General features: G+C 39.3%; 2 protein-coding genes across 12 annotated transcripts in view; one reads left to right on the top strand and one right to left on the bottom strand.

The window, feature by feature from the left end:
• Positions 1-9,398, top strand: part of TRIM71 (tripartite motif containing 71) — an 18,065-nt gene extending 8,667 nt beyond the window's left edge. The window contains exons 2-5 of one of the 3 annotated variants that reach the window (XM_026089942.1): positions 70-146; positions 1,924-2,166; positions 3,394-3,528; positions 6,525-9,398. In XM_026089942.1, the coding sequence (XP_025945727.1) occupies positions 2,044-2,166; positions 3,394-3,528; positions 6,525-7,976 (1,710 nt within the window). In that variant the 5' untranslated portion in view covers positions 70-146; positions 1,924-2,043 and the 3' untranslated portion in view covers positions 7,977-9,398. Of the gene's footprint in view, positions 1-69; positions 147-1,650; positions 2,167-3,393; positions 3,529-6,524 lie in introns of those variants that run through there. The other 2 variants (XM_026089941.1, XM_026089943.1) reach the window with 2 other exon arrangements.
• Positions 9,399-18,121: 8,723 nt separating this feature from the next.
• CNOT10 (CCR4-NOT transcription complex subunit 10) lies at positions 18,122-57,247 on the bottom strand. Of its 9 annotated transcripts, none has more exons than XM_026089933.1 (21): positions 55,745-56,215; positions 55,370-55,580; positions 51,641-51,735; positions 50,107-50,358; positions 48,697-48,858; positions 48,078-48,228; positions 46,936-47,081; positions 45,968-46,054; positions 45,227-45,310; positions 44,098-44,215; positions 42,236-42,385; positions 40,913-41,115; positions 36,692-36,813; positions 35,847-36,023; positions 33,573-33,653; positions 26,487-26,600; positions 24,431-24,561; positions 23,615-23,650; positions 23,400-23,527; positions 20,181-20,256; positions 18,122-18,417 (listed from the first exon to the last, which is right to left on the bottom strand). In XM_026089933.1, exons 4-21 carry the CDS (start codon positions 50,137-50,139, stop codon positions 18,263-18,265), a joined length of 2,154 nt encoding a protein of 717 aa, XP_025945718.1. In that variant the 5' UTR covers positions 50,140-50,358; positions 51,641-51,735; positions 55,370-55,580; positions 55,745-56,215; the 3' UTR covers positions 18,122-18,262. The 9 variants fall into 9 exon arrangements, 8 of the variants coding, with proteins under 8 accessions (XP_025945718.1, XP_025945723.1, XP_025945719.1 ...); XM_026089938.1 differs by having other exon boundaries at positions 50,072-50,358; positions 55,745-56,211; XM_026089934.1 differs by lacking the exon at positions 55,370-55,580.
• Between the last annotated feature and the right edge of the window lie 14,842 nt (positions 57,248-72,089).

Genomic DNA, 72,089 nt, shown 5'->3' with positions numbered 1-72,089 from the left:
CATCCCTCTCAACTTCAATAACTGAACCAGATGCTCTGTTAAACCCAGCCCTTGTCTTCTGTTTCCCAGGCACGTGCGCTGGCTAACCATCTCATTCGCAAGTACTGGAACAGTTATCACCTGCCACTAGAGTTCATCAGTACAAGGTGCTTTCCTTTAATAAGGGTTTGCTGTAGATTGTGCCTGACCAGAACACGAAATGTTGCTTCTTTATATAAGAACTTGCCTGCCTGCCCTCCCTTCCCCTGCTCCCCACCCAGTCACTACCTGCTACTGTGTGTTTGCCTGGTCAGCCTTCCTAGATTGTTCTACCCTGTCTGGGCATAATGAGGGATAGTGTGATCTTGTCCAAAGCTTTGTCAGTATCTTGGGCAGTCCAAAAATAGCCTGTTTATTAGAGCTTTAGTGCTTCAGGTGTCACTCATTGCCCTTCTGTGAGCTATTCCAGCCCCAGACCTGTAGAGTGAATCAGGGTGGCATCATAAGTTATTGGCAGACAACCTCATGCTACAGAGTGCAGCTTCTAGAGACTAGTGTGTGGGGATGCATTCATAGCACAGTTGCTTACCTTGCTGTAACTGTGTGGTTCCTACAAATGGAAGATCACAATCTACAGGGATTAATACCTCTCCTGCTATTACAGAGTTCTTGAGAGGTGGATTCTGGTTTTGATAAAGTACTGTGAGGGTAGTTGGGATTGCTCTTAGCTATAAGGTATGAGAAGGCACACAGGCCATGGTCCTAATAGATACTGCTGTTCAGAAAGCTCAAATGGGTAAACCAAGACTTTTCTGCCTCCACAGGCATCCTTGCTAGAATTGGAATATGCATGGGCAGTGTAGTTTTCCCTAGCACTTAAATATTTAAGGAGATACTTGCTTCCTTTTGCAAAAGCAGGAGGGTGTTTTGCTGTACTTGATAAGACTCCTCTAGGTTAGTTTTGAAGAAATACACGCTTTCTCCCTGTAGTAGAAGCTGCCTCTGTATTTGAATTGTGAGGCACAGGTGAAATAGAAGCACAGTATTTCTTGCATTTAGACCCCTTCCTGCAAGGACAGAGTTATTGGCTTACATCAAGTCTTAATCTGTGGGCAGTTGTGACTTCATCTGTGCTTTGCTAATTGTTGTAATGGGATTTTCACTTTCTGTGATCTTGAAGCATTGAGTCAGATTTGTCTGCCAGAAGCTTTGCATGAAGACAGGTCAGGTCTGCCTCCAGTGGGAGTGGGGTATTTGAACTGTCCCCAAGTCTAAGCCTTGTTTAAAAAATGCAGCCAAGGTGACAGAACTGGGAGTTGCATGAAGAAGGAACATGCTTCTCTTAATTAGCCTTGTTCTACCAAGGAGTCTTGAAGCAGCAGTCCCATTTTCTTCTACCAAACAGTTTGCTGTTGGCTTCCTGGTATTAAAGACCAGAAACGCTGCCATCATCTTTGAGAGTTTTCTCAGGGTCGTCTTCATCTCATTGTCTCCAATCCTCTGACCAAGTTGCATGGTCTTTCTCTTTCCCTTCAGTCTTCTAGTTTCATGTGACTTTAAAACAACTAGGTTAAATTAAATGTATTTTTCGAGTAACTGCCTGAAATGGAAAAACATCCAAGTGTCAGTACAATTCTGCTTTTATGAAGATGTTCTATTGAGTGGTAACACTCCCATTACTGGTATAAACTAGCTACTGTTATATTTGTCAGATYAGATTCTGGAAATACTGATGACTAACTTCCATAAAAGATAACAAAGCCCTTGTCTGACTTTCTAGACAAAGCTGGATCATGTCAGATAGCTTGTGATTGCCACATCAGGTGGCTCACTGATTAGTACATACACAGGTACAGAATTAAACTGAGGATATTTGCCAGAAGGCCCCAAATGTACTACTGTAAAGCCTTTAGTAAATTACTCTTTTGCCTTCTGTTTATTAAGACTGCATTTCTGAGGAACAATATCTTGGATAACACCACACGTGAAGCACAGCTTCCTAAAGATGCTTTCTGCCGAAGCATTCCCTCACCATCTAGGCTCAAACAGCTCAAAAGCTCTGAAATGGACCCATCTCAGACCAGAATGAGGGAAAGGCATTGTAAAGCCTATCATAAAATGCTGTATTTGAAAAACAAATACCTGTGGATGTTTCCATGGCTTTCAGTATGTATTGAGAGCAAAGAGGTGAGTTCTTGAGTTCCTTTCTCAGTCATCAACAAACTAAATTCTTGCCAGTCAAGCTGCTGCAGTGGTGTGTGGTGTAGGTCTGTAGGGGGTTGGATAATTATTTTCAGTATGTTGATATAAGCAGCTCCAGAATTCTTAAAATCCTAGAGATAAAAAGATGCTGTGATATGCCTTCCTTATGACAGGAGGAAAGAAAAATCAAATGTTTGCTAGTACAGTGCCATACTTTTTTTTTTTTTTCTCCCAGGATTCTGTAACTAATAAACTAATGCCTCCTTTAAGGATTCACTATCTCATCTGCACACTTAATGCTGGTTCACTGCATGACAGAAATATTCAAGGTTTAGTTCTAAAGATCCAGTTAATTCTTGCTATAAAAATTTTCCTTTGTAGTAGTTTTGATCCCTCAGATTTGCCTGCTTTTATCTTGTTTGCTTTTATGCCCTTTTCTGTAACAATTTGTGAAACTGGGAGCAGCTTGAGAAGGAAACTTGAAAAATTGCAGAATTTTGTTCTTTTAGATGAGAAAAGAGGTTTAGTCACTGTACATGTTCCTTCCAAACATATTCTGCATGCGTGCAGAGCGCTGCTACAGAATGCATTTCAATACTTATACTTTATTATTAATAAAAACTAACAGTTTGGTCTCTATCCAAAGTGTGGATAACCCCATTAATGGTTTTTTAGTAATCACTATCTAGTCTGTGTGGAGATTCTTTTACCTATTTATATTCTGTTAAGGTATTTCTGTGCAGCTCTGCAGAGATAAAAGTCTGTTTGTTACAGTGCCATTTCTTACTGGAAGCAGTTAGTGTGTGCTGCAGAACACCAGTCTGAACCATTTTGAAGACCAAGAGTAACTTTGGACCCTCTATACACGGTAGAACCTGAGCCTGAATGTCTGTGTACAACTCTCTTACGTTTGAGTTCACATCAACTGCTTGCTGAAATTGCACCACAACCTTAGTCTGTGGTGTTGATGCAGGGTACCCTGAAGGTTTAAACCCTGTGTAATGGATTTTTTTAGTTATGTCAGTTTCCAGGGTTTGATGTTTGAAATGGATGATGGCTTGATAAAACTTGGAGAGTCACTTTGTGCCTTCTGCTGCAGGCATAGAGTTAAATGTAAGAGCCAGTTCTCTAATGCAGTTTTAATTGGTTTGGCTGAACTGTAAGCGTGCTTTTTTTTTTTTTTTTTTTTTTTTTTCCCCCCCCCCTCTCCAGCTGAGCATTGAACAGGCCCAGGCAGTGGCAGAGCAGGTTGAGATGAAAGCTAAGGTGGTACAGTCTGAAGTCAAAGCAGTGACAGCTAGACATAAGAAGGCCCTGGAAGAGCGGGAGTGCGAGCTGCTCTGGAAGGTATGCGCCTAATATTTGTATTTTGTACACTTTATTTGCTAGCAGGTGACCTTTTAAACTGGAAACATGCTTTTTAACTGGTGCAGGGTCAGATTCTGCTGCCCATCCAAGGAACGTTGACTCTGAATTCAAACACTACAGTTTAAAATAAACTTAGGGGTTAAGCTGCTGTTCTGTAGGAAGCAGGATGCTGGAATCTGGGCCAAGATAGTTTTGTATTGAAGGTATCTCTTAATATTAGAAACTGGAGGGGGGGGGGTTGGTTGGTTTTTTTGTTTGTTTGTTTAACAGGGACTACTGTATCCTCACACAAGTTCAATCCCACAGGAAAGGTAGACACTCCCCCTACTGGCTCAGCTGCAATACCTCACAGCCCTGGAAAAAGGGCTGTCTCCAGTACTGACAGCATGGGGAAGTGTCTTTGATACCTTGTATTCAAAGATGTCTTTAAAAACTCTTTGATACACCATTGCAGAATTAAGTACAGCTTATGTGCTCTACTTTGCTTCTTTCCTTTGCATGTAAAGGAAGCTTTTTTTCTCCTTGGAACAGACGAGTAGGAATTCCACAAGACTAACTTTCGTTCCCCCCCCCACCCCCCATCCAAAAACATATTTTACTTTCAATAAAGGTAGTGTCCTTCTCTTTGTGGTGGAAGGGAGGTAATAATGCAGTTCTTTACTAATAAAGTAAAAAGTAGACTGCAGTAGGAGCATCTACACAGTCCCAGACTCTTGCGCTCAYTTCAGCAGTGATGTGTATGTGGTGCACTGGCTGCACCCCCTCAAACCCCTGCCCTTCCTCTCCAGTAGAGACAATACCAATACCAAAAGTGTCTTATTCCAGAAAGGTAACTTAGTGGTCATGGCTTTTCCCTGCTTGCCTAGCAGAAGTTGGTTTGGATCAGGCCTTTGGTCCAACTTGTTGAGCTGAACAGAAACCCCCTTAGTCCTTTCAGATCAGCAGTGAGTCAAACTGACTTGTCCTATGGCCCCATGTTTGCTAAATTTGATACAGGGCAGGGAGTAGAAATGTGTGGTCGAGGTGGGAGAAGGGGTGAGTAGACAATGCTCCTGTAATCTTCAGCTGCACCAGACTAAGTGCAGTAGGAGACCAGGCCCTGCATGGCTGCTGCCTGTGCTGGCAAAATGGGGCAGGATGACTTGCTGCACACATGGCTGCATGGGCACACGCTGCTAGGAAGCAGTGCCATCCGTAAACTGCTTCTCCCCTGCCCCTTCTCCAGCAACACTGACTGGCACATTGATTTTTCTGGTTTAACGTCTGTTGCCAGCAAAATGACCACTCTTGGTAAAAGTTTAGTCTCACTGTAGCTAGAGTAGTTCCATACAAACATCTCCATTAGGAGACTATTGTATGTTTTAGAATGTGGACTGTAAGCTTAAAAAATGCACTTTATAGTTACTGTACTACAAGCTCACTTTCCACTGGTAGCTCTCCTGAGAAGCCTGACAGCTTTCTCTCAAGTTATTCCTAGTACAGGAGAAGAGTTGCCCCTAAGCCATTTGTATCTATAGAAGTTGCATAAATGCACTTTATTGGGATGTCTGCATTAAGAGCAAGTTCTCTTCAGGTTATAAATACACATTTTGAGAAGGAAAACTGGTTCTTGGTAGTAAAAATACTAATAATAAATAATAAATTTAGCCAGGAAAAAAAAAGCAGAAAGCTTAAGCCCTAATGTCAAGAATGATGTTAGTGAATAATTTTTGGTACCAAAGCTGAGGCACTGGAAGTGCCCCAGTTTGCTGATCTCTTCTGAAAACTTGTGATTTTTAATGAGCTGTTGGAGGAAGCATCTCTTCAGTTTTTTGAAACACACAGGTAAAATCCGCTTGCATTTTAACTTCAGTGATACAGCATGTTTGTCTGTAGTGAATTTCTTCTTTCATCTGCTCACTACTGTGACAGGGGTCTTTAGACAGCGAGTTGTTCTTCACTACAATATTTTGCTGGTTGGTCTGAATATTGTTGTTCTGCAGCCAAGCAAATGAAATGCATTTTTGCAGCAACAAAGTAATTGCATGTTTCATTTACTTTTACAAAGCAGGTGTCTTTGCCAGATGGTCTAAAAACTTTTTCAGAAGTAAAGAACCGAACCACAGGCATGTATAAAACAGTTATAAACAAAGCATATTTGTTTGAGTTTCAGTCCCCCAAGCAGGAGCTAGCAGCAACCTTCTGTGTCCTTTTAAGTGACATTAAGATGTCTTGTTGTAAAGCAGTAGTTTAGCATGATTGCCAGTATTTGCTATAAGGAAAATAACCAAATAATTGGACCCTAAAAATCCTGGAGGGAGATGTCTGGTATTATCCAGTCACGTACAAATAGACTGAACTGAAAGCACAGTTCTGGCAGACTGGGAGGTAAGGAGAACCCACTTCTCTTAGCTGGTGCTGACTCCTAGCCTCAATCTAATGTGATAATAGCCCACCTTCTGAAACTCAGATTGGCCTCCAGTCTCCTTTTAGAGTAGGGTCAGCCTCTGCTCAGTTTTTTTGGTGTGGGGGGAGGGGGGATCCATTTTTGGGAACCCACGGAAGTTTCTCTRCTTTCCAGAGTCTAAATAAGATGTGCCTTATGACTAGAAGGTAGAATAGCAGTTTAGGAAGGAGATCGTTATTAGTTAATAAACAAGCAACTCTTCCTTTCAAATGGCATACCAGTGCAGCAAGCCTGTAAAGGAAGACACCCCCCCCCCCAAAAAAAAAGGATGCATGTCACAGGAGTGAATAGTAACCCTCAGATGATTATCTGGATACAGTTGTTCTTGTTCATTTCTCTCTCCCCATTGTGGTTTCTGAAGGGCTTGTTGTGCAGTTCTGTTTGGTTATCACATCCTGTGACAACTGCATAATTATTTTTTGTGTGGAAGAGTCACATTAGGAAATATTTCTGTCTTTCCTGATATAAATGTTCCACATCTCTGTTTTGTTTCCTTTCCTCTCTTCTCCTCCCTTCCTTTCCCCACAAGGTGGAAAAGATTCGTCAAGTCAAGGCTAAGTCACTCTACTTGCAAGTTGAAAAGTTACGTCAGAACCTAAATAAGCTTGACAACACTATTAGTGCTGTCCAGCAGGTCCTGGAGGAGGGTCGTACCATGGATATTCTTCTGGCTCGGGACCGCATGCTGGCTCAGGTGCAGGAGCTGAAGAACGTGAGAGGTCTTCTCCAGCCACAGGAGGATGACAGGATCATGTTTACTCCCCCTGATCAGGCATTGTATATGGCCATTAAATCAATGGGCTTTGTCAGCAGTGGGGCTTTTGCTCCTCTGACCAAAGCCACTGGGGAAGGCCTCAAGCGTGCACTGCAGGGCARAGTAGCCTCTTTCACAGTGATAGGCTACGACCATGATGGTGAGCCTCGCCTTTCTGGAGGTGACATGATCTCTGCAGTGGTGATGGGCCCAGATGGAAACCTGTTTGGGGCAGATGTCAGTGATCAGCAGAATGGGACCTACCTGGTCAGCTACCGTCCACAGCTGGAGGGAGAGCACCTGGTGTCTGTGATGATGTGCAACCAACACATTGAGAACAGCCCCTTCAAAGTCATGGTGAAATCCGGCCGCAGCTACATTGGTATTGGGCTACCTGGGCTCTCGTTTGGCAGCGAGGGAGACAGCGATGGCAAACTCTGCCGCCCCTGGGGTGTTAGTGTAGACAAAGAAGGCTACATCATCGTTGCTGACCGCAGTAATAACCGTATCCAGGTGTTCAAGCCATGCGGGACTTTCCATCACAAGTTTGGCACACTGGGCTCCCGACCTGGCCAGTTTGATCGGCCTGCTGGCGTGGCCTGCGACATCTCGCGTAGAATCATTGTGGCTGACAAGGACAATCATCGTATCCAGATCTTCACATTTGAGGGGCAGTTCATTCTGAAATTTGGGGAGAAAGGAACCAAGAATGGGCAATTCAATTACCCATGGGATGTGGCTGTCAACACGGAGGGCAAAATCCTGGTCTCTGACACAAGGAACCATCGCGTTCAGCTTTTTGGGCCTGATGGTGTGTTTCTGAACAAGTATGGCTTTGAAGGGGCACTCTGGAAGCACTTTGATTCCCCCAGAGGTGTGACTTTCAATCACGAGGGCCACTTGGTAGTGACAGACTTCAACAACCATCGCCTTTTGGTCATCCATCCAGATTGCCAGTCAGCGCGCTTTCTGGGCTCAGAGGGTACTGGGAACGGCCAGTTCCTGCGCCCACAGGGAGTGGCGGTGGATCAAGAGGGGCGCATCATTGTGGCCGATTCCAGGAACCACCGGGTGCAGATATTCGAGTCAAATGGTAGCTTTTTATGCAAGTTTGGCACTCAGGGAAGTGGCTTTGGTCAAATGGACCGTCCTTCAGGTATAGCCGTCACCCCTGATGGCATGATTGTTGTGGTCGACTTTGGAAACAATCGAATTCTCGTCTTCTAATCTGTGTTTGAATTAGGAAGAAACTGTCTCAGGGAAATTCTTCTAAGAGAAAATGAAAAAATACAACGTTAATTCAAACCTACCTCATCTTTAATTTTTTTACAGATGAATGTACTTATCTTTTTCTGCAGGGAGTGAGCCTGTAAAGTTAAATTCTATCTACCTCATTGTCCTCCCTTCCCTCCCCTGTTTTTTCTCCCCCTTCCCCTCCCCACATACTCGCAGTTCAGAAAATTTTACCTCTCCCCTGGATGGGGTTTCATGCACAAACATGTGTTGCTGTGCACATTAGGTGATTTGTGTGGTGAATTCTGTAGACTAAGCCAAAAAGGCTCTCTATAGTGTGTGTTGTTTTTTTTTTAATGGGGGGGGAAGTAATAGGTATTTGCAGAGAATTTGTGTTCTTGATCATACTGCAGAGTTGTGGGTTGGGGACATGGGAGGGGGGAATTTTTTTGAATTGCTGCTGCAGCAGAGAACTCTTTCCTGTTCTCCTTTTTATACCTCAGTGTGTTTGATTTACTGGTGAGCACAGTGTCTTGTTTCCAGAAGACTAAACGATTTGTGAAAATGAGTGGGATTCACTCACCAGAAAGAGCAAGTTTGCATCTTTTTTGGCATTTCTGTGTATTTTTCTAAAACACAGTAATCAAACAGCACAAAGCAAAGCTGATAAAAATGCACAATATTTCTTTAAGTTTAAACCAAATTATTCATTTTAGTGGCTTAGTACAGTCATTATAAAGTTTAGATAAAAAGCAGGGCTTCCTTTAATGTATCCTGTCCTTTGAGTATTTCTTTTACTGCTTTCACCTGAAAGCTAAGTTAGGGTTTTTTTGGTTTGGGTTTTTTTTTTTGGGAGGGGGGGTTGAAAGTTACTATTGTTTTTTTATCAGTATGTGCAACTAACTTGGATAACAGCAGAGGTTACAAGGAGCATCAAAATAAGGAAAATCAAACCCTTGATTTAAGGTTGTTTCTTGTGAAATGACTAGTTTTTGGTTGTTTTTTTTCTTCTTCCCCTCCCTGTAGAAAGACTTTAAGGGAATAAAGTTGAATGGATTTGTTAAAACAAAGTGGTACCTTTTTCCAAAAATAAGAATAAGCRCAGCTTTGGAGATTCAGGGTGCGTTTCAGAGAAGTCCACAGCTTTTGTCTTTTAAAGGGGATTGCAATACCTCGATCAGTGACAGAATAAAATTCATCTCATCCTCTGCTTCCCTTGAGAGCTGGATTGAAATGTTCAGGAAGGTTTATTTTAGTTTTTAGGGTGGGGCAGGCCTGTTGGCCCTATGTACTGTTTTGCTACAGATCTAAATAAAAAGTTACCAGCATAAGGCAAACTAGATTCACATAAAGCTTTGCTGCTTTGTTCCAGGGCAGTACCAAAGAATTCTGTGTAAAATAAATTAATCTGATTCTTTAAAGCTTGGGGGAAGGGGGGGGAGGGAAATTAGCCCTTTCAGGGATATAAACTTTTTCTGAGAAGCAGACTTTTTGGAAAGGTTTGGGAGAATGGAGATCATCTTAGTAAAACCATGTGACTGTGAATCCCTGGAAGTCTTTAGTTTATTCTTCAGTTTCTTGCATTCCAATTGAGCTCTTAGTACTGATGTGGTCTCTAGAGAGCTGTTGCTTCATCCTCTGGATAAGACCTTTGGTGGCAAACCGGAATGGTTAAAGTAGGGAACAGAGGGCTTTTCCATCACACAGCAATGGAAGAGTTCACACATCAGTACTCTTCTCCTTGGAAATGCTGTGAGATTTGCATTATTGCTTGCAAGAGAAGATCTCTGAAACATGAGCAAGGTTGTTATGAGAAAGGCTGAAGTGCCTTACTGCCCTCCAAGGAAAGGGTTCATCTCTTTGCCAGCCACCATGCACAAAAGTGACCTGAGATTGAAAGGCTCTTTACAAGTTTGTGAGAAATCACAAGGTGCACTTTCCTTGTTGCTGCTTTCCCCTCCAAGGAGTGTTAACTTTCTGGGTTTTGTAGAAATCCTGATGCTGTGTGCAGGCAGATAGCTGCCACTTAGAAGGAGGCTTAAACTAAAGGGCCAGAGAGAGGCAGAGATACAATGAGATGGCAAAACCTCTTTTAAAAGAAAGAAGGGTGAGAAAAACACCTTAATTAAATAGGATAAAATAACTGTGCTGCCTTTTAGCCAAAGCCTCAAGGAAGCAAACTCTTCAAAGCAGTATGTTTCAGCTAGGCTTAATCTTAGGATAGCATGGTTTAAAAATAATCTTTTAAAGGATAATCTTTTATAGAGATGTCTGTCATTAAACTTGTGTGGCCACCCAAAATATGGGTATGAGAGAAAGTTAATTTACATTTAATTCTTTCAAGTTCTACTTCTGTATGTGCCTCCCCTCTTGGTGCTGGCCTGCAGTTGTGACAGATGTCCATGTTTGTCTCATATTACTCAGTCCAAGAATTATTTGTAACTTGGGCTGTGAAAACTAATTAGCCTGCAAGACCTAGATACCAAAGAAAACTGGTTTAAAAAGCTTTAATGTTTAGTTTGCAGTGTCCTTGCATTTATCCTAACATGTCTTAATAAAAACACCTGGTCTCTTCATATCTTGACCAGAGTGACTGTCAGTGCTGGAGCATGGCTAGAAATGCTCCTGTGCTTTAATGCTTATTGGGTCCCCCCCTTTCTCTGGGGCTTGGAGAAAGGAATTTTTTGAGAGAAAGTTAAGCATGTGTTTGGCATCATCGTGCTGAACTGCAGAAACATTCTTGTCTTTCTCCAGCCTGTAGTGCTTAGATGATGGCAGACACTGAAGTTGCCCTTTGCTATTTTGTATGGAGCCATTGCCCAAAACACCAGTCCTGTTCCTCTATCAGGAAGAGGAATGACTTGATCCTTAAGTTGCTGTCTATTTAATTTCGGTGGATTTGCCTACAAACCAAATGATTAGGCCTCAAGTTTTTGACCTCACATGTTGGGAGCTTTTTGGTTTTAAAAACACTACTATTTAGCTACCCAAAATAATTTCTAATCTGTTTGTCATAGTGCTAAGCACACTTGGTCTCACTGAAAAGTAGTATAGCTTATAAAATGGAGTGTTTTATATGCAATGAAAATAAGTAGCAAAAATATTATACAAGCTTAATGCCAACATCAAATGCCCCATAGGGGCTTTTAAAAAGTAATACGTGGTTCATAAACAAGATTCAAACCTGGCTCTGTTTTTTTTTCCATGCACATTCTCAGGCTATGCATGTTCTCAGGCTATTGCCCCAGTATCGTAATACGCGTGGTGAAAGTGTACAGAGGAAAAGCAAGAGTTTGAAGCTGGATTGCAGACCTCAAGTGTTCAGAGCAGTCTGAACTAGTGGAAATGGCCGGGAGAAGGGTGTGAGATGAGCTTGTTGCTCTCTCAGCTCTAGCATTGGGGATCGACAGATTTGGATTAGCAGACTTGTCTACTTTGAACTCCYGAAGGAATTTAACTATGCCAGGTTAAACCAGTGGCGCTCAGTAAACTTTTAGCTTGATGAAATGTTATCGGTGGTCAGATTCTTGCTGTTTCAGGTTCAGCCTACGAAGCAATCCTGCCCTTTCTCAGAACTGTTTAAGCAGGAATTTCAGCTGCAAACTAGCAGATAATTTTATTCCTTTTATTTAGTATCCTTTAAGTAAAATTTATTTGGGAAGCCCATAAACCTAAACTGTAAATAAGGTGAGGGTAGGATAACACACAAAAACTAATGCATATTAGGGCCGGACATAACCAAGTTGAGAGAAGGAAGAACAAGGCACCTGGATATGGCATTCCCCTGGAATTGCTGGGAAATGGGCCCAGTCTGTTTAGCTAAACTTAAACCAAAATTAATTAATCTCTGAAGACAGCAGATTTATAGGCTTATCTGGCCATATCTTATTTTACTGCTTCTAATGATCATGAGATTTCTGTGTTCAGTTCTGGTTTAAAAAAAAAAGTGCCAAAGTGTTTTGTTTCATGGGTATTTTTTCCTTTTTCTTTAAGGAGTGTAAGCCAAATGGTGCCAAAAGAAAATAGGGTATTTAAAAATAGAGATGTTTAGACAAACAGTTTGGAGCTGTATAAAAAATGAACACTGGTACTTGCTTTAGACAAATATTGTACCTTTGGTCTTTGAGTCCTTGGGAGTTTGAAACCCAGTTTGCTGTGGTACAAAATGCACAACTTGAGATGCCACTTTTTTTTTCTTGAAGTTCTACCTCACTTTGCAGAACTAAATCATCTACCTCAATCATCAGACAGGTTTAAGAAATAATTGAGAATCTGCTTGGGGGAAGGATTTATCCTGCCTGTTGGACAAGCATTTTAATTGAAACAGATACTAAGTGTATACAATGTGGTGACTTTTCTTTTCCGCTGCCTGCCCATGGAAATATTAAACTGTCCTTGCTAGAGAAACTGTAAATAAAACCAAATGTTCATCTATTCAGGCACACTGGACTGAGCAAATAGAAACACTTTTGAGTTCTGCTTTCACTACGAAGTATGGAAATGTAAACTCTTTTCAGTATTATGACACTACTAGCTGACATGACATACTTCACTTTCATTTGCAGAGTTCTTATGTCCTTAAGACCTTTAGGTCTCTTCTCTACAAGAGAAAAGTTTATGCATGCCTACAAATATGTCCTGTTTGGAAAGACAAAGGTTATGATTTCTGTAAACACAATGCTATACCAAATGCTTGAAGGGAATAAGATACTGATTTTTTTTGACTTGGTGATTGTATTTGTAGTTTTCTTGACGCAATGGGATTTTTTCCACCATGACAGAGCAACCAAGTTCCTATTCCTGGAGAGCAGTTTAGGTTCTGATATTCTTCGGAGAGGCAGTTTAAAACCAGTATGTTGGGGTTTTTATGCGACTTTAATAGTGACATGCAACATGCCCTGTGTTTTACCTGTGGAATAAAGTTGCAGAAGCACATTATCACAATATTGTATTGAAAAAATCTTTTTCCTCCCCTAGTTGTATTTGGGGGTGACAGAAGTGGGTACAGGAAATCCCTAATAATGATTGACTGTGTTGGGTTTGGTAAATGTTATGGTGGAAAATGTACATTGATGTTTCTAAGTGATCTTACGGGTTAACAAGCCAGATTGGCATCTTTTTCCATCATTGTTTAACCARTAATGGTTTAAAAATGCTTTGTGTACCTGCATGGTCTTAGACCTTCTATTAATGATTGTATCAACCTACAAACTCAGGTAGATGATTTTTTTTAAGCTCTTTTCATAGAGCCTTACTGACTGAATGTTAAGTGTCTGTGTAGTGATATAGTTAAGTATCTTCCTTTTGAACTACCAGACTAGTTTAAAAAAAAAAAGTCCTTTTATAGGTTTGTAGAGTACTTTTCAGACAGTGTAGTAGTTCTTCCTTCAGAGGGAGAGATGTCTGTTCCTGGGTTTTGTTTTTAGTTTCTTTTCTAAAATAACTAAGAAGTTTTTAACTAGTTTGTAAGGTGTGCTTAGTCACCTAAGTTGGTGGGGGTTTCTTACTGTATGTGGCTATTGTTTGTACTGTGCATTACCTGTCATGCCCTGCTTCGTTAGTCACATTTTGTTGCAAGTAGTGAGGGTGTTGAACGCATCCCTACAGTTTAATGTGGTCTTTTTTGTTCAGGCATTAAATAAGTAGAAACTGGAAGCCTTGAACAAATGGAGGTTGTCCAAATGAAACCAGTGCGACAAACTCGTGTTTTCTCACCTTAAGTGACTGTAGAGATATGGCTCCATCTTATACACTAGTAATTAAGTTTTATAAGTATTGTTGTCTTGATGCAGGTTGGCATCAGGATCCAGAATGATTTTGTGATATTGGGCATCTTGAGCCAATTGGTTTTGTAGTTTCCTGTTCTGCTGCAGTTGTATTTCTCTTCTACTTTATTGATTAATCATGCTGCTCTCCTAGTAATAATAAAAACGCCTCAGCAGGACAGACAGTGCTCTGCTTTTAATGAGCTGCTTGGAGCATTTATAACTAATTGATAATGAAACAGGCTCTGACAAGAACTCCCACTCTCTAAAAAGGGCGTCTCATTTCTACTTGGACAAAAAGGGACATTTTTAAACTTAGGATGTTGAGTACCACAGAGAAGAAAGCATGACAGGTTATGTGCAAACTTTTATGTAGGATAAGTGAGCAAAATGTTAGAACTCTTGTGTTAATGGAGGCTTCTGAATGTATCTTTGTGGTCCATAGGGAAGGCTGAAGGATGTAGCAAGGAGATGATGTATCAGCTACTGGCAGCCTTAAAATAAAGTCAGTGTCTCTCTGGACTTTAAAATGTTCCTATGCAGTTTATTTTATTTTGTTTAATCAAATAAATGAGTTTTTTCATGGCAAGTTTGTGTTTGCATTTCTGTGTGTGTATTACCCAGCCAAAGTCGTCTCCCCTCAGGATGCAAAGAGGAGAAGACCTTACATGAATTTGAACCTGGCTGCTTTCAGTTAATGACACTCTTAAACACTCAAACTAGAGGCCCTTGCTTTGAAAGGGGAATGGAGGAGGAATGTTAGGTACTACAGAGAGAACAGTCCCCCCCCACCCCCCAAAAAAATAATAATTTTGATGCAGTGTCAAACTTATTTGGCTGTTCTGTTCTTCTGTTCTGACTGGGGTAAGTGCTTTGTTACTAAGCTCCCCATCTGTACCCCATGTGAGACTTTTTTTTTCCTTTTTCCCCCTCCCTTTCTCTCCTTTCCTCCCCCCCCCCCGTAATTTGCCAGAAAGTTCCTGTTAAACCTTGTTAGGCCCACCTGTAGGGCTGTTTATTCACCTTTGCAACTGAAAGTGATGCTTTTTGAGCAATTGTGTGAAGCAACACCACACCAGCACATTTAAAGTGCATCACACATCTTGCAGAGTGGACTGTTGTGAACACTGGTTAAAACTTAGCTGTCAGGTAAGCAGAAAAGGTGCTCCTTATCCCTACTTCTTTGGAAAACCTGCTGAAAAGAAATGGTGGGAGGGGGAAGATGCTCTTCAGCAAATAAGGTTTGTGGATTAAGGCTGCTGACSTGGTGGCAGATAAAACACTTCTCCAGGAAATGTTAACTGCACTAGCTCTTAGGAAACAGAACTGCTTTCTGGCCCTTGCTGTGTGTGACAGCAGTGGGAAAGCCCAGCATCCCCATGTGCTCTGTTCATCCTCCCAGTCCTTGAGCAGAGCCCTCACAGCTCCTTCCTGCTGGAGCAGCAGTATGGACTGCCTTTGTAAGATGAAAGGAGGAAGGGGTGGAGAAGTCCCTAAGAAGGAGGAGGAAGAAAAGGCTGTTCAGGTGAGCTTCAGAACTGCTAACTTGACAAGCTTTGCTGTATGGAGGCCTTTCTCCTTATTCCCTTGGCTTCTCTGCTCTCTCTCTGAAGAAAACCAGTACCTGGCTTTGCCATCTGCCTTAACTCAGGTAGGTTAAGGCTAGGCTGCCTCGAGCTCACTGAGCACCCCAAGATGGTCCTGGCACTGCTCATGCAGCCCCTCTCCACCTTCTTACTGAAGCTTTTAGTATGGTGCCAGCATGTGGGCTGAGGAGGGCTGGGGCAGTAACAGGTACCCCCACGCTTTCCTGGGTACTGGGGGAAAGGGAGTGCAGCCACCAGCCCTTCCTCCTGCCCCAGTGCAGAGGGGTGAGATGGGGGCTTGCTGGGCTCCTGGAGGCAATGGGGGGGGGGGGGAAGGAGAGAGACTGCCCAAACCTGCATAAGCATGATTGTTGACTCCCTTAACACAGTACCTGTGCTGTGGTGTTACTGCTCTTACGCCAAGAGAGTTTGCAGTTTAGTTTACTTTTAGGCTTTGATGGTAAGGAAGAGCAACAAAGGGAAAAGACAACACTGGGATGCAGTGCTGTGGGGATGGGGTCCCTGACCATGCTCTTCCTAGATGTGTTYGTTTGTTTTGTTTTTAATGTTGAAACTCTAAACATCTGAAACAGCCACCAGCAGTAATCACTCAGTAAGTAGCAGTTTGGAGGAGCAGGGAAAAAATCCCAAAGCAGCCCTGGTCCCTGCAGCCCTGAGGAGCAGTCTCTGTTACTGAGGCATTAGGGATGACTGCTTCTGCTTGCATGCAGATGCAGCTGCGGTGAGATGAGCAATAGCTGGGGAACAACTGCAGCCTCGGCGGAGCCCCAAGGGCACTGTTGCATGCCTCCTGGCAGCGCTGGGAAATGATGAAACAAGGCAGCAGCGTTTTTTTGCAAGTGAATACCCTGCATTCCGGGGGAGGCTGGAGAGAGGGAGGAGAATCTTCCCTATTCAGGAGTCAAGACCACACAGCAAGTATCTTAACCCTTTTGTATTTAATCAGTCAATCTAATTTGACTTGAAAGATGTATCAGCTCTCTGTTCTCCTTCCTTTTAGAAAGAAAATGTATCAATATCTCTCCTTTCTAAATGTTGTTAAAATTCAGACTGAATTTCTCCCTCCTACCCGAGGACAGAGTGAGAAGCACCCATGCAACTGCCTGCATCAACTGGGAGTAGTCATTGAAATAATCAATCATCAGATGAGCTGGTCATTACTTCAAAAGCCTTGAAAAGCAAGGGGGAAGGAGGGGGCAATTATCTGTCAAAAAAAAAAAAAAACACCACACAGTAGGAGAGGGAAGAATTGCTACCATCCCCCTCTGCTTAATCTGTTCCAGGAAGAATATTGCTCTGTTACCTGAGTGCTAGTGTCCTGCTCAAAGGCAACACAGGACAAATAATAGCTATAGTTATTCTGCAACTTGTGTATTGTTTAATAAACTTACTATTCCTCTTGTGTCATCTGTGGTTTGTTTGTTCCAGCTCTTAGCAGGACCCTCACCTATATGAATCTGTGAAGGGCCAAGGCTCAAGTCAAGTTAGTTAAGCCTGGCGAACAGAACTTGCCAGACCTGCAACCTAGGTGGCCTGTGTTGTCCTAATGCCACTTGGGTAAGTAAGTAAGTAAGTGACCTTCCCTTTCAAGGCACTCTGAGGGGCTGGAGGCAAAGTACAATGCTAGCAGCAAGGCAGCACAGTGAGATAAGGCATTGTTATCCCAGCTCGCTAGGGGTGATTAGGTGGACAAAGTCTCAGAACAGCTAAAAACCACACAAACCAGCCAGGGAGGGGGATGAAAGGAGACAGAGTCACTGCATTCCACCCCCACCCTGATAGTGCATGACTAGATTAAGCCCCAAGGCAGGAAGGCTCATTTTGTTCACCATGTTTGCCATAAGCAGCCAGCAGGTCCTTGTTAACTCTGCTGTCTTGCACCTTTTGGGTTGAGCTAAAGCTAGAGAAACTTTCCCAACAATAAGGAGAACCTGCGTGTGCGTGCGTGCACACACACCCATCCACTGTACCTGCACCATTGTGACCACCTGCCTTCTGAACACAGGCAAGTAGTAAAAATTACACTTGCTGAGCACCACCACTGCCTGACCAGTATCGCCCAGCACTGGTCCTGCGCATACACCTCCTGCTTACTGCTGCCCCCCCCAACCCCTTTTGGTACTGACCCCATTTCAGCAGAAGCTGGCACACTAGGTTCAGGCCCTGCTGGCCAGCCAGCTCCTTCCCTTCTGTCCAGTTTTGGCAGGCTGCTTTTTGACTGTTACCATGCCCTTTGAGACCATGCAGCAGGAGATGCAGTTCACGCTACAGAATCGCAAATGCCTGTAAGCAGATGGGGCACTTGCCCTCTCTCACACTCTCTCTCAGCACCCCACCCCCCCCCATGGTCTCACGCTCAAACTATATATATGTATATTGCTTGCAAATATGGCATTTGGTTTGCATTCCCCACCCCAACCCCAGGGCTGAAGGGGGTGACAGGATTCAGCTTCACATACAGCAAGAATGGAGTCCAGGCTGCTGCAGGTTAGAGCACTACAGCAAGGGAGCACAGCAACATGGGAGCAACAAAGCCCAGTAAAGACTCTTGTTTGAAGAGTGAGTTTAGCTCAAATACACTGGAAAACACAGTGCAACTGCTGCTTCAGCAAGACTTCAGTTTAGAGTAATGCTGTTCCCCTTTCAGTTACTTGCCTCTCATCTACTTCCATCAAAAAGGGCAGAACTTAGCAAAAAAGTGGTTAATGAAATATGTAAGTAAACTGCCATTCATATTTAAAAACAGATACAAACACCTCCAAGCATGCCCTTTTGTTCAAGTGTTTTATTAAAAATTTACACAAATGAACACACTCCAGTAGTCCTGGTATCCAGGTATCCTAGATTAAAAAAATATACAAAATCCCAGGCCCTCGTGGGAAGGGCAGCAGCAGGTTCAAGCATGACCTCACTTCCTTTGAACAGTGGTGAAAGCTGGCATCTGAATGGGCTGGATTGAGTGGACTGGCTGAAAAACAGGCTTCTTCCGCATGTCAGAGAGTGTTTTCACAGAAGGGAGAAGCTGGTTTCTCTTGATGATCTGCAATGCCAGCTGAGTGTTACCTACAAGACAACTTCCAGTTAAAAACAATACCTTTCATTCAAATTCACTAACTGCTGTCCTCAGAATGCAGCTGAAGAGCTGTGGATTCAATTCCCTGCCAGTGTTGGGTCTGGACCATGTACACTAGCAGTTTTCCTGTTCAGTGAAATGCTGATACAGATGTTAAACATATTAAACAAAAGTAAACTTAAAACAGCAGTATTGATTGATTCTACCTAGTCTTAGCTACAGTTCACAAGAAACATCAAGCTTTAACCTCAGAGCTAGAAGATACCACAGCACCTTCTGAACTCCTGACGGGCACCTTTTCTCACTCCCATGCCCATAGTGAGACTCTGGATCACCAATTCCTCACAACTCAACAGTACCGGCACTACTGCAAGTTTCAACTGTTCATAAAAGGAGAAAAACAACTTTCAACTGCATGGAACATCTATTAAACAACAATATAATTGGAAAAAAACAGCTCTTTGTTAAAAATTAAACCTATAAAACTGTAGGAGAAAAAGTGGCAAGTTCTGAAAAGACAGCTTCTTCCTTTTATCAAATACTGTCCTTTCACAAAAGCTTTGCCATCTATGGAACAACGACAACAAAAAAGTCTTTAGCCCCTTTCAGTTTTACTTACGAGGAAGGAAATCCCACTTCATACTCTCTTCTGCTTTTTACTTTTTGTTTAGAGGAACATTTTTTTTCCAAAATTCCAACTTAAAAACATCTGTGTAAGAGAACTTTTTTTTTTAAATCTCAATTCTGAATCCAATTAGGCAAGTCCTCCCCTTGCTTGTAATGCAAGATAACTGAAGGGGAGCAAGTACACTGAGCATTTCACAGCACTCAGTATTAAGCCCCAAGGAGCACAGGGACATGCCCATGGTAGCTTCAATGGGGYAGCTGTACCAGCCTCCTCACACCACACAGGTCAGGTGCAAGGTTTCCAGTTCTTCCTCATGCAGGTTTTTCATGAAAACACGGTGACCCTTCAAGAAGGGTTTAGAACAGGTAGTTACCAATGTTACAGGCTTTTTTACTGTTCTTGCCCCATAGCCCTTGACATGGCTTCTTTGTAAAGCTTGGACTTTAGTTGTTGCCTTTAATGAGAAGCCTTTCAAGCCCCCTTTTTACAGTACAAACCTTGTTAAGGACACAAAAACCCTTACTACTCAGTCTTCAGTTTCCTACAACTCAGTAACTGATGGGGTTTTACTGAGCTTTTCCAGTGCCACTGATTTCTGGACAGAGATAAAGTATGGAAGATTTCAACACAGAAGATGAATGTTTAGAAAGTCAGGACTGTATAAGGATTGCAGTAAACAGTTTTTCAGGCTTAACAGTAGGAATTGTCAGCCAACTACTACATTTGAGGCGAACTGCCTTGTACCAAAATGCTCACTGTTAGGAAGCCCTAAGAAACCAAACATTTGCAAATAATTACTCTCCCAATGACTCCATGGAAGCAGGGTGTAGGTACATGGAGCCATAGCAATGTAAAGTGGCAACAAGGCCTGAAGGGTGAGATTCAAAATACTGGCACAGTGTAAAGACTATGAATGATAACACTACGCTCTTCCCCATAAATCCCAAATCTAAGTCTACAGTATATTTTAAGACTTTATTCTAACATTTTTCCTATGAATGTTAGCTGCAGATTTCAAAGAAAAAAATCTATAATATTAAAAATGTCAGAAGTTACATTCAACATTGCAGTTTACATATATTAAAGTTTTATAATGTTGGATAAAAAAATAAGTAAGTTCTTTACCATTCTGTAATTCAAGATACACAGCCAGCAGAATAGCCTCTGGAGGGATCTCTTTGGGATGGATCAGTGAAGCAGCCTATTGCAAAGAAGAAGGGGATGGGAAGAACAAGTGCTTAAGACACAAACGTCCTGCTTAAAGAGAGAGCTCCTTGACAAGACTGTTAGCATCATGGGGGGGGGGGGGCGCAGAAATTAATAAACTAAGGAAGATTCTTCCAAACTAATACACTCCATCAGGTTCACACATGCAAGGAGAGACTGAAAGATTATCTGCCTTGTAAGATTGTTTCACACTAATTAGCAGCACCATCTGCTCTATGCTTATGTCAATATGAGTCAGTAATTCTTGGGCCAATCTACAGGCAGTTTTCTGATGAGATGACAGGTGAATGTAACCTCCCTTGCTCTGAAGTTCAGAATTCAAAGTTAACAAGGATCATTCAATAGCTTTCCATATGAAATTTTTCAGCTATGAAGTCCAGCAGGCCATCTTCTACATTAGTTCCAGATCTGACTCTCCACCCTATCTACAGTATACTGGGCACATACCATGAATTTAATTTGGCTTGCAGCTAAGTCCCTGAGCTTCAGCTGACAGGCAATGGGAGCTGAGGGCCTCTGGAACAAGACAACTCGGGAGAACTGCCTCCAGTCACCCACCCTACTCTGTCTCACCAGCTTCTACACCTGGAGTCAAGCCATGTATCACCAGACTCTGCTTCTCATTTCCTCCCATTCAAACAAAAGAACCCTCTTCACATTTAAGTCTTAGTGGAAATAGGGAGGAGAAAGAAGAAAAAAAAAAGAAAGAGCGCTACCAGTCCTCTGAAAGGAAAGTGTTATTCCCCTCATCCTTTGCATTCCCTCTTGCCAGGTCACTGAACATCATCATATTTGTGGTTAAGTATCACAGTGCTTCTGCTGGGAAATGCCCAGCCATGAACAGAAGCAAAAAAGACAAGATAACACAAGGAGGATGAGACTGTGTCAGAACTCATTTCTCTCCCCCAACTCTGAAACTTGCTATTTTCAACTACATTTCAAATGTGAACATTTGATATTACCAGTACAAGGATGACTCATGATCTCAATAAGATCAAATCCTGCAAGTCCAACTTTTCCATAAGTGCCCAGTCTAGCAGGCAAGGGGGGGGGRRAAAAAAAAGAAAGAAAAAAAGACTCACCCCATTTGCCTCTATTGATCTGTGCAAATAAATTGTGTTAGAGACTGACCCAGCTTCTGAGAAAGAGAGAACACATCTGCACAAATGGCAAAAAGGTAACAGGACTGATTCCATGTTAAAAACAGGACCAAGATGATGATTTGCTACAGGGATACCTCGTACTTGTGCCTACATCTTTCTAAATGAAGCTGATGGCAGAGCTGTTCACATTTTAATACCAAAAGAAACCATTTAGTTAACAAGCTAAATAACTAGCAGCTGATCTGGCCATCCACTTAAACCTGGTCAGGGAAAACTGGTCTATACATTCTTTCACACCTGGCAGTTCAAGATTTAACACCTATGAACATGGGTCTACTCTACTTAAAGAGAGGGAGTGAGCAGCTCCTGACAGACCTGATCTCAGCAGATCTCACTGGGGACACAATTTGACCATTGACAACAAGGATCTTTTTCATCCCTCCAGAATCCGAACTCTTCTTAGGGGCTAGGGGGAACTACAGGAGCATAAGAATTAGGAAAACTGAAATTCCAAGCTAATCCCTTTCCTCAGTTTTCCAAAAGAAAAAAAAGACATTCTGGAAACTTAGGCAATTACTGTTTTCTGTCTCAAAACAATTTTCATGCAAAGGTTAATATCTGAAAGCATCCAGGACCTGACCTGCTGTACCACCTGGCTTAAGAACTCTGAACCACCATACAAATATTATTCTTTTAAGAAAAGTCTTTTCCAGGTGGCTGTCAGAATGAACAACTGGTAAGTAAACAACTTTAAAACTATCCTTACAAACAGTTTTAGACAAATACTGATGAGTATAAGTCTAGAATCCCACTCATAAATTAAATGCTTTATAATAATTCTTTTGGCTTCTATTTTGCAGCTCATCGCAGCCCAAGTTTACCAGCCAGGTGAGCCACGTACCTCCTTCCAGCAATGGATGCGTGCTCTCCATTGTGCCCCCTCATACCATATAGCTGTGTCCATTGTACATGCACAATATAATTAATGTGTGCGTGCAGGACAGAAATGAGACTTCCCCAAAGCACTGGATTTATTGTAGATGCAGAGACCAACTATGCTATACATGCACAGATGGCCTTACACTGGTTTGGGTACAGCCTAAGCACAAACACCTGCCCAACCGTAAGAGGCCTTGGGAGAAAAAAAAAGCAAGATGACTGCCTTAAGCTGTTGAGAAGAGCTTCAGAGAATTTGAATCTGTTCAGCTATACAACTACTATAAAGTAATTTGGAAGACTGCTGTTTCATTTTACAGCACAATAATGTATTTGAGTAGTCTTCTTGACAGACAGGAATGACTGCAAAAAAGATGGACACTGAAAGAGATCAGTCCCAGCCAGGAGAAGAACTGAATGACACGGAGTAACTAAAATGGTGAGTTTCAAAAGCAGTACCTCAAAATTCCTGGAGAGAGAGGCAGGTACGAAATTTACCTCTAGCAAAAATGTAGTTTGTTCTCACAGCCCTAAAGTTAACAACTTAGACTTTGACTAACTGATTAAAGAAAAGTACACTCAAGCCCTCAAGAACTTTCTCCCCTGAAATATGATGATTACTATTGGACCTTAAAAAAAAAAAAAAAAAAAAAAGTGAAATGGCTTCTTAGTCATGTTTCACTACTTTGATGTGATCTAGGAAAAAAAGTGCTTCCACTGTCATACTAAACTGTTTACACAAATAAGAAGTTTGGAACACCCTTAAAGTTACTTAATAAAAAAAAAAAAAAAAAAAAAAAGTGAAATGGCTTCTTAGTCATGTTTCACTACTTTGATGTGATCTAGGAAAAAAAGTGCTTCCACTGTCATACTAAACTGTTTACACAAATAAGAAGTTTGGAACACCCTTAAAGTTACTTAATACAGATTGGTCATAAAGACAGAAGAGAGCTGCCATCACAGCCAAGGCAGCAAATAAACCTGACCTACGAAGTCAACAGTATTTGCAGTGATGTGAAGGGCACCTTGAAGGAAGCACATTTGTCCATTAAGCTGTAGTGAGGTTTGTTTTACATACCTGATGGAGGCACTTTCGAGCTTTGTCATATTCACTCCTCAAGCAGTAAGCACTTCCAAGGTTAAACAACATCATTGTTCGTGCAGATGTGACTGAACTGGGATAACACTGGGGGGTCTGCTTGCCAGCTGCAATTAAAAAAAAATTCACACTTCCATCCTGAGCTGGCCAAGATAAGTTTCAGTACTCTGCTGAATATGATGGCTGGTACTTACAAGATTCCATCGCCTCATTTTCTCCTTTGTCAGACCCTAAAAACAAACAAACAAAAAACCCACAAAAACCATTATGTTCTGTGAGCTTCTTTTTGTAAAGCTTACTACAAAAATTATAGTTTCATGACAGCAGGTACAAATTTGATTCTCCCTTCAGGGTCTGACATTGAAGAAGGAGAATGTATCAGTTTGTTCTAAAGTTTACATCACTTAAGGCTTCCTATCCTTAACGTTTTGCTTCTCTAAGAACTTTTTACATCTGCAGATGGGTAATAAAGCTTGAACTGCAGACACATCACTCAGATCAGAGCTGCTGTAGAACTAGTTACACACATGAGCTCTGAAGTAGTTTTCTGTTACAGAATACACGCTCCCAACTGGAAGTGTTGCAAGAAGATTAAGATACAGATTAACTATGTTCTCCCCATTCCTATCTCTCAATAAACAGAGTAAGTGAACTTGACTTATACTCCAAAGCCTGGTTTAGAGACTAAAGAGCTGGAAAAGATAAGGTAGGAAGCCCAAGCTTAACTGTAATTGTATATTTAACAAAAGAAGCTTTCAAAAGCGATGCTTAAACAAGCCAGAACACTACAATATACAGTCCTATTTATATTAAAGCATTAGCCACTTCAAAGGAATGACGAACATGCAAAAGACAAACCAAAAACAAAGTAGGAACTGAAGAAAGCCTGGAAAAAAAACTAAGCTTTCACAACAAGATATCTTAAAAATCATTAAATTTGTATACAGAAAGTTAGAGCAGGAAGGCAGCTGAAAGCACAACCAGTTGTAATCAAGTGTGGATTCATTAACCTTGATCTTGCTCATTTGAAGAGATCCCCAGGGAAACATCAGTGACATTCTCAGGGTTCAAGTGAGTGATGGCATCAGATATTCTGTCTAGAGAGATGAGAGCTTCAGCTGCATACAAATGCCCAAGAAACCTGCAAAACCAAAGGGGCATGTACAGATGTCAGTGCAACAACCCCCTGATTCACTGTTACATAAGAGACACTGTATGAGACACTTATGTCAATTTTAAATTCTAAATTTAAATTCAAATTTAAAATTTAAACCATATAAATTGATACTTAAGACATCTGCACAGAAATCAGCTCACTCACAGAAGTATTGCCCTAATACCTAGCTCTGTTATTTGCTGATTTTAGGCCCAAACTTTGCAAAAGTTCTGCACCTGAATAATGACAAATAATTCATACACAGKAATTGCCATTCCAGCAAGACAGTACCTTGGTATGACTTTATATCAGAGAAGTAAAAAGTAATCCTTACAGAAACACCCCTGGGATATTGATAAATGTATAAATTGAGATGTTAAGTAACATTACATTCAATAACAACGGAATTAATTCTGTAAGATAGCTGCACTGTAAATTTCTAAGGACAGCAACTACATGGGCTTGTCCATAGGGCACAAATGCCTTTCCAATTGCAGCTCTGGCAAAAGAATCAAACAAGTTTGATGTTTGACATTTCTAGTTCAGCTAATTAGCAACTTCCCTTTTCAACTTCGAAAGAGAAGGATTCCTGTTGATTGAGGGCATAGTTAGTTCGCAAATGCTTAATATGAAACAAAAGTTGAGTAAAAAAGTTCACGCTCCTATGCAGCTGTATACAGTACATTTCAAATTAACTGTATAGCTTATTGTAACAATTTACTAAACATTAGGCAAAATAACTGATCTATACCACATACAGAAAGGTAAAAGGATCAAACAATCATCCAAAATAACTTTTCCCTTTAGATCTGTTACAGCAAGTGTAACTTCCTATATGCAATTTATTTCACTTAAAGCAGGAATTCCTGATCTGCAGTATTCCTGATCTGCACAAAAGCTAGCTTTCTGGGACTAAGATATGTGGCTGTCTTTGTCTTTACAAATAAGATTACATAGCACTAATACTGCCACTTATATTACATAGCGCTAATACTGCCTTCATGAAACTGTTACCTTTCAAACTCCTCTAAAATCTTGCTTACAGAATGACTGTGCAAAAAGATGATCTCCTGCAGCAGTCTCAAGCATGGAAGTCAAAGAAATTAATCAGCATGGACCGTTTTAGAGTATATGCTGCCAGCATATAGCAATAAGCATGTTTTAGCTTGCTCTCTGTGTGGGACCTGCTTTGAAATATATCATTACTGTCATAAAAACCTCTCAGATATTTTATCCTGTGTATGACCTAAGACTTGAATGCACAAACAAGGTCAAAAGGATGGGGCTAAAGCTCCCTTTTTTGAATTCTGAAAGACGTCTGAGAATTGGTGAGCAGAAGCAGAACAAGTTTTGAATATCTTCCCAAAAACACAAAATGCCAAACGAGAACTGAAAAAGTGAAACTGAAGAACAGATCCTGTATCAGCAACAGCAATCGGTACCCCCAAGATCTGGAGCCCCACTGCCTAAGCAAGCCTAACCCTCTCAGGATGCAGTGTCAGGAGCAAGTTTTCAGCAGCATGCTGGCTTATGCAGTTGTCTACACCCAGCTAATTCCTGCCCCCTGTGCTGTACCAGCACAAGCACACGCAGCCCCACAGTGAATCAGGCCAGAGACCTGACAGTCCTGCCACTGAATGGGAACTATGGCCGAAGATTCACAAACAGCAACAAAAGCAGTGGCAGAATCCAAATTATGTGGAATTCGTATACAAACAAGGGGACTCACGTTCCTGTGGGTCAATGAACATTTTGTCAGAGCTTCAACAAGAACAGGAGCAGGCCAAGCAATTCAATTCTTTGCATCGGATACAGAATTGGCAAGCAGTTACAGACATTGGAAGCTTCAACTCAGCTCTCTCCAGCAAAAAACAGGGCTAAGAAAGAAGAAATGGTTATGTCAGACTTACTTAAGAGACCCTGACAACTTTGGCTGCTGAAGAAGCTTATCTGCGTGATTCAATGCCATAAGGTTATCACCCAAAGCCAGAGCAACGTAAGCACTACAGGCAAGTATTGAGCACCTGGAGGGGGAAGAAAAAAAAACACAAGGGGGAGAGGGGGGGAAAAAGCCAATATGTTAAATGGAGAATTCTATGATTCCAAATGCAGCTGTGCAATTTCTTCTTTAATAAGTGTCCAGCAAATCCAGATAAAGCCATACTAACGGTATTTAAGTACAGAGTAAAGAAAGAATAGAAGCAAGAGCAAACTGCACACTCCACTACATTCTTGCTATGACTCAAATTATTTTAAAGATTTGATTTCATTTTCATACAGCAGCATTTCAGACTTGATTTATACAGAAGATAAGCAATAAAAATGCTGTTCACCTTATATATGAAGTTAATATGAAGTTAAGATGTTAAATAAATGGAAGGAATATCCACATACAAAGGTAAAATGCCATACAGCATCACTACATTAACATTTAGTTCTCAGTGGAAGTTATCTTACATTCAAGGAAAGAAGTATTTTGTATTACTGAATTATTATGCCTCTCAGAAAAAAAAAAAATCACCCTTGAACTATGCTCCATGAGATAGTAACAGCAAACATGCAAAAGATTTAGTTAGGTTTAAAACACATTTTACTCTAAAAGTAGTCACTGAATGGAACACAGGTTTTTGCTAAAACAAAATGCAGTGATCTCCATTCATCAGCAACCATCGAGAAACTCACTCACTCAACTCCACTTTGGTTTTGGAAAAATGAAAGACATTTAAGTGTTAAAATAATAAATCATAAACCTTCAACAATGGCTTTATATCAAACTACAAAAGAAAGGAGCTAGTCTTTCTTTACCTGAATCGCATGCTCTGAATTAGGAGATACATACAATATGTTATATAGGTATAACTCAAGGACCACCAGTGTGTGCTCAGTAAGACTTTGAAATTCAGATCATTAATAAGGGATAAAGAGATGGACCTCACTACAAATGACCTATTTTTCCCCATCAACTGTCTCCCTGTCCCATTCCTCTTTTTTTGCCTTTGGTTTTTGTTTGCAGTTCTCTGCCATTCCCTTCTGACCCAACCAAGGGTAACAGACTGTGGATGCTTGTAACATACAATCCTAAAGATCTCCTTGAACCGCAGAAACAACAATCAATTACATTGTAACATATTTCACACTGATATTTTTACAATGTTTGTACACAGGGAGACAATAAAAACTTACAGAACTGTAATTACAATTTGAAGTTTCCAGATTTGTGGTAAATTGAGAGCTGTAATCCTCTGCCAAGAGTCTGATTGACAGGTGGCATTTTGTTGCTGTCACAGATTTTTGTACGTTTCCAAAAGCACAAAATCTTTGACAGCTCTTGTAATGAAATCTTAACGACTCACATCTTCCATCTTCAAACAATAATCCCACCTCAGGATATCATCATTAGGCCAAGCTTTACAGCTTGTAATAATTTCCCCTCCATATCCCTTGTCTCCCCCTTAACAAAGCGCTTGGGGATATTTTCCACTTCGGAAGACATCATTCACGCAGGCTGCCTTGTCCTCAGGGCATAAACCTTTGCCTGCCTTGCCCCGGGACTCCTCGCTGCGCGCGCGGGCTCCACTCTGCTCCAGGGAGGACGAGGGGATCCTCTTAGTGAGGTCTCACGTTGAGAGACTTGCAAGGAGAGCCTTCGACTCCCCTGCCAGTAGGTGGGCTATTACAGCGCCAACCTTCTGGCAACTGTCAAGCCCACTTTTGGTCCAGCAGTAAGTCATGTAATTCCTGGCAGGACCTGGGTGCCTTTATTCCTGTTTCCCAGGAGGCATGCTCTTTAATTGTGTGCAAGCAGGATACGAAACTTCTCCAGTGTTTCTCCCCACCCCCCCCCACTTCCTCTTTACCATGCCCAGATGTCACATCAAATCTGAACACACACAAAAGCCTTCAAGAAAGAGAGGAAAGCTTCCCCCCAGCTCAAGTCCTGAACCTAAAATATTTCTGAAAGGCTAACTGTGGGAAGGGGGAGGGAACCGGGGGGGGGGGGGGGAAATCAGTATAATGGCCTACTTCCAACTGGCCCCTCTTCTTCTCTGCCTCAAGGAAGTACAACTTCTAAACAAGCAGAGATGCTAAGTTTCATCAGCTAAATACCTTTATACACAAGTCCAGGCCTGCAGAGATGGTTACTACTGCCCTTTAGGTCAGTATTTGTCTTCTAGTCATCGCAACTTTTTTAAAGCCTATTTGAATTTGTGTTCTCAAAAATAAACACAGAATCATACAAGAAATAGTCCAGCGTAACTGAAAGCCGTTCCTCCCCTCTAAGGRCTCATCACCATTTAAGATCGAAAAAGATTCTTTGACCGAAGTCATCTAATGAAGAAGAAAACACTCACATTTTCTTACTTGCCTTATTATTCTCATCACACACTTGGATTCGTTGTTGAACCAGCTAAACCAAATGCTCAGGCGATCTGACAGTTAATCAGAGCAGAAGAATTGCATCACAAGGGAGAAGACAAACTAGTTTTTCACTCCCATCAGGGCTCTGACAAAACTCCACAGGTTGCCTTTAAGCACAGGAGGCTTCCAGAATTACTGAGCCTCTACATTCCCTAAATAAAACTGCCTTTGCCCTAGGAAAAAGAAAAATTTTTTTTTTTAAACTGCCAGATTATGTCAAACCACCTCTTGTATAGGTCTAGGCAATAAGATTTGTCAGCTGACACTGACTGCCAGTTCATAGAACCTAAACTAGACATTTGTATTAGCTTAATCCACAGGAAAAAGGCTAACCAGGGCAAATCCAGTTGCTTGAAATTTATTACAGAAGATACCAAAAACAGCATTTCTAAACCATTTGGACAGTATCACTAATCTGAAATAAATTTAGAACAGCTAATTAAGCACAACAGTTGACATCAACTACCTGCTTTTCCTGTTTTGATACAGGCACTCAAACCAAAAATACTCAAGCAAAAGAATGTAGGTGGAGATTATATGAAGGGGAAATTCAGCATCACTGAATGGGAGATGGAGGACAACTATGCAGTGGCTGGAAGTGAGGAAGAAGAGGGCGAAACAGTGACTGATGATAATCATTGTAAGCTTCCAGTACTGTGCTAGGGCCAAACAGACCACTGCAGCCTTTGAACGGGCAAGTGAGGCAATGCCAGTAGATGGGGAGACGAGATGGGACAAATTGGTGAAGATGGTCATTACAGTACTACCTGTGGGTTTGGCAGCGATGCCATCGCTCCTGGAATAGCATGTTCAACACTAGGGTACACACACACTTACTAAAATAGCAACAACAAAAACCAGTGATGGGCTGGAGATGGTCAAGGGAAAAGTCGAAAGAAAGAAGAAAAAGATGGTAAAACCGGATCACACACACTATAGCAAGGGCTTAGAGTTCAAATCTATTGAGGACAGAGGCTAATCAAACTACTCCTTCACCTCTACCTGCTTCAAAAGGCAAAATTAACGTGTTCATACAAAGTTATTCAACCTGGGGAGAAAGAGGCTGTACCAAGGTCTGTTGCCATCTATCCACCTTTTACAATGAAATAAACAGAACTTTCCACATGTAGCACTGTGGTCTACAAGAATTCCTTTGGTCTTGATGTACCCTAAGGGAATTGGGTTGTTCAAGCATATTGAAACATATTAAAGACTGAAAGCAAAACAGTTGAACTGGCTTCTCGGAGAATGAGAAGCTAGGAGAAGAACAGTTTATAAGCAACTCAGGGGGGAAAAAAAAGAGGGGGGGGGAAATCAGCATTTCTACTTCTCATGCAAAAATTTAAGCAACAACATTTGGTGTCCTCAGATGTCTGCTTTTCACCTTTAAAACCTTTCAGTTGAAGTACTTCATATTATGAGAGTAGTCTGTTCAAATAATTTGTGCACGAGTACCAAACAAATGGCATACAAGTGTGGGCAATTACCAAGTAGCACAGACATGAGAGGGGACATATAAAACTTGTCTAGATGGTATTTTTACTTTGCCCCCAAAGGGTTCTTAAAAATAAAGTCTGGCATTTTAAATGCTCTTTACTGCATGCAACTGCACAAAAACATCTAAAAAAAGAACATTTAAATTCCCCATATCAGTACTGGAAACAATGGAGATTTTTCAGTCCACTCATTGTCACCAGGATAAAATCTGAAGTGTACAGACGTTTATCCCTGAGGACAATCCTTGTCAATATTTAGAAATTTCTTTTAATTTTGCCTGCCTGGACAAGAGTTTTCATCTTCTCCCTTAGCTCCTCAGTGAGCAAGACTGGAGGAAACACTAACATTTGAGTCTACCAAATGTTGTTTTCCATAGCTATGTACAGAAACCTAGAAATAGTTTTAGTGAAGTCATTCTCCAGGGACGCCTAGTCCTGTGGATTTAACCATTGGTCAAAGCAAGTATTGCACAAAAAAAAAAAAAAAAAAAAAAAAAAAAAAAAAAAAAACAACCAACCAAAAAAACCCCAATGCTTTTCCTTTCCTTTTATGATGTTCTTTACCAGAAGCAGTGTAATTCTTGCTAAACTGACAAGTTTTTCCTGACACATTGTCAGGTTTCATCAGTAGGTAACAATAGCCAATTGTGCAAGAAAAGATTACATACTTAAAAAAAAACACAATGTGACACCATATAATTTTGACATGTGGCAACATTTTTAAACAATCAGAAAAAAAAMCCACTGCTTTTCACCCAATGCCTTCTGCTTCAAGTACCACACTTTTGCACCACCTCAGAATAAATAATCAAGGTCCCAGAAAAGTAGAAAAGTCTCCTCACAGATTCCTGCTCAACTGCCTTTAAACGAATACAAGTAGATCTCCTACCCACACTGGCATAAAGTAAAGGTGAAGCTGGTCATTATAAACCACAGGTTACCTGGAGTTAGGCTGAAACAGAGTGTTTACCCAAGAGTTTAAGTGGGAAATTGCTGTATGCTTTGTCCCTAATGGAACCTTAAAACAGATTTCTTTTGTAACAGGTGCCAGCTTTATAGTAAGAGGGATTTTCAACAGGCTGGCAGCCACCTGAAGCAATTAACACTGTCAGCAAGTGATAATCTTGCTGCAGAAAGGTAAAGAGGTTCCAGATAACACAATGCTCATTTGGACACATGGGAGTTRTTCTCTTTGGAGAGCACTTAGACTGCTGAACAAGTAGTTTAAGGGTCTTTGGGAACAGGAAAAAGACTAGAGTCACATTTTATCACTGTTCTTCCATGGTAGGAAATTGAGTACCAGGACAGAGGCAATTTTTCCTTCCATTCTATGGAAACTACAACTTGTTTCAGGTACAAAAGCTATCTGCTAAAAGGAATACTTCTATTTTGCCATCACTGTCCCATGTCACCTGTTCTAGAAGGAATTACATATTTCATGTGGAATAAGAGTTCAAACAGAAATCAAGTAACAGAACGGATGCTTGCATTACGTGGTGCCAAGAAACTTAAGGCTCAGAGGCACAATCAAGCTGCAGCACAAGGTATTTTATACCGTGCTCAGCAGTGGAAGCATCTAGGTATACTGGCCTGCTACAAAAGCAAAACCAAAAATACTAGCTTAGTCCCATTTTTCCTAATGAGCCCTGCCATCTTCTGTCACCCTCACATTTGTCTTAGACCTGCTGTCAGTTGTCTACGCAGTACTGCAGCAAACCAAGAACAATTTAACAACTGTGAAGACTCCACAGTAACTTAAGGTTTCTGAGGTGAAAAGGCATTTGTTTCAAGACTAAAATTAATGGATCAACAACAAAATAACAAGACTTGGACAAATGAAGTTGAACATGTTAGGTGGAAAACCCCCCCCACCCAAACTGTAATATACTCATTGCAAACTTCCTTACTCTAAGTATCCCTCTCAAAATGCAAAATCAAGAGAGAGAGAATTCATGAGATGGTAAAACACATTAGATGTGCTTGGTTTGTCAAACTTACAGTACTTCATAATCACTCATGGAAGAACTATACTGAGAACTAAAACATCTACAAGATATACCTAAGAGCTGCCATCACCTCCTATTCATTAGCTAAGATGATACTGTAGTATTCCTAGAAGATTTATTATCTTAATATCCAAGTAACATATAAAGAATTGATAATGACAACTAATAAAACTTTTAGTGCTGGACAGGCTGGTGAGAAGGAAAAAAGGAAATAAACAGAGATGAAGAGGGAGAAGGAAATATTAAAGATTATGTCCCTTGGCCAGGTGAGAATTAAGTGGGGGGGGTGGTGGAAGAAGGGGAAAAAACAAAGCAAAAAACTCATACCCCCTCACATATGTCCATCTCTCCTCCCCACACACATATGGTAACACCATATTTAAATCCTAGTCTAGACAAGGCTTTAGAAATCCTACCTAAACAGACACAGCAAAGTGGAAAAAATAATCATCAATGAGATTGTTTTAATAGGTTTTAATAGGTTTTAGTTGTCTTAACCTTTCAGTGGTATGCATTTTTTTTTTCTTTTTTAATATTGTGGCAGTTCTAAGTAATGCAAAAAAGTTGGCTTTTGATTCAGTTTCTTTGCGAGCACCATTCTGATGTGAAAGCAGCATAGCTTGCTTTTACCCCTTCTGATTTTTGTTCCATCCAGGAAGCATGTAATGGGGGCAAATGTCCAAACTAGCCTTACCAAGGCTTTAAATGGAAAAGGTACCATACTGTAATTTCCATCCTTTCCACCAATTACAAAAGCTATCATCAGATTTTTACCTTCTTCATTTATGGGACTCRATTTTCCATTTTTGGCAGGCCTATAGAAGTGGGACCAAACACAGACTGATCTACCATCTGAATTAAAGTTCTGAGGGGTTGTTTCTTCTTCTAATTCAAAGCCTTGAGAAAGGGAAGCACATACTTGTAAAAAATAACTTATCCTTAGATTAACAGCTACAGTGCAACTTTGAAAGCCCCATACTTTAAGAAAAGTGGTAAAAGAAAGCGAACAATGACTCCAAAATTTCATACCACAGTTTGAGAGGTTCATCTACTTGTGAATATATTATTTACTTGCCTTAAATTTTCTAATTCCTGTTTCTTCAAAGGTGAAGAAGGTGGAGCAGCAATGAATTTATCCCCTTCATGACTTTTATTGCTAGAATAAAAACAGTATGTTAGTTATGAGGAGTGACTACAGAGACTTAATAAAAAATTCTCAGTGCAATAACCATAAATATTAATTCACTTCATTTAAAAGGGTAGCAAAAACTCTACTGAGAAACAGGGAACTGAAGCTATGTAAAAATTGAGGCTAAAGCTCGTGCCCTAACCAACCTATTTGAGAGGGAAGAAGGGGGACATTGGTTTGTCAGTCAAATCCTTCCCAGCAAGCAATCTTCCACTTCCCATGGCCTCAAGCTATTTTTGAAGTTCCATGTAGGACAAGTACTTAAAACTCAAGAGATACAGAACTCACTGTATTTGTAGAGTACAGCCTCCCTTCCTGTAAGAAAGCCAGGGAACTAGCTACTCTCCCTAGACTTCCTAGTAATGAAGTACATACATCTGTATCTTTCTAGAATATAGATCTAACCCACACATTTTATTATTTCTTTCTTTTTCTTTTTTTTTTTTTTTAAACGCTTCACTTTTTAAATTTATATTTTTATTTTTTGGGGAGCAAATATTCCCTTTTTTTAAAAAAAAAAAAAAAACACGCAACTTCTCTCTCCAGCAACCTGAAAGAGAGTCTCCTTCTGGAATAAGAGACTGGAAGAGGAGGTAACAGTTGCACCTTGGCAGTGCGAGCAACTAAGGTCTATTGGAGACAAACAAACAAACAAACCTAAATTGTTTTACCCATTTGAACAAGCACTGAACTTTTCCAAAGCAGAGTTTAATTTCTGTATTGCAAACAGATAAGGTAATTCCAACTTAGATCTTCAAGCCAGACAGTAGGAGAACCCAAGAAACCTGTACTTGATACTGTTGTATATACAGCTCATGCCTTTGCCGAAAATCGGATCAAAAAAATAGCCCTAAGCCACTTTATTATTCACAAGAAAACAGTGAATAAAGTGAGGAATCTGCAGCTTGCCAGGGGAATTTAGCCAGTTCACAACGACCACCCTCAGTACACAAAAAAAAAAAACAGAATCAATCACTTTGGCCAAAGAAACCATTTATTCCTGATCCGTCGCTCTGGTAATGGCGGTAGCAAGGCTATCACATAAGTGTGTTGGTCACTTGACAGGGAAGATTGCCACTGGGGAAAAAGGGTTATGGAGAAGAGCCTTCCCAAATTACTGTAGCAGCAGCAGCCACCTCTTCCCAGCCATGGTCTAGCCCAGGGCAACCTCCCAATACACAGGGACGTACCTTGTGCCGGTGCAACGTAGCATATGTGCAGTAAATCCTGCCATGTGACAAATGGTTCTACTATCTTCTTAAAAATCTATCTCTACTTGGGTCTGACAAAAATGTTGCATTTTTTCCCCATTATTCTTCCTAAGTAGTTCAAGTTCTAGCATGCACACTTTTTCCAGATTAGTTACTATAACTATTTTCTTCTCAAAACAGTCATTCATGAAAGTGCACAAAATAACCAAAGCTCCTCTCATAAAGGTCAGAATAGTCTCTGTAAGCCCAAGATCAATGAAAAAAACTAAACACCTTCCTGCTATTTAATATTTGACATAAATTGTCCTCTTTTTTTTTTTTTAAGCTTTAGGGGAATAAAAGATTTTTTCCTCAAGCTCCTTTTGGTAAAATGCAGTTTATTAAACAATAACTCTATACTACTGTCCTTCATATCTACTAAACCTAGCTTTCCATTTTTACTCTAAAGCAAACGCAGCGAACAAAGCACACTAGGGCTGAATGCCAAGGCTGATCATGGGGAAATATTTACAACTGAGTTGCTAGACACTTACATATTGAATCAACTACATGGCACAAAGAAAAGAAAAAGAAGAAAATCACTGTAACAAGTGAAACTTCACTTAGAAGTAGAGAAATACCAATATGCACCACAGGGGTGTGTGGGAAAACAAAACATTCACAGCATAGAAAGATACAGACAGTGAAAAAAGGAATTTCACTGTCTAATTTATTAAAGTGGTTTCATGGTAGACACCAACTCAGTATTTTTGTTCTTAAATTAGCATATCAGCAATCAAAACAGCAATCAGTTTAACAATTTCCTTGGATACCACAACACTGCCAAGAGAACTTTTGCATCCTTTACTTTTTCTGCTGGCCAAACAGGATAGGTAGCAGACACAGACTCTCAGCCTAGAGTTACTAAAGAAAAGTTTATACGCAATTCAAACTGTACTATTCTGTTTACCTGCAGGCTTCACTGCTTTCACTGTTTTCTGCATTTCCCCCCAGCTGGTTACTAGCTTTAGACCCATTTTCCTGCTTTGGCTCCTGCTGATCTTCTGGCAGTAACAGCAAGGCATTTCTTAGACAGATCGCTGCAAATTCCATACTGGCTACAGGAATTGCTGAGGACTGCCCATCACTGAAAAGGGACACAGAAGTTAACCAGTGAGTAACAATCCTACTAAATTAAACAGTAGAAGCAGAACTCTAGAAAGACCTGAAAGCAGAAAGAACGTTATCCTAAAATAAGTTAAAACCATGTTTTAATATATCAAAATACTTAATTTATGAACCAAGATGAATATATCCTACTATTCTAATACATCCTGCTATTCTAATACAGAAAGTACACCAGAAGGCCCAAGGAGAATGGGTAGATTTAACTACATGAGACTTGCATGAAATTACGTTGTTTTTCTTGACCTCACTTCTTGAAGTCTTACAGCAGAACATTCAGAATCTTCCCCCACTTTTCTAGAATGCATTACTGAAAATATATTTTTAAATGAGAAAAAAAAGATTATATTTCTCTGAAATACAAGTTTCCGAGAAATCAATTTTAAGTTTTAATAACCTTCTGAGTTTCAGTGAATACACAATTAAGCCCTCTGCTGGCCATCATAAAGGAGGCATCCAAACGATGTTTAAATAAGACTCACCAAGCATTTTAACATGCCTCTGCACTACAAGAATGATCCCAAAATGAACAGTTTTTCCATGACAGTTTAGAAAATTCCTGATAAACAGATACATATCCTTAACAAAGCTGTGATAATGAATCAAAGAGCCCAGGAAAAACATACATACTTATAAACGACATTCTGTATTGACTGGGATGCTAGGACTATCTTACGGTGGTAGCCTTGACCGACTATAGATTGCACAATTCCCTTTTTGCTGGGAAGACCTTTAGTTTCTTGTTCTGATGTCTAAAAAAAAGAAAAAGAGGATTAAAATATTAAAGTAGCTGAATGAGAGTTTGACAAAATTACTGGAAAGTTGGAAGAATACTTCGAACCCAGCTAAACTGTAAGAATTAATAGTTTATATGGGTACTGGTTTAGCTCTTAAGTACCACAAAGGATCAGGCACCTTCTATTGCCTTTGCATTGCAGAGGGATTTTACAGCACACAGTGTAACCACGGTTATGTCACAGATTATTTCTGAAAGCTTGTCTGATAGCCTACTGACCTAGTTTCTCCTGTTTTGAAGAACAAACAATAAACCAAGCCATATTAAATAACTGCTATGACATCTAAAGAGGAGCCATGTGATCAGCCAAATAATACTCAGAATTGGTACTGTAACTCATCATCTTCCCTCCATGCTTACACAGCGTTCAAAATACTCTATGAAAAACTACTCAAACTATTCCATGCAGCACAAACTGTAACATATTCAAACTTACGTTAATTTATTAAGAAGATATTTTGGTACACAGATATTCGGGAAGTCAAATGAACTTAAAAACTCCTAATCAGTTCCACAAACTATCTCCACACCATATTTATTCTAATTTTTGCCATGAGCGACCTTAACAACACTGCTGGTAAGTAAAGTTAGTGGACAAGAGTCACAGATGTAAGGAAAAACAGTAGGCATATATTTTTAATATGTTAAATAGGTATCATTTTCCAGAAAGTTTATCACAGTCTGTTGTGAAGAAGAATACCAACATGATAATGGCATTAACTGACAAATTAAAACACACACATACAATAAGTTTGGATATAAAGCATATATTTTGCAGAAAAATATTTTAAAAAACCTGCAGAAAGGGAATCATCACTCATCTATATATATACACTAAAATACTAAAGCAGATGAAAATTTACTTCAGTGAAATTACTTTTCTGTATGAGGTCCAGCATACAAAAATGAATACATATTTAGATATATAGGAATATTATTGCAAATTGAGTTGCAAGGTGAAATTAAACACCTTATTGATTTTAGGGCCTCACTTGTCACATTGTAAATTTATGTTTAACTTAAAAGACACTTCCCCTTCTCTTTAAGGGCATCCAAAAATCTTTTTTCCTCTTAAGATTGCAAAGTTAGGAAACACCAAACTGCTTCTATGATGCAAATTTAAGCTCCCTGGTACACCACAATCATCAATATTATGACTGTAGTATGATGAAAGCTAGGTTACAGGAGCCTGACATCATCTACTGCTTCAGGCGGGCTGCAGTAAATGAAGAAGTGCTCCATGAGGGTTGGTCCTTCCCTTTTCCAGACTGTTAAACACTGTCCCTGTAAAGAGGACCCCAGCTTTTTTTTACCACAATCCATATGCTAATCAACTCTCCCATACCCAGCTTCCCGGCAGAGATGATCAGTTGTGTCTCCTTTATTATGTGTACTTTGCAATCAGTAGGATATACACCTAAAATTGCAAAATGAGTAGGAAGAAAGCTGTCTTTCATGCATTCACTGTGGTCTATGAAACTAAGTACCCAGATCTGTGAGACAACAGGTAACACACTGCACAACCAAAGTCGGTGCATTTTTTTATGCAAAACTCTTGAAGCTTCAATGCTCCATCTGTAAAATGGGAGCAACAGCAATCCTCCTCTACAAAGCTGCTGTGAATAGCTTTTAGTGTTTCTGAAATGCACAGAACCCCAAAATAATGAGCATCATTGAAAATCTCAAGGGAGAATTATGAATTTTGTGTTTATAAGTATTTGTGTAGTGTGCAGCAAATAAAGGCACAGGAGCCACCCACAGAGGGAAAACAGTGAATTCGGAGGAAAAATGGAGTGAATACAGCTGTTTATTCAATTAATCCCACCCATCCTGTGCACTAAGTGAAATGGGCATACTGTGGAAATAACTGCATGGGAGCATGTAATTATAGATTACATTGTTACACCCACAAGGGAGATGAATTACAGTTTCACAGGAAATCAAGTATGACATCTAATTTCACCAATTGACTATTTTTGTGCAGTTTTCTGTTCAAAAGAAAGGGCAATCTCACTCAATCCTACTTCTCCCAGCCCTCCGAATTTTAGCACATGGGCTTATGCTAAACAGCTGCGGATGAGCATGCTGAAACCAATATAGCCCAAMGAGTATGCAACACATCTACTGGCAGCAGGCTTCCACAAACTTTGCCAAAGGAGGAACAACAAGTCTCAGCAATTACGGATTCACCTCCCCAGTGGCTGCGACCACGAGGACTTCAGGGGAGAACGCTGGTCTCAGCTTCCTTAGCCTCTGCCCCTTTTAGGCTAGCCACACTACAGTTTTATCCCTCTCTACCTCCGGCAGCAACTGAGAGAAGAAATAGCGAAAGCTTAAATGAGAGATTTGGCTGCATGCAAAGAAGGAAGATTACATGAAAAGATCTCAAAGGAAATCAGACTGCATCTTGTTACTTACATCCAGTCCTCTAAAATGAAGCCATATTTCAATTTGGATGGTGTATTTATTGTAGACAAACTTAAACGAGAAATTTGTATTACTTGTACATCACGAAAACTAACTGAACAATTACTGAATGAAACTTTAATTGAATAATTAATTGAGAGAGTCACAGGAAGGAAACTGCTCTATAATCAAATATTTTAGTAGCCCTCTGCAAGATTCTTTGCATCCTCCAATAAAGTTCCAGGCACTGGACATACTGCTATATTTTGTTTTCAAACAAGATTGACCACCAGTCTAATCCAATAGCCACATTTATAAAAGCATTAAAAAGTTAACCTTAATGAGTGCTAGAACAGTAACAGCATATTTTCAGTCATACCTTAAATCCTAGTATCTGACCTTAAACTAGGTATAATGGATCTCTACTGGACAGGCATATGCTTTCTCCCATTACTCTAACTAAATTTCAAGGTAGAACCTCAATATTTCAGAAGCTACAATGCAATTACTGGAGACTAAACATAAAAATCTAAGATGCTTCAGTCAAACATTTTCCAAGAAGGAAGAAAAATCCTTCCTTGTCAGAGCAGCAGCAGCAACAAAAGCTATTACAGTTGTTTCTGTGCATCAAACCTCCAAGAGAACATCAAATTATGGATTTCATATATATTTCATATATATTTCATTCTTGCATAATTTCATTATGCAAGAGCAGCCATGAAAATTTTCCTTCCTTGGGTATTAGTCAAATTGGTTACTGACTCCAATCTCATCTTGCTATTTCTGCAATCCAATAACAGAAATGCTTGGAAGAGCAGAACTTAGTACAGAGAAGAGAACAGATCTCATACAAGTTTAATTCATCTGTTCACACCAAAAAAAACACAACTTACATCAAATATACATAAGCCAGGATTTTGCTACATATTTTAAATGAGTGTGGAAAGCTAAGACATTAAATATCCATAAATAATAGGTCACACAATGTTAATATCTACATTTAAGTAGAGAGCATTCACTATAGAGAAAGAACATGTTGCTTCCTGTTAAAAGGTGAAGTCTCATTAGAGAATAATACAAGTTTCTCTCCAAATAGTATCTTTATTTCTAAAAATTATTTCAAGACAAAAGTTAAATCCTCAGATGATTTGGAGAAATCTAACATGCTTAAAACTAGTTTAGAACTACCCATTCGAATTATGGGTTGGAATAGCCTAAAGGGAGTGATGGTAAATTGCCAAAGAAAAATCATGTTAAACCAGTCTCTCCAGCAAAAAACCTGTAACTTAGAGGAAGAGCTGTAACAGCCACTTACGTGCTTTTGTTTTATCTCATGCTAATCTTTAGAATAGCCCCCTCAAATTCTTCTGATCTTAGAAAAGTCGATTAAGCACTGGGCCTCAAGTCACTGTTTCTATGGAACAAAGAGACAGTGTTTTTCTTCCACCTCTGTTGGAGCTTCGGATTAAAACACACGCGCACACACACACACGCATATAAAGAACTAATCTGGACTTACATAGAGGTGTTGCAGCATCAGGCCTATAACATACATAGACCAACTCAAGGTATTATTTCTTCTCTTTTGTGATCACACGTTTTTCAAAACCACCATAGTTTCAACAAAAGGAATTTGCAAATCTACTTACCCCTTTATTGGCAGCGATGCAACATTCTGCTATTCTCAGCCAGAGACGAGGGTTTGAGTGATAAACCTGAACTGCCTCTATCAAGCATTCAAAGGCAGCTAAGGGCCTCCCAATATGTAAAAGCTGTATTCCACAGTTGTAGAGCAACTCATACCGTTTATTAGTCAGTAGTGTACACATAGGTCTTCCTGAGAACTTTTTACCTGCGGAAAAGGATTAGACAGTTTTGGATATGCAGCTCAGGAAGGCTGAAAACATAACCCTTGGGGTGGGGGGTGAAATACACCCAAAAGCTACCAAACCCCTTCTTTCTTTACAGAAATTCAGTAGCTTCCCTCTGTAAATACATTCCTTCCACAACAAAGCTGATCCCCAAGACAAATTCATCATATTATTAATAAAAGTTAAAGTAAATTAAATACTAACTACTTGTGTATCTTGTCACTCAAGCTAAATCACGTTATGAATCTGGAATTGAGTACACACCTTTGTTACTCTTATAAATAAGAAATCTGTTTTACTGTTAACAAGTATAAAACATCTTCTGTCTTTGCACTGTTATCTCAGATTGCACTACAAGAGCAGGGCAGGTGGAGAAACAGCAAAAACAAAGTAGGAACTAGATTTTAAAGAAAATGAAAAATGAACAAATTATCACTTCATCATGAAATCCCTTACTTGGAAGGAAAAAAATGAATTATTACTAACCAAAGCAAGAAAGCTTTTTTATAATATTTTCTTCTCTTTGGCTATATCTAAGGCAATAGTAGATGGATAACTAAACAGTGGGTAAATTTTTCTCATACAAGCCTGTCAACTGTTCAGTAAGAAAGTTTCAGATAATATATCATCTTCCAAATATTAATTTAACAGAACTGTATATCAAATTTTCTGCATCAAAGATTAACAAAAAAAAAAGGTGTCCCTCAAGCTTTATGCCCTGGTGATACTATCTACTGTAAGCAAGACTAAGTAATGCCTTTAATGGTGTATTAATAGGTTACAGAAACTTTTTTTTTTGGTCAGATCTCCCTGACTGACAATCAAAGGTTATAAACAAGACAGAAATAATTGCTCCAGCCCCACAGCATGCCAACGAAAGCAAAAAAGGGACACGTTTTATCATCATCATCTGTTTCTCACAGCAACAGCAACTATATACTGAAATCAAGTTACATTTAGAGTCCTCATCTTCTTTATTCCGTCCTCTGCAAACAAATGGAACAGGATTTTTTCTGGTAATTACTGAAAGCTTATGTCATCTGTTTTCTTGATTTGCCCACCCCTTTTCCACCACCCGTTTTCATCTCTTACAAGTCTTACCTGGATCTGAACTACCTGTTCCTAGCTGTGCACACACATTATCATTTTCTTGCAAGGCTTTTTTAAAGTAAAAAATTCCTAAGTTGTGCTTTCCCATAGCAAAGTGGATGCAGCCAAGATTGTTCCAGAACATGCACCTTAAGCATTCACCTGAGAGAACACCAAAAGATCATTTTGATAAACTGAAACAGAAAAGTATCATTGAACCCACAAAACACTCCCTCCATTCTCTCACGGGTTGGCATATTATGGTATCTAATTAAACATGTTCTTCAGCAAGATGTTCAAGGATTATGAAGTTACTGCCTTACAAATATTTTAATAACCTATATTTCTGTATATCAACCTACTTCTCTTGAACAGTTCACTTGAAATGACTTAATAAGTAAGCAGCCAGAGATTTTCAGGTCTTATGCATCACATTCCAGAAGAGCCACATTACAAAGCCAATTTGGCAGACTGCAAGTTGAAGTAAATTCATCTGGAAGATTTTGTAGTGTTTCATATGCAAACACTTCCAGTTTTGTAACAGATGACTCTTGTAAAAAGGAAATTCTTAAATGACATTATCTGCCTAAATTTTATAAAACAAACAAATATGTTCATCCAATCATACAAATAGGAAAGAAAGCTTGGAGATTGAAAATGCACTCTCCTTCTTAAACATATCATATTTGGGYTACTGTGGGCAGTTTCTTCTAAATAATAAAACACAAAAATTAAACTTTTGACTTATTTGCTGGTAACTGAAGTTTCTCAGGGTTACCACTGATTAAAAAAAAAGTTTTTCCAAATAAACTAACCAGATGTTACTGTAACTGCAACCTAGGTGATGGAGTGAACATTCTATAGTAGCTCATGCAAAAAAAGTTACTTGAAAATATAACTTTCCACAGTATGTCAAGTTACAAAAAGGGCTTTTTAAGCATAAAATATTGTCAGACAGACAAGTTACAGAACATTCTAAAAGCAGTTTCAAAATAYGGCATAATCTGCATTATGGCAAATATTTTGAATTAATGTTTTCTAAATCAAGAAGACTAATCTGTAAATACAGAAATTTCTTAAAATATTTACTCAGTCTTGTGATATTCCCAGGGCATATTCTATGACTGCCATCATCTAGTTACAGACACAGGTGCATAGACTATTAGATAAAAGTTCTCATGGCACAAGAAACTTAAAAGTACTATCGCTAAAACAGTAAGCACTGAACCAACTGAGGTAGAGAAATTCAGTAGTTTCACAATGTAAGTATTTTTAGAAAGCTTAACTCTCTACTGACCCAAGACACAGCTTTCTCTCTAGATTTTTCAGTATTTTTCCACTGATGTTTTAAACAGTCAACTATAATCTCAAATGTTTTTAAGTAAGAGCATACAAAAAAATATATAAACACACACACACTTTCTGGGTATGAAAATAAATTAAAATGGTGTACAGTAGAAGTCAATCCTTAACACTTCATGAAATATTTGAGTTTCCTCACAATCATTACAACTGCTATAATATCCTCCCTGGGTACAACTTGAAATCTCATTCCTAGATCTAGGAGGTTGCCTTTTTTTAACATGTCCTGATTTACTAACCCAAGCAAGAAGCCCTGCAAATATTACATTTACACCTTCATAAAGTCATTTTCCTAGACAGTCTCTATGCCGTGAAAAAAACACTCAAAAAACCCCACACCACAACCACGTAGCTGAAGAATGACAAGAATGAAGAAAACATATGGGATATAAAAATCATGACACTTTGGGCCTATTCCTTTAAGTAATTATTTATATTCTTAACACTGAGTAGTCCCATTCGTACCACACTTTCACATGCTTGCAGGATGAAGGTTTTCTCTTTTATTTTACCTGTTTTCATGAAGCCTGGATGTTCAGCAATATTTGCACTGTTCAAAAGTTTGACCGCTTTCCGATAATTGCCTCTCAAATATTCAAAATTGCTCTTTAAAAAGAGAGAAGGAGCTGACTGTGAGGGAGAAAACAAAAAAATCTCTTATTTTATGATTTCTACTGTTAGCGTTAAATCACTCCATAGTCAGCTTGGCCCCTGCTGCCACTTTAAAAAATAGATGGGCTTAGGTCCTAATCATTTCATGAAATAGCATTTCTTTGTTGAGCACGTGATTAACACTCATCTCCCTTGAGCTTCAAAACTATACGTATTTTTAGTTATTGCTCTAAAACCAAACATTATGCTAGACAACTCTGTCATGGCAATGCCTGAGTGCAGAGGATCTCCTTTTTGTTTCATAGGATCTTTCTCCAACCTGTCTTCTAGTACACTCCTCCCCATGCTTCCCTCCCTGCAGAGTCCAACAGCTTCCACCTGGGCTGTGATCTTCCTGATCTGCCCACAGAGACCTCATGATCCAGAAGGATTTCTGTCAAACTAGCAGCTGTTGAGACTGGCAACAAAAGGGAAGTGCTCTCCTCCCATTCCCTGCTCCTCAGTTAATGCAGAATATATCTGGAATGGTGGACGTAATTCTGAGTTGAGAACTCCTATATAAAAAAAGAAACTGCTTTCTAGCAAGAGGCAAGACTCCAAAAGACTTGAACAAGAAAACAAAACAAAAAAATGGAGCACCCCAAAATAAGTCTTCCATGAAGTGGTTTAAATCACCAAYGATACCAGAAGATTTTAATTCTCAATGCATAACATTTCTAGCAAACTAAAACTTGGTTCAAGTTGCTTACTTTTAAACTATAAAGCAAGCTTGACCTGCTTAGTATAATATTTCACTGTTATTTTTACATCATTAACAGTAAAGTGCAGTTTGCTGAGCAACTGCAAAAAATGCAAATGTAATTCTATATTATTTACACTCACAGAAGAGAGATTACAAACTCAACTGAATACATAAAGCACTCAAGACATCCATCCTCAAGAGGACTTTTCTTTACATATGAAGTTAGCAAATTCAGTTTTAAGAGAACAGAACTAGATTACAAAAACAATATCCTTAAGAATACCTACATTCCCAGCCGTATTCATAACAGACTTGATCTCCCTTTTGCATGCTTTTAGCGACTTCATCTGGATATAGGCTCTCACCTTATACTGTTAAAAAAGTTTGTTAAATAAAAATAAATTGGTCAGCTCTGCAAGATGAACCATAGCTAGATTTATTACAGAATATTACACACACATCTTAAAAGAAGTTATAAACAGCTGTTTAAAAAACATTCTAAAGAAGAAATTCTATTCCTATTCATAGGATATTTTATGCAATAGCCAACAGTAACTTTGCATTCAAATCCCAAAATACTGGTATCTAAAAATCACAAATTAGTTAAACTAACTTCCTACCCCCACACATTTGCCTACTAAACTGACAATACCAGTAAGTGAAAGATGATAGAGAAGGGTGTTTGCTCACACTTTTTCCATGGAACAGAAACCTCATGATTTATAAAATAAAACCTCAGTTGATTTAAACTGTTGGAGATTAACAGGTAAAACAGTGGAACTAACTGCAATTTAACAAAACTACAATAGGTTGCAAGGACTTAAATTGAGCTTTTTCATGTTCAGACAGTTTCTCCTGTACATAGATCTTACAAAAGAGATGGATAAATCAATTTTTTTGTTTTACAAAATGAAATTCAAGAACAGACAGTATCACAATCCATGCTGAATTATATTGGAAGCAGGTCGTACTTGGTTTTAAGACAGACTGAACTAATGTTCTTGTATAAATCACATGCAAACACCTACCTGATGTATCTTAGATTTGGTAACTTCTATTAAAGCTCCACTTTCAGCTTTCTGGTTAGAGGAATCTTTATTTGTATTATTACCTGACTGAAGTTAAAAAAAAAAAAAAAAGAGTTAATATTAATTACCTTTTTAAATTTAGTTTAGTTTTTTGGGGTTTTTAAGACTATGAGGAAGAAAAATAAGTATCTAACAGTCCAGAAGAGTATGCACCCACCAAGTAATGTAACTTGAGGTTAACAATCAAAATCCAGGAACAACTACACCAGTCTATGAAGAATGAAGTTCTACATTAACACTAGTGTTACACTGTATCAATCCAGCATTGAGATATTTTAAGAATTCTCTAACCTGGGAAGACACTATGCACACTCTAGGTTCTCTCACTAAGATTTTCTTCAGTAGAATTATCTACTATATATTTAAAATAAAATGTTTTATCTTAAATGTGACATCTCATCAATGGGGAAAGAGGAAAGACTTCCCTTTTCATTTATAAACCACTACTCATTCTATTAATATTTCAAAAGATACATACAAGAGATTTCATTCAAAAGTATGCAATCAGGTGCTACATAAAACAGATGCTTGACTTCTCATACCATGGCATGGTTGCAATTCCTCTGACACTGAGTTTCCTTTCAAACTTGAGGTTTCACATGGCCATAATCCAAGACAAATAAGAAATACTAAGTATATTTGACCATGAAGACAAACCGTCTTTCTAATGCAACTCTCGGACTTAAGACACACTTAGCTCCCTGACAATAAGAGACAGGACAGAACAGAGGGAATATACACCTGCCATATATAATTAACTCAGTTACTAACATGTAAGTTGCTGTCTAAAATTACAGATGTTGTAATACAGATTTATAATTCAGAGGTATCTAAAAAGAGCAATTTTGAATCAAGTTAAAGCATACTGCTGTGCAGACTTCAATATATTCATAAGATTTTAAGCTTACCTCATTTTTTCCATTCTTGCTGTTATTGTTGCCCTGKGAAATCATTTTTTCTAAAACAGCAAGCAGATGTAAGGCTTTCTCAGCTTGGTAAGTTAGCAGGTATAAGTCTACAAGCAAGAAGCACACAGCCTGGGCAAACTTCTCTTCTACATAAAGCAAAGAAGGGAAAAATGATTTTGCAGTTTTAATACTAATCCTTCCAAACCCAATCAAAGGAGAAAAAAAAGCATCTACACAACATTATGAGAAAAAAATAATAATTAGCAAAAAAAAAAATGGAGACATCTACATAATGCAGACAAGTACATATACACAAAAAAGTAATTAATTCAAATGGCATTAGCATAATAGCATAGACTAAAGACAGTCCAACATCTATTTCATCTCTACAAATTTTATTTTCAGAAGTACTGAAAACTCAGTGTCTAAAAAGATAGAGGGAGCTATAGGCCTAGAGAGAATCCCATGGAAGTTAAGAGCATTTCTGTAAAAACACTTCTCTACATGGCTGCCTTGGCAGACTAAGTTCCAAATCAGCATACCAAAATTTGGGAGGAATTAAAGAAGAAACACAGTAAGATTTATTGGATTTATGCTGTGGGTATACACACACACACACACAGATACAAGCACGCTTCAGTAAACAGCCCTGTCACTTTTAAAATTCAACAAAGATCATGAAGTTGTTTAATGTGAGTATGACAACTCTACTACACAGGGTGTCACAGCTCAAAAGCTGGAAACTTCATATTCAAATATGACCACATACAATTATGTGCAGCCTAATGGAGGCATTTAAAAACGCAAGCCCACTGACAAATTAGCACCTGCCATGTAGTTATATGATCATTTAGAATATCAAAATTTAGATCATTTAATTACTTTTCAAATACTATTTTCATAAATATATTAAGTTGTCAAATACCCATTTCAGAGTCATATTACTTCTCTTCTAAACACCTCTGAAGTACCACCACCCCAAATTAATTATTGTCCCTCATATAAAGCATATTCTTCATTTCTAAGTCTAACCACTGCTTTAGAACTGTATTAGGCAGATTTAAAACTCACTTGTGTGAGAGTAAGAAAAAGTGAATTATATTTCTTTAGTTTTTATATGAACAAAACTTCTGTCTACATACCAAAAGGTTCTATAAATTGATAGAGCTTCTCTCCAACTGATATAGCTTCAGTATACTGACGCAGATGATACAAAATAACAGCTTGATTGTAGTAAAGCATACTATTTTCAACATCATCTAAACCATCCATTTCCTCAACAGCAGAGTGAACCTTTACGAAAAAAAAAACTCACTTGTTTCATTTAAAAGCGTTAAATATTTTTCAAAAATAATCTAAAGGTAGAAATTGGTCTAAAGGTAGGTCAATAAAGAATTCTGTTCATTAGTCATAAGCTAATAAACTTTTGCGTTTTTCAATATAAACCCAGCAAAGGATTTAAAGCATGTCACAAACTATTTCAAGTTAAGAAACTTTCAATAGAAAGAATGTCAGGTTTTCCTACAGTTGTAATTGCTGGAAGAGTTAAGCTTTAGATCCATTTCAATAATAACCGAAAATATAAAAGCACTATCCTAAATGACTAAACAGACTCAGAGGTTTAAAAGTAATGTTACCTTCCTGCTCATTTACCTTCCTCACAAGAGGAAGGCATAGATTTTTTCCCCCTATTTCACTAGAAAATCTAATCACCATTAACAGTACTTGAAATCAAGTAGTATATCAATATGTTTGAACTACCTGGTTTTTCAACTGGTTAAGAGTTTGTCTCAAGTTGTCTGTCGTAGTCTGGTTACTTTTACAGAACTCTGCAACAGCAGTATTCAAAGTTATTTTGTAGTCATCTTTGTTTATGTCTTGAAGGGTATTAAGGTGCTGTAAACAAGCATCGTAATTCCCAGCCTGGAAATTGCACACATCAGAAACACGCATTAGAAGATACAAAGTCTAAATTAACAGGTTAATAAGTTTTAATGAAAGTATCCTCTATAAATTTATAGAACAAAGTAGTATTCCCATTATCAACAGGAAGTGAAGTTAACTAAAACTATGTGGCTACATGTGCATTAGTAATGAAGTATGAGAAGGAAATCTAAAAGCTGTGATCAGAACCAAATTTCAAGAAGAATTCTGTGGAAGACAGACAAATGGAGTAGTCTATTATAAACAGAGGAGTCTATGAACAGTGCTGTTTTGCTTTGTCTTCATCGTATACAATCCTGAAACTCAGAATAGTATTTCCTCAGTTTTCATAATCCTTCCCCAACACATGTACATGGAGCAACTGGAACTGCTTATGTAACTCCCAGACCATAATTCTGTTCACTCCTCACTCCATTTGTGTAGCTGTGAGTTACAGTTTAGTCTGTGGAAGTCAGCTTAAGACATGTTGGCAAAAGAGGGTCTCACTTTCCCGGTACAGGTTTAAATAACATTTTTACAAGTTATTTTAGTTGTTGAATGAAGTATTCAAGCATTTGGTGATCTAGGCACCTCAAAAGAGAAACCAACACATGGGCATGATGCTCCTTGGAGGTGTGGTTTAATCAAGAAACCACTTTCTTTGACATCAGGAAAAAGAGGGACTATTTTTAAGGACTTCCAAACAGGTCACCTCTTTCTGTTTTCAGTTTTTGTCTCTTCTGTGTTTAGGCAGGAAGAATTTAGTGGTGCTGCAGAATGAAAGAGAACTCCAAACTCAACCGAATCAAGCCTGAATAAATGATCCTTTGCTCTCTACTGTTCAATACCTATACAGGAATAATCACCTTCACCCTTTCCATATCAAGACTACTTCCCGTCTAGTCAGTCAGATATGCGGATTCATTTCTACCTCTGTCACCAGTTCAGAGACGATCAAAAACTATTCTTTTGAGTACTACTACCACCCTCCACTGACTCTTACTCCTCCTATTTCAGATGCTAGTCCACTGAGCTTCTCCTGAGCTCCTGCCTAAATTCCTCTACTAAGGGAAGGATTACAACAGAGACTACAACTCTGTGGTCCTTTGCTAGAACCGCAACCTTATGCTTTCTGTAGCTAGTTGCCATTCTGCAGCTACTCTCAAGAGAACCACCCCAGTCCCTTAGCTCTACTAAGGAAAAGCAGTCATACAAGTTACAGAGAGATGCAGCAGGATGTTGACGCACAATATTTCCACAGCTCTGGGGAAGTATCATCATGATGGGTTGCCTATTCTTCACACAAACACAGGGATTTACAACTCAACTGCTGACATTCTCTGTAAGTGACACAGTTCACCTCCCAACAATTTTCTTCACATGTTCACACTCAGAGCTCCTCTTCAACAGAAGTAGCTTTTTGGATTACAGCTTATTTTGTGATGTTTTTCTAAAAAAACACATCTAAATAGTCCTTTCCTCTACTCCATTAAACAGGATCTAGAATACAACATACACATATTTTATAGCAATTCTATAACACAAAGTGCAATATGATAAAGCAGCATGCAAAGCAAGACCAGAGAAACAGTCCACAAGGCTATTTACAGCAAGCAAAACTGACAACCTAGACACCAGATTAATTCTGCTCACATCTGTTACCCAATCAGAACATTATAAACTTACAGTTCTTAATGCAAGAGAAAGACCATGAGATAAGCAAGGTACATCAGACCAGTGTTAGAACTAAAGATAAAGTTATCAGCAGAGCAAAGGTCTTTCAGGCATGAATAACTGTGCGCAGGCAGGAAAGCAGGCAACCCTTTCCCGTACCTTTAGTTCTCAAATTGAATGACAATGAGCAAAGAGATATTGAAAGCGAACAGTTGGACTAGAAAGCACTCAAGAAGGTATCAGTGAATACTATCAGCTGTAGTCAGTTTAAGGAACAACTACATGCACTTCATGCAGCAAGAGCGCAGGAAAAAAAGCAATAATGACTGAAACACAAAAGTGGGAAACATCAAAAGACAATATTTAAATTCTTCCCCCTAATCCATTTAACACATCCAAAACTAGCTTATGCAAGTCATTGTGGAGATAGAGATACAACAATTAAGTGGCAAAGCAGTTATACTTCCGGTCACATGCTACTTAAAATAAAATTAGGAAACAAAACAAAAAGAAGTAAACAATTGAAAGACCTACTGCCTGAATTTTACCACATGAGAAATCTTCCAAGAAACACAAAGCTGGTAGTTAATACCACCTGTAGGTATTGTGTTGAAAAATACATCTTAATGTAAAGTAACAGAATAGTCCATGAGATTTTTTTGGTTATCTTGCTATATTTTTTTTCCACAAAGTGAAAAAAGGTTTTGTTGTTTTTTTAAAAAATATACATGGTTCCTTTAAGCCCTTTAACACCATATTTTTAGCTTTAAATGATTAATTCTTCAGAGATTTCACACATTCTAATACTGCTACAGAACAGCAGCCTGCTTCTTTTAATTAACTCATTATACAGCTTTTACGGATACTAAGTTTTGAGAATCAAGATTAAAACATGCTCTTGTACGCTCGGTGCAAGTGTCCCCTTCAATCATCTCATATCACAACAGACAGAAAATGTATGTGCTGGCTTTATAACGCAATTAGTACTACTTCTGACCTAATATCTTGTTAATACATTTGCAACTACTACAACAGGAAAAATAATTTACTACATAACTGCTAAACTAGCTTATATAATTAGAAGTCTCATAATTTGGCTTCTTCTTACCAGAAAGGCTTGTAACGCACTGCTTGACAATTCTTTTTCCTGGTCAGTAATCCCAGAAGAAGTACCTGCTCCTTCATGTTTCTCTGTACCTTGATCTGTAAAATAGATAGAGGGTTACAAGAAAGCTTGCAAAYGTGATGAAAGCTATTCAGCTTAAAAGTTTAGTTTCTTCCATTTCTCAAGATCCTCGTGGCAGTACAATGAATAATTTTCCACATTACTGCAACACTGCCTCCCTACTACACTAACACCTATCAAATTATCTTATACTCCTTGCGAATTTCTCTCCATAAAATGCAAATGTAATAAGCCTAGTTATCCAAGGAACTTGGATAATACTTTTAAAGTGTGCTTGCAATGAATAACCAAAGTCCTGCAAGTTAGCTGACAACATTTTAGATTTCTCTTTTAAGTTGCAACCATACACTAGGAAGAGCTCCCCTTCCACCCCCCCCCCCCCCCCCCCCCCCCCCGCAAAAAAATTTGTAGTGAAGGCCAAACTTCACAAAATGAATACAAATGCCAGAGCAAACACTCGAACTTCTGCCCAGGTTCCTACTTTGGAAGAATAACTCTCCCTAAACGAGAGGCTGCAACTGAATCACTACTTTTTCAAAAACTCTTTATACTTTGGACTCCTCAAGATATTTCATCAAATGCTATCTAGCAATTATGTTGCAAGACACAATGAACAAATGCTGCATATTCACTTTTTCAACCTTAGGCTTGATCTTACAGATCTTTCTTTGAATCATCTCTCTTCTTAGGTGAGCAGTCACAATTTAGTGTCTTCTTTACACATGCCTTTTTCAGCAACTTCTCCAGTTCTACATCCTTTTCCAGATTGCAACAAGAACATCATACAACATTTATGATGCTGACCCCTCTGAGGATTTATATAGCAACACAACAAAGTTTTAATTGTCTTCAATGTCTTTTACATATAATTACTAACATGTTTTACCTTTGGGTCACTATTGAGACAATTTTTTTGAAAGCAGTCTCACTGAAACCTTTTGACATCATGTCATTAAGGAGTCAGTGAAATGATACCAAGAACTATAGTACAGAGGTTCCATACTTAAGACATAAAAAAACAAAAAAACCCTACACACCTCCACCTTGTACCAAACACAAATGAATGGGTCAAAAAACATTAAGCTCTTATGCAGAAAAAAAATCACCAGCTTATTTCTAGAAGCACTAACTCATGTGCTGGAACATACACAAGTCATTGATATATTTTTGAAACAAAGACTTTATAAACCACCAATACTTTCCAGTTTTGGAGATAAAAGTTTCTTGAGTTTCACAGTTGCAGCTTTGGTCTAGCCTATGTTTTGCTATTTCAATAGGCTAGGTGGACAGTGCATATTTAAAGTCGTCTTTCTCCTCCTAGAATTCAAGGATCTAATGCAAACTCTACTAATTTCATTTTCACTTCAAACAAACCAAAACACTCATCTGCAAGCTCCACTGCAAAATCCATTCCCATCACCACCATTATATCTTGATCATCTGCTACTGACCAACTACCATGCTATGAAAAACTATACATACATAAAGATAGACAACAACAGTTAGGGGTAACCAAACCTCAGAAGATTCATCCACACTAGGAATAAAGCATACTTAGCTACCTATTTATAGTTTGTGTTTGTTGCTGAGAAGATAGCAAGATCTCTTTCACTGTCCTATCTAATAACACACTTGAGCAAGAACTGTAAGTGTTCACTTGTGACTGTCATCCTGCATCAAGATGTTGGCAGTGTTAAGGTTTTAAAACCTCAACAGTCTTACACCAGCAAATAGCAAAGAAACCTTAACTCACCATGATTTCAACAAAATTCAAGGTTACTCAGCACTCTATAGGGGATTCTTAGCACAGTGAAGAACTACATGTACCTGCTATAAAATCTGACCATGCAAAAGACATTGATCAACCCCATTTGCATTGCCTTTTACTTAAGAAGAAAAGGCAGAAGGGAGAAAATTTAAAAAACAAAACAAAACAAGCTTTTGAAAAGCCAAAGCTTTCTATAACTAAAGAAAAAAGGAACAAAAGGTACCTCTTCTTCAAGCTAAGAATATAATAGATCCAATTCCTGCTCTAAATCTTGTGGTTGTACAGCCAAACAGAAAGCTATTACTCTTCAAGAAACTCCAGAATGGGAGTGATTAAGTAGATGTATTTGCTCTCAAACTTTCATGCCAAAAATTGTATTATCTGCTTTACTTGCTCAGTATGCCTTTCAGATTATGCTAGTAAAAATAACAGTAAAGCAAGGAGTTGAGAATCTGAAACTCCTGAATGTTGATAAGTATCAGTCAGGTCAAGAGGTCCCCTACCATTTTATTGAGACAAGAGATCCTTAACATCTTGGAACAAGATACCGAATGCACCCATATGAAGAGGGGGTTCACAGTTTTGGGAAACCAGTATGTGCAATAAAAACATGTTCACACAATGCTTCACGGAGTCAGGGTTCACACAGGGAGTTGAATATTGCTGAAGATGTCATTAACAGCTACGTGCCACATCACCACAAGCACCTTCACAAACCTGTTCAAGTGCCATGAAAACCCACATAAGTAATCACAGTATGCAAGTACACAAAACAAGCATCTCAAAGGCGGCTGGGCTTATGGAATTCTGAATCCTAAAGTAAAGTGCCTTTCTTTCAATTAAGAGAAAGTTAGGTCAAAGAGACTGCAAATTAGTCGTCTAAGAAAAGCACTCCTAAATATCTGCTTTATGTATATTTCCTAGGAAAGAACAGGACAGGTCTACAAATAGATCTCACTATGCCTCTAAGTCTCCTAGTATGAAATTGGGGACTATTTTAAGCAAAAATAGGCCTTCCTCTTCTCCCATAAAGTTAGTTTTATAGCTGCAAACTTCATCTACTACGACTCCCTAAGCAAAAAGTTTGTGAAACCTGAACTGGAAGCTTATCAAGAAAGAGCAAAAATAAAGTTCAACTGAAGTCATTTACAGCATGTCTCTTTCCCAAGGGAAAGAGCCAAACAAACAAAAGTTTGGCTATTCTCTAACACTTTTGCCTAAACATGCTTGAAACCTGTTAAAGAGCTGAAGGTCCCTCTAATCTACTGCAATCCTCCCACACTTGTTTAAGCCAGGATCTATTGCTTCGGTTCATCTTAATTACCGAGATACCTCACGAACAAAACTCATCTAAAGTAAGGCTGGCCCAGGATACCAAAAAGAACCCTCCAACACTACTTATAAATTGAGGAGAAAAAGTACTTAGTCTCTTGACTGCAAATGGCTATCAGGTGCTTGCAAATAAAAGTATTATTTCAGTATTTCTTGAGACATTTGAAAACGAAGGAGATAGGTACATGGTTCACTGGCAAAACATACAGCATGCTACTTAGATCTAGTGATCTTTGGCATTCTTGTAGAAGCATGCGGTCCATGAAATACAAGGTATGCTAGTCATTATCAACATGCTCCTATTTGTACAGCAGGTACAATTTTCAGCTGAGCTATTTGAAAGCACAGAATCTGTGCTGTTTACAAATGACAAGACTTGATTTATCTATGCAAATTGTATTTACACATGGAGCTGTTGGTTTTTAAACTTTTCATGTTGTCTAACCTTCCTAAGTACAAAGCATCTCTAAAACTAATAGTTCTCAGACTGGTGGTGAGGAGCAGAAAGTGCATCCAGAAAAAGGGAAAGGATGTAAAAATCATCTGCTCACATTTTGATCTGGAGAAAGCTGCTGCACTGGGTTTGATGTAAAAGAAAGCAAGTCAGGAAATTATCTTCTTAGTTAGCAACCTGTGTCACATGGGGCTGAGCAGCAGAAACAGTGTGTCAGGGAGGCATTTCTTTTTGCATCAGCAGGTAGTTCCTACTGGAGATGTTGCACCAGGTGGACAGCAGAATCTGCTTTGGGGGAACTGGTTCTACTAGAGGAGAACAAGGAAGAGCATGAGATTGCCACATGCAAAGGGAGATTGTCCTCCTCTTCGGCCTGCTACCACAACATCATATAAGTAATGAGAAGCCACATCTCCCACAAACACAAACCCAGCCACTTGGACAGTGACTGCAATCATTATCCTTCTCCTACCTGTTGTCTCCAAGGATTGTTGTCCTTGAGCCCTCTCGTTTCCAGGCCCTTCAAATTACACCTTGTGTAAACTGTGCTGTTGAATGTGAGAGCATCTCTGGAATTATTTTATATTTCCAAACTCTATAGGCAGGGGGATAATCTCTTCCTGGGAAGGAGAGGAATCTATCACAGGAGTCTCACTCCAACAAAGTTTTGAAGGCTATAAGACCAGCCAGAGCATTCAGCCCTTATAAGAAGATAACAGTTTGTGGCACAAAAAGCACATTTTTCTATGAAGCACTGTGCTACTAATCTCAGTATATCAGATCTAACACCGTACAATAAAAAGGAAACACTTTTCACTCAGAAGTTATAACTCACTCTGCTACAAACAAGTACATGTAGATATGTAGAATATCTTGCCATAGCTAATGTGTTTGCTTCATTTGGACAAGTACTTTTCTTCTAACCTAGTACAACAAAAAAGTTCCTGACTTCACCATTTCCAAGAAGAGAAAAAAAAAAAAAATATATATATATATATATATATATATATATATATTTCTTAACACCAAACTTTTCCTGTAGTTTATAATCACCGCAAGTTTTGTTAAAATAAATACAGGATGGTTTAGTACACATCACTTAGCAAGGTGCATTAGTTTTTCCCACAATGATCTTCAGATACTGAGGACAAGTTTTGTATTCAGTATATTGAAAAAAAAAAAAGAAAAAGAAAATTTTTAGAGGCAATTTCAAGTCATGGTCCCACGGCACAAGCTCCACTGAAGAACTCGAAGACACAAGTAGATCCCTTTGGCCTTCCCCTGCATTGCCCGCTTCTTCCCCACTGAGCCACCACAGGAGAGAAGGAGCCTTGCAGCCAGGAGGGCTTCTCGCATCAAACGCGGTTTTATGGGAGATGGAAGAGCAACAGCTATCAATGCCGGTAAGTCATACGATAACTGTAAATCAGGTTTATTTTGGCCGTTTTCTTCGAAGTCTCCCGAACGCTTTCGGAAGGTCCCCGTTTAACAGACTAAGCCAGCCTCAACTTCTGCTGCCGTTACCCAGCGCCGGGGGAAGCCGCCCACGGGTCAATAGCGGCGAGGCCACGGGGCGCCGCCCTGCCCCGTCCCCTCGCCGCGCTGCCGCGGCCCTGCGGGCCGCCGCGCTGCTTCCTCGGCGGAAGGACACGGGGACAAGACGCCGTGCAGGCCGTGTCTCCTTCCGCCCGGGACAGGCCGCCGCTCCGCAGCGTCTCCTTCCGCCCCACGCGGCCCAGGCGCCCCGCGCGCGGAGCGGCCCCATGGCGGCTCGCCCCGCACTCACCCGCAGCCTTGTCCGCTGCCATCTCCGCCGCCTCCGAGCTCCGCCTGAGCGCGCTGGTGCGGGGCCGAGGCTCCCTCCCGTCTCGGGAGCGCTAGCCGCGCCCGCAGCCCCCCGGACTACTTTTCCGCCGCGGCTCTCAGCGCCCCGCACCGCCCCGCGCCTCCGCCCCGCTAACTGCGCCACTCGCTCCCTATTCGCCCGCCGCTTCCGGGTTCCCGACGGCCTCGCGACATCCGCCTGTTGCTGGGGGCCGCGCCTCTGACGTCAGGACGCCGTGGGCGCCCCACCCTCATGCCGTCATGCGAGGGGGCGGGGTGGTGGGGCGGCGCATGCGCATCGCGCCCCGGCCCCAGCCCCGTGCCGCTCGGGCGTGTCGCGGGCGCCATGTTACCGTCGGTGCCCCACGACCGGGTGGGGCGTCGCGTGTCCGGGAGGGGAGCACCGGGGATGGACGCGGGCCTGGAAAACGGTCTGGGCTGTTGCTTACCCCAGTGGGGAGCCCGGGCGGGGCGGAGCGGTGCGCGCGTGTGCTGGCTGCCTCGGGCCCTAGCGTTTCCCCGGGCGTGCGTTGGGACACGGCCCCGCCCGGCTCCGCGGGGGCAGCGCAGTCGTTAACGTTAACGCGCCGTCTAACGGTTTCCCACGAGGCCCAAACGAGGGACTAGAATGAAGGCATTTTAACAAACTGCTTCGGTTTTACAGATGCTTTCTGATATCTGTGCAGCAGTTAATTGATACTGCTGTGTCATGCACTTTTTCTTTCTTTTGCCCCCCCCCCCCCTTGGCCTAGATATGTTAGGATTGATTCCTGAGCAGCCAATCCCAGTAATAGTTTAAGGCTTGGACTTTCCAAATGTCACCAATTTGGTATGAAGAAAAGATGTTCCTTTTTAGGAAAGTGAAGTAACTTTTGGAAAAGTACTTATTAATTTCCTTTCTGGCCTCTTTCTCACCAGAGTGCCATCCTACAAACAAAATTTTGAGAAGCTGGGACAGAAACATACTATGCTGCCCTCTAAAATAGGATTTGGACCTGAGCTCAAATACATTTGTTTTGAGAACAACAACAGCACCTCAGTGCAGTGCAAACTACCTTTGAAATAGAAGGCAAACCCCAACGCTTGGTTTCCATATAAGCGATGGGGAGCACAGTAAAGGGATTTTCCTCTCAGCATCCCAGCATCCAAACCTACTGTGATAATTACCATTATTTACTTATAACTCATGCTGTGCTTTCATTCTTTTCTTAAAAGTGCATCAAATAACTGGATTTTCCTGAAAGAAACTATCTTGAGTTTCAGTTTGTCTTTGAATTAATCACTTCAAAATGTTCACTAGCTTATATGGTCTTATGTGGATTACAAACCTGACTATCTTAAGTGTTGTTAAGGTGCTCATCACCATAGTAATTAAGGCAGATAAGGTGGCATTGTGTCTGCATCCTAAATTCCTTTCTAAATTGATGTTTGAGCACCAGTTTAATCCCACCAGGAGTCTTCCCCTCCTTCTCACCCCAGGTAAGCCTTGTTTCACACAATGAATCTGAAGTGTCCTTGAAATTTAGTGAGCTGTGCTGCAAAGTAACCCCCATCAGATTTAAAAGACTCCAATTAGCATTTGTTATTGTTATCATTATCTTTGTAATTAAAGTACCAGACATGGGATAAATGACATTTGCAGCATCCAAAATAGTTATAAATATTAAAGTTTTTTAAATATTTATTAATGAGTTGGGAATACCATATATAGTAGGTAAGCATTCATCTCTGCTAAGGCAGATCTTTGTAGGCTCAGCAGCCTACAAATGTGTTGTCCTGACTCTTAGGTAGGGCTGTCCCATGGATGGGCCTAGGGGAACCGCTTCCACTTTTGAACCCCCATTATATATAATCGTGGGAGGTGGGATGGGGTTAGGAGAAAGGGGGGTCCTGTCTCAGGCACCGAAAGGCTCACTGTGTTGCTGTACCTATGAGTCAAATTCCTGAGACACAGGGACAGCTACCCTTAATTGCCATTCTGTGAATGTGAGCTTCCATCACTACGTTCGGTTTGCTTTCCCAGTGTCACAGTGGGGTTCCTGTACAACACTGCTTCCATAGTTTGCTCATTGGTTAATATGGGAATAGTTTCCTGTATTTTTCTGTATTATTTCTCCAGATGTAGTTCTTCAAGACCTCTCCCTCCCGCCACCCCATTTTATTTCTGTTAAACATCGACTTGATTTCCTTTTTGTGACAGTCAGTGTGGATATATCTGATTCTGCTTAATAGATTCTACCTTATATGGTTTTGACCTTGTTACCAGCTGACAACATTTGTCAAGAGAGACCAGACTATCGAAAACATACTGCATCATCTATTGCATGTCTCTTGCACGTTAGATTAAGCTTTGAGATGAAATTGTTCCTTGGAGAAGTCAATGGCAAAACTGGTTTAGCGGAAGCAGGATTTCTTTTTACTAGTCTGTTTGTCACAAGCATCCAGCTACTATGTTTTCCCTAACTATACTGTGGGGCAGATCAGACAGGTGACTGTAAGGAAAGTGATATTTTGTTTAACTAAGGGATACAGTTGGAAAAAAACAGACACACTTTAGGCATGCCAGCTCTGAAAGCCTTAAACCATCATGGCTTTAATGATCTGAGTCCTGTAACATGAAAGATTTTGGAAACATTAGTTCAGGAGTTTCAAGAGCAGGGTGAATAATTTTTGTTTCATAATTGAAATTCTGAATATTTGAGATTTTGTTTGCTGGTTCTCTGAATCTGTGGCATATTCTTTTGCAAGAAATAGCTACTGGCCCAAGCCATTAGGTCATATTTATATTAGAGAACATTTGCCAATAAAGTTGTAATAGCAAGTCTTTCTAATGTGCATATATTTACTAATATAAATATTTATTTATGCTGATATATTCTTGGTTGGTAGGCAATAGAACCTATATAGTGAAAAGCACTTTTCTGCTAGTATAACTATATATCCCCTATGACTTTTATCAGTATAAGAAAGTTGCCAGAAATCCATCCTACCAGACAGAACAAAAATGTCTGATGTGGACCTGATGTGAATGCATGTCTCTCTCTCTCTCACAGGTTTGGTATAGTATTTGTCACTAGTATCCAAACACTAGTCTGCGTGTTCCAGACTATGCTGTGCTGAGATGGACACCACAATGAATTTACTATTCCCTGCTCTAGCTTTTCTTGACAGTCCTGTCAAAGCTCATTCAGCTTCAAGTATGGCAGCACTGATACACAGCTTCTCTTGGTGTCCAAGCCATGACATCTAGAGGAGGGTCATAAGAGTCTTCTTTATCCATCACGCTGTGAATTTACTGCAGGGCTGGTTTACCTGAGAGGTAATTACAACAATCTTTGCTATATCTTGCAGCATTGTTTTGGCAAGTCTTTGACTTGTGTTTCCAAAATCAAAATATTTGTCCTGTTTCTATGTCTCAGGCAGTTATTTTTAATCACTGGCTTGCTTTTTTTTTTCCAATATGGTTGATTTAAAAAAGGAACATGAGACAAAATCAGCATTTTTTTCTTTCTGATTAATGACTAAATCTTAATTGCTTATGTACGTGGAGGGTGCTGAGGGGCAGGGAAGAGACCCATGCCCTTTATCAGCATTGCAGTTCAAGCATACAGTCACGCAATCAAAGATTTTTTTGACATTTTTTCTTCAAAAAATAAATGTTGTGATAGCTTCTCTATCTTCCTCTAAAGGTAGCGGAAAGATTTCCTTTAATACAAGTATGTATAATTTGCATTCTGCCTGAGGTATAGTAGCTCTTTTCAAGTGAGCAGGTAACAATGATAGTCTCTGGTCTGAGTGAGGCAGGTACACCATCTGCTGTGGAAGATACAGAATAAAATCAAATACCATTTGAGAGGATAAAGAATGTTTTGTGTGAAACAAAACATTTATTTTAAAATATTAGTTTTAGTTTTTTAGGAAAGAAATAGTCACAGTTCAGGTTTTCAGTCCAAAACTCAGTTTGGAAAAACAAAAATGGTCCATATTAGTCGTGGTTTCTTTTGCCCATTTGTAGGTTACATCAAAAGGAGCCAATTGTAATTTGTAATGTGTAAGTGAAAAAAAAAGCAGTTTCAGGAGGAATAAATCATATCTACTTGCAGACAGAGGGCAGTTCCAGCATCCCATTCCTCCTTCTTACAGTACCTTCCTTTAGCAGACTAGATTCAGTAGGCCTGTGTTTCCTCTCTGATTTTGGACTTACAAAGCAAATGACTTTTCAAGGCTCTGTTTTAAGTTCTTGCAGACCCCAGAATGGCAGGACAGCAATCCCCTACCCAATCTTGCAGCAGTAGATAACCTTTCCACTGCTCACATACGAGCAAGATCTGGACTGCGGAGAAAATAAGGACTTCTGCCATCCCCAGTCACTGCTAGGCTGCAGAAGAGAAGGAAGACTATGACCTGCTGCAAAGGGAGCTGTAAAAGTTACAATTCTTTTGTCAGATACAACAGCATGAAAAACTCACCTGAAGTTTACCCACTCTGTTTGCCTAGTAAATTCCAAAATGCAGATGATACAACACAATAAATTCTCTCTGCTATTAATATGGCTTCCTACGCCCTGCTACTCAACATTTTAAAAGCTTTCAACCCCTAGGTGGCACTACGTAGTAAAGTAAGGCATATTTAAGTAATATATTTTCCCCCTGCAGATGGAGTTCTTATTTAAAATGTAAACTAGTGTGAATTTGAGTATGCTGAATGCAGCTATTAGTCTCAGCTTGGTAATTCTTTTTCTCTGAATCTGTCTCTCAAAGTCAATAAAAAATGGCACCATGAATCTGATTTAAATATGATATTTGTGCTTTCAGAATGTTGTGGAATATATTTTCCTGGAAAATGATGGTGCATCATAACCTATTATAGTTTTTGTTCTGTCTATGAGCAGTGAATAAAATAACATAGGCTGTTTACTTTAGCAATTCATTTGCTGTAACAGGAGTAGATCAGTAGCTCTAAGCAGCTGGTGCTGTAGTTCCTTGCATCTCCAGGATATTTGGCACACAGAGGTTATTTTGGATTGGGCTTGGCCTGGCCAATTGCTATGCACCTCCATTACACATTTTGAAACTCTCTGAAGTGAAGCCATCCCACAAAACTTTACTCCTCCACTGTGGGACTTCTAGGAAGCAGCACGTTCCCCTTTCGACTATCCCATGCAGATGTTTTGCACCAGTCTCGGTCATAAAAACTTCACACATAAAAGCTTCACTTCTTATTTTTCTCACTCCTTCAGTTTCCGAGTGACACTGTTTTACTTGTTTCTGATCCTGCTTTTCACTTTGATGCTGGACAACACACATAGCTTGGTCCTGTCAGGGAGGAACGTTAGACTTCATCCTGCAGCCACAATAGCAGTGCCAGGAAAACACCCTGAGTAGCTGAGGCCTGCTTTCTTGCRCCTAGGTTTCACAGACTAAAAGGAGAGACAGAATATCTTCCTGGGAGTCCTTGCCACTGTGACAGCTTTGCTTGAAGTCAAATGGAGATGCTGAGCCTGGACCCAAGGTCAGACTAATGGGACCATACCCTCCTTGAGATGTGGAACAAGAAGCTGCTGGCACAAAAATTCCAGGTGCACAGGTGTACTGTTGAGAAACATAACAAACAAGACATAAGGGATTTAGGGGAATGATGCCACAATATCCTCAATAAATTTTTAAGATTCCTCTTTTGAAAAATGATTCTAATCTTTCCCTCACACTATAGTACCTGATAAATAACCCCTTCAAGGCACCACCTAACTCCCCCTTCCTTCATTCTGTATCTGCACTGATTTCCCTTGTCCATGGTATTGTTTTGTATGTTTCCTTCGTTTGTCTCTCCTGATAGTTCCATTATTTTCTTCTATTAATGAGTTTAATCCTTGGGATCAATCAAATTGTGTTATGACATAAGACTTTCCTAAGATAAGAAATAAAAATAGTTTAATATTATCTTTGTCTTTCTCCCTTTCTGGTGTCAGCCAGAAGTTTGCTGCACCCAATTTCAGTGCCTCTGAAAATCAAGGTGGTTGTGGAAGGAAAACTATCTCTTATTATAGTACATTTGTGGTTGTGTACTTTGCTGTAGTGAAGGCTAGCCTAGAGCTTATGAAACTTTAGTTTCCACTTAAATGTTCAAATTTACAGAAGATTCTTTATTTCAACCTAAGTTCATTGAGACCCGCTCCTTAATTGGCATAGAGGCAGATTTTCCAGTGTTACACACTTAATAGCAGAAGGATCAGATCTCTAAATTATTTTGTGATTATATCAGCGCTTTTTAGAACAAGCAAGAACTGATTTATTCATAACAATAGCATGTCTGCATAACAAATGTGTTTATGCCCAATGCTTCAAGTACTAATTTATGCCCTTCCTCATTGCACAGTACTTTGACCCTTCTGAGATGCAGAAATAGAAAGCAAATGTACGCATGTCAGATCAGAAGCTTTGAACAAACATATGGTTCCTTCAGCTCAGTCTTGAGAATCATTCCTCTGCCAACCTAAGCTCCTAAACTCAGCTGACAGATACACTTTGTACAAAAGTCTAGCACTTGATGTTCTTGGTATTGCAACAGTTAGGAAGCTGGTGTTTAGTGAGAAATTATGTGAAGTCTCCAAGCAGGAATAATCTATAAATGAGAAAAGAGAATATATGCAAATTCTCATTTATGACTTGTTTATGGTGGTAATTATGCTCTTAGTATATCTCCAGACATTCAGAGATGCTTTCTCTCCTGAGAAATTTCAAGCAATTTTTTTCTCTAAAGATACAAACTTCTTTCTTCTGCTACAGTATATTTGAGAAGCTCCCAGTTTTCTTGATCAGTAGTGAAGCAAAATAAGCTCTTTCATTTATTTTACTGACAAGCCCTATATGAGATGTTGCAAAAACCAAGAAATGGATTCAGTACAGTTTTTTGACCATCACACAGTGCAGTAAATCCTTAAAAACGTTTTCATTGTTTCCTTTTTTTAAAGTTTTTAAATGCATTTAAATAATTTTAAAGTATTTTTCTTCCAAAGCTTTTATGAACGTAAGAACATACAGCTGAGAGTATTTTATAAGTCACACAATTTGCTGAAAGATGTTCGACTAGTCTGACGAAGTTATTTTTTGAAGCGATAGAAGAAGGCTCATTTATTTATTATTTGCCTAAAAGAGTAGGCCTCTGTAAAATTCACATCTGAATTCTTTCATACTGCACATCTGCAAATCACGTTAAGATACCCAATTTTTTTTATTGTGAAAACCAAAGGGAAATACACTGTTGGCAGCTACCATTGTTCCCTGTGTGAGACTGTAAGGTTCTGACTCAGGCTGTCTCCAGTTCAATTTGAAATCTTAGTATTTAACGATACATGATTTAATATAAAGGTTTTCTCTTTTTTGGAGGAAATTTTAACTTGCTGTGATGTGTACTATGAAGAAAAAAATATTGTATATGCATCTGCATGGATCCAGGACAGAAATCTCAATACATATAATGTTTTCTTTACTTACAAAGGATTAAGGTAGATTTTTATTTTGTTTCAATAGTTTATGTTGACCCTTCAAGTTCCAAATATATTTAACTGTAGCAATAATCTCTGAAAGCCATTTTAGCTTGTTTCTATCTGTCCTTTCTGCCTACCCTAAATCAGTCGTAAATGACCRTGGCTTCAGAGAATGGAGGGAAAAAGCATAGTGCAAGTAGTCATGTCTTCCAAAAGTTAGTTCCATGTTAGAAAGATGGAAAGCTATTTAAAGAACGAAACATGTCTCAGGAGCTACAGAATCTGCGTGGACTGACATATGGCAGTCATATGTCAGCATATGCCTATGCTGCATGTACAACATATATCCATTTGCTAAAAATCTATTTGTGTCAAAAGTTGTAGCAAGAAGACCAAGTTACAATGCAGTTAGAAAAATGCACCAGCATAATGATATGTTTAATTTTTAATTCTTTGCAGAAGCAGTCTTGCACATTATTTATTCTTTTCTTGTTCCTTTTCTTGATCTCTGAGGCAATCCTGATGGTTAAAATAAAATAAAATAAAAATCGCTCTTGTTGTTAAATCCTCAGTGTCAGGAAAGATGGGACCAGCGCTAAGATTAACTAGAAAGCAAGTAATATAAACTTTCTGAAGTTTTGACTTTTGTATGACCCTTATGTGAGATCAAAACTCAGATCTTTTGAAGTTGCAGTGGAAAGACTTGAAAAGATGCAATACATATAAGCATGCCTCTGTTGAGCAAGGCATGTGGAATGGAGGGAAAGGAAAAATAATTTGGCTTTCATACCTTAACCACTGAGTCATTCTGTATACTTGTTTCTGGTTTCTAGAACAGAAATCCCATTCTAGACCTGAAAAATGTCCCTTAGGAAAATTTTGCTGAAATTAATATAATCTTAGTTTCAAACAGAAAAAAAAAATACTGGGAAATTTCCAATGCTAGTCAGCTACAAACTAGCTGTGAGATATGGACTAATCCCTTCCCCATGTTTCCCAAAGAAACATTCCTTCCTACATCCATAGTTGAGGATAGCTCTTTGTTGCAGAGTTTTAAGGCCTGTGTTGAAGCCAGTAAACTATATGTGTGCCTATTCTGGCAACCTAAAAAGCAGGTTATTATGAGCTGCAAATAACATCAACAATTAACACAAATAGTAGTGAATGTTATATAATATTTGATGAGTTTTATTATTTTCTACGTTACTCTGGTGTAAATGGAAAGTGAGCATTTTAGCTGAGAGTAACTGCATGATTGTGAAATAGTTTTAAGGAAGAAGAGAGACAAAGCTGTAAAACTTCCAAGTGTAATGCAGTGTTGACTGACGTACATAAATAAAGAAAATGGATTATGTATTTCCTTTCTACCTGGAAACATGCAGTGAAGAATTTAGATTTCAAGCCAGAAGGTCAGGGAATAGATTCTCATCTCAAGATAAATCTAATTCTGTCAGCACCAAAGGAATATCACTGATACTGCTGCACGCAGGATGAGAAATTCATCCACATTTTTGAGTCTCAAGCATGAATGAATGTAGCAGACCAATGAAGCAATTATATAATGGTTCACTTTCATTTAGTGGGACCTGTGATACATACATGTGTGTCAAGGGCTAGAAAAAGGAAAGCCGCTTTTAACATGGATAGATCCTGGGATTAGACAACCACCAGAAGAATTTCTGCCCGAAGTTTGTTGCACTGAAACCTTTCGGAGGTTATTATTGTAACCAAACAGTTCATGATGGTGGTGGTTGAGGAGAAGAGGCTGTGAGATATTAACTGTGGTTTCTGCTTCACTGCATTACCCTGTAATGACATTAGCACATATTTTATATTCTGTGAGGGGGATGCTTCCCTCCTCCACTCTGCCTCTTAGAAACAGTGAAGAGATGAGATCTGACACTTGAAAATTCTATAGTGCTGTGAACTCGTTAGGGTATAAGATGGTCTTACTGGATGCTGAAAAAGCTGCTTGGAGTGTTTTTGCTTTGTCCAGCTGGTGTCCTACCTTCTCCAGTATGATCCAAAATACAAATCTTCTTCCGGACAGTGTTGCTTTGTTTTTCACTTGACTTTACTAGCCTTGTCAGAGATAATTGGATTTGTGACGTGGTCAGATGTTTATTTCTTGATTCCATTGTCCCTTGCTTTGCAGGGCATATACGCCAGGAGAAACTACAGTAGAAAAATAAGTGGGATTTAGCAAAGACTAAAAATATCAAGTCATACATGGACACGCTGTAAAAATCTTTAGGAACTAAAATTTAAGGACATGTATGCTTAAATATATTTTTATTCTAATCAATGCAAATATTTTCACTTAGCTTCTGATTTGTCAAGATTAAATACATGCACAGCTCTCTGGACTTTATAATATCACACTGCTTAGTTTGGTTAGGCATAAATGCCCAGCTAAACCTTATTGCAGATGAATGCTATTTTGGGAAAGAATGCACATAAATCACAGAAATATGAGGTTACACTTCCAGTAAAATCCCTTAGTTTATTAAGTATCAGACAAACAAGCATTGTTTATAAAAGCCATTGCCTACAGCCATAATTTTATTATACTTTCTTCCGTGTAATAGTTTTTGTTTTGTATATGAGACTTTGACACTTAGGCTGTAAAAGAGCTCTTATGCGATTCATTTTCTAAAACTTTGCTACTATTACTAATATTTTTTATAAACTTTTTTAAATACAATGAAAAACAGATATCAATAACTGTGATAAATATGAAGTGATTTAAATCAAAAGTCACAAAAGAAGAGGAACTCATTTGCATCTGCTGTAAAAAGCATGTAATTAGTAGCACATTCACTCGAAATGATTTATTCTGAAATGCCGTCTATCTGATTGCAAAAGTTTTGATCAGACTGGAGGCCCATACACAGCTTTGAGAATAAATATATGTGTATATATATACATACATATGTATACATACACACACACACACACACACACAGATATACAGGACCCTCAGCACACCACTGCGGAAGTCACAGCGGATATAGTAATTCATTTTTGTCAGCCTTTTGTTTGGGCTTAGAACAAGAGTAAATCAACCATGGATTTGGATTCAAAGAACAGAGAAACTGCTAAACATTCACTTGTTTGTTGCCATGAGATATGTTTTATACATTTTATATGATTAAGAGTATCAAGGCAAGAGGGAGACCAACAAAGCACTTAAGCCCATACTTAACTTTAATTTTGCATTTAAATCCTAATGAAGTCAATATCTATGCAGTTGGAGCTATGCCAGCATGTAGCTGAAGACATGACTGCCATGATATTCTATCCTATGTCAGCTTGTTGTTATTAAGTTTGTAAGCAGAAATGTTGTGAGACATTCGGATTACTTTTAATCCACAAATGTTGAGGTATGTAGCTTAGTGAGAAACACGTCAGCAAAATTTTGATATTGACTGGTGCAAAAGAATAATAAAATCAAAGAGTAACTATCTGTCACCATTTCAGTAAAAACCAATGGGCCTGATTTATCTCTATTTCAGTCTAATTTTTTTATTAGCATAGCTCCAATTCTTTCAATTCACAAAAAACTGGAATAGCACAGATGCAAATCAACTGAGTTTGGTTTCATTTTGGACAGCTCTTTGGAAACACCGGCAAATGCACAGCAAGGTCAACCTTCTTCATCACAACTTACTACATTAGCTGAGAAGCAGAAGGGGAATAATACTTTTTCTAGTTATAGTGCTTCTATCCTTCACACTGTACTGATTTATATGAGCAATTGGTCCATGCAGGTCCAAGGAAGACATCTAGTTTGGTTCTTCAGCTCATTTACTGCTGCATAACACTGTATAAGCAGATTATCCACCTAGATTCTGAACCCATTTTTCTACCTGAGTAGGAACGTCATGAATGGACCCACTAACATTAGTGGGATGAGGCACAAAGTAAATTTTTACTAAGCTGGAGTAAATCTATCAGAATCCCATAATTTATAGTATCATTATTTCTATTTAGCAAATTAATGAAGGAAGCCTTAATTATCTTTTGCCCCAGTGTATTGCATTAATTAAAAATTCTGTATTAATTTTCCTTGAGGGTAATTATAAGAAATGTATAATCTCCAGGCAACAGTCCATAAGGATATTTGGTGTATCACACTTATTTTGTTACATTAAGTCTGTGTCTTTTTTAATATCTAACTTCAGTAAAATAACAGTTTATTTATTTACATGGCATCTAATACCAATCTTCTGGCAATAGTAGCAGTAAAAAAAAATTCTTTTCCAACTATATCTACTATTGTGGAATTGATTTTTTGGGGAGAGAGGAGTAGAGCTATGTTAGGAAAAGTAAATTCCCCAACAAGCTATTTAAAAATACAGTAAATAATTAAAGAATTAAAGCAGCAAAAAAAGCAAAACTGCTTTGTATGATTTTATTATTAACCTGTTGCAGTAATGGTTAGCACTTACTTTTATATAAACATTAAGAGTTAAAATCCCCAAATTTTCTCTAATATTGCTCTGTGCTATTAAATCATACTGTTCTCAGCACTAAAAAGATAGGAGGAAATCTTTGAAGGTAAAGAATCATGTATACACATCAACATAAAGCTTATCAACTTTTATTTATTGTTACAATCCTTCCACAATACATTGTTAATACCAAGGTTATATCAACTACCATGAAGTTCTAACTAACTTAAAAAATGCATGTTAGTCCACAAGATATTGCTGAGGCTATAGATCTTGAGGAAGCTAAAATAAGTTTAGATATTTGCAGAAGAAACATGAACATCTGATAAGATAAAGAGAAAATCCGCAAACCCAACAAAACCTAATGTAAATCAGAAGCCAACCTCCAATTTAGAAAGCAACATTCCTCTAGGCATGTTGTTGCATTTTGTGTCATTTCTACACGAACCTTTGAAATAAGACTGCTGCAAAGTGACCTGTGTCAAATGCATACATCCCTCTTTTCAGATCCAGGGTCTTCCTTAGTGACTGGCATGAAAATAATGGGATATCCCCTGCTGTAAAAATTTCTTAGAAAACTACCAAAAGCTGGCCTAAAATAAAACATCCCCAGACCTGAAAATCGAGCCCTGGAGGCTATGAGTATGGCACATAGCCCCGGGATGACAAGGACCCTCTGGGCAGCACCAGAGGGGAAGTCTGTCTGGCCACCGCTCTGGCGTCTGCTGCCCCGGGAGCACTGCCATCCTCGATGCAGAGGCAGCTGCGGCTCTTGGAAGGCAACCTGCCAAGGAGGTGTGTGGATGAGCTGGCAGGGGACCAGTAAGTTTCTGACAAAAATCTGACAAGCTTGAGTTCCAGGAGATTTCTTATTTAAAATGTAAGAATACTAGTTTCTGTTCTTGCCAGAGGACTAACTCATTTATATTAGGAAGTGCATTTTGTAAAAGTATATTTTCTCCCTCCAAAACACACCTGTTGAGTAAAATGTAACCTAATAATTTTTTATCAAGTTCAGAGAAAAACACACATTAAGTAATATGTGCCTAATTAGAAAAATTGGCAGTGAAAGTAGGACTACATAATTCACCTGGTATGCCAGCGTCATCTATTGCCTGCATCATGCAGTATTGTGCTTTGTAGAAATACTGAAGCTAGTTCTAAGAGATGTTGCTGAAATCTCACAAGCAAAGTATTTGCTTAACCATGGCACTTCCTTCAGGCAAGCTAAGGCCATGGGCAGACAATGACTATTAAAATGGTTGTGCAGGTTTAAAATTTATCTCCCTTCCAAGTTTTTTAGTGATTTCCCTTAGCTAGAAATAGTAGAAAGGATAATGCGATGTCTCCTGATTCAGCTCAGTATGAAATTGCCTTAGTACAAACTTTAAACAGCCTCCAAAAGTATTTTAGACATGAAGTAGCCTGTATTAATGTTAATGTGGTTATATTGCTTATCATATCTGAGCTAGATCCTTCAGCTTGGATTGTGGAGTGTAGACAGACTGGATAAGTTTTGTTCACATTTTTAGAAGAGCAGGAAATTCTGCAGCTTTTCAGTCTCCAAAGAGTATAGCAATTAAGCAATTAAGTAACAACTAAATATCTCTCAGAGTAGCTAAACTCTAGAGGAGTTTAGCAGCCTTTCTACACAATAATTTATTTTAGGAGACTGGAGGTTGAATTCATGCTGATGAATCCAATTTTCCTTTTGTACTCATGCCACTGGTCACTGTGACCAGATGACTGACAAGCCATGACCCAAGAATGTATTTCTTTACACCCAGGAGCTCATTATAAGTCATGCTGACAAAGTTGCCTCCTGCAAATACTTCCATCTTTCTGTGTTTGGTTTTCAACATTCTGTCTTCAGGATTTCACAGCACACTTAGGATCCTTGCATCCACCTAAGCGTTATTCAGCCTGAGGCCTATCACTGGAAAGCAAAGCATCTGTGTGACACATTGTGTTCCTTCAGTTCTTAAAACTGTTATTTCAATTTGTTATTCAATTTGCTAAAAATGAAATTTGTTATTGCTAGATATTATTAGGAAGGGAGCAGAACAGAGGAGATTCACTATACTAGAAGCCTTATGAGGAAGTCACAGTTTCTCTTGGTACTCCTGAGAGTGTATGATGAAGCAGCACACTAAAATGTGCACTGCTTTGCTAGTCCTGCTGACCATCAGGGAAGAAGAGGTGGCTTCCAATTTCAGCTGTTAGTATACTCTTAACTTCTGCTTATCTGCAGGGACCTAAAGAATCTGTTATGGAAGGAAAGAATCACTGTAGCAAAGAAGGATCCAGATCAGATAATCTGTCCTTTGCCAACAAGGAAAGTACCAGCATGTACAATAGCCTTTTGCAGCCTGGAATTTCTGTTGTACTAATACAAACTTTAGAGGGAAAATATCCTGCTAAAAAAAATGAGGTAAACCATACTGTGATGGCAAATACTCTCAGGTCTTTATTGTGAGCACAGGGGAGAAAATGTGTTGATTTTAAGAATTCTACTCCTCTGTTTTTGGTAGGAATGTTTATATGTGTGAAGAGTAATAGACTGGCAGTGTTTCAAGAGCAGATTGTATTTCTCACCACAGACAAGCATCTCTCATTTTATTTTGGCAACAAAAGGTGCTTCTATTCATATCTGAGTTAAACTTCTCATGTAGTTTGAGTTCAGTGCCTTTTCAAAAGGGAAACCTCATCAAGAGCAGTCTTTTAGTTTTGTTAGCATGCATGTTTCATGTCCTAGCAAGGAGCTGCATTGGGCTGGTGTACCTCTGTCACAGCACGGTGTCAGYCCAGCTTCCAGGGAACTAGGCCTTATCCAGCCTAGTCCTCAAGCACCTGTCTAAGGAAACAGAGGAGGCACGAACACCGCTTTCTTCAAACACTCTTGTGAAAAGCCTTGCCGCAAAGCTTCTGCATTATACATCTCAAATTTTAACTTTTCTGATAAGAGGAAGAAGGTGATGGCCAACTCTTCTTCCCTGATGGTCAGCAGGATTAATAAAGCATAGATGCACCCAGTGCACATTTTAGTGTGTTGC

This window comes from Apteryx rowi, unplaced genomic scaffold, assembly GCF_003343035.1.
Source record: "Apteryx rowi isolate R43461 unplaced genomic scaffold, aptRow1 scaffold_837, whole genome shotgun sequence".
In the NCBI taxonomy this organism is placed as follows: Eukaryota; Metazoa; Chordata; class Aves; order Apterygiformes; family Apterygidae; genus Apteryx; species Apteryx rowi.
The sequence above is the reverse complement of the archived record's forward strand: the minus strand, read 5'-3'. Positions and strand labels throughout refer to the sequence as shown.